This window comes from Netta rufina (assembly GCF_964035555.1).
Source record: "Netta rufina genome assembly, chromosome: 31".
In the NCBI taxonomy this organism is placed as follows: Eukaryota; Metazoa; Chordata; class Aves; order Anseriformes; family Anatidae; genus Netta; species Netta rufina.
In genome coordinates, this window is record NC_140155.1 from 1,147,153 (window position 1) to 1,218,630 (window position 71,478).

Sequence of the window (71,478 nt, forward strand, 5' to 3'; positions counted from 1 at the left end):
GTCCCACACACCACAATTTGTCCAGTCACCCCTGCAAGCTGTCCTCTGCTCTGTCCATCCATCCATCCATCCCACACAGCTCCCTGTCCATCTGTCCCCCCCCCCACACCTTGTTCCTTCTTTCGGCTGTCCCTTCCCACAGGTCTGCCCACCCACCCACACACCCAGACCTGTCCGTTCCCCCTGTGCCATGCCCCATGTCTGTCTGTCTGTCCATGCCCTCGGTGCTCTCTCCACCTGGCCATGCACCATGCTCCACGTGCCCCTGCCTGCTGTGCTCCATCCCGCCTGTCCCCACCTGGACTGCCCCGTCTGTCTTTTCCTTTCCATACTCCCTTCTGTCCATCAGTCCCCCCGTGCCTTTCTCCATCCTGTCCGTCTGTCCCCACGCAATGCCCCGTCCGTCCTGCCCCTGCCTATGTTTGGAGGTCGGCACGCGTTGTGCCTGACACATGTTCCCAGCCCGAGCGGGAGAGATTAGCACGGGCCGGCGCTGCCCTGGGTCCAGCGGCGTCGGAGTGCGCAGGAAAATCTGAGTCACGGCTCCGGGCTCCGGGGCGGCTGCGGGGCCGGTGGCACCGCGCCGTGCCCCAGGGACAGCGCAGAGACACCGGTGAGCCTCGCGCCGCTCGGGCCGTCCCTGTGCAACCCCAGTGGACGCCAGCTTTCACTCTGCGGCTTTCTTGCATGGCTCAGCCCCCGTGGCTGGGGGACAGGGAGGGGGGAACAGGGCTGTTGTTCCTGCCCTGTGCACCCCGGGGGTGGCTGTGACCCCCCTGTGGCTGTGCCGGTGCAGGGGGCTGCAGCCAGAGGGATGGGAGAAGGGTCCGGGTCCTGCTTCATAGCTGAGGATGGAGGAGAGAAGGGCAGGGAGTGGGCAAAGGGCAGAGCCAGCACTCACCCATTGCTGTGGGGGGATGTGGGGTGGGATGTGGGGCTGTCCGTGGGGGCAGAGCAAGCTGGCTGGGCTGCGTTGGGCTAACTGGGTTGGGCTGGGCTGGACTGGGCTAGAATGAGTTGGACTGGGCTAGGCTGCATTGGACTGGGCTGGGCTGGAAAGAGCAGTACTGGGATGGACTGAAGAGGACTGGACCTCGCGCTTCACTAGACTGAGCTGAGCTAGACTGGACTGGACTGGGCAGCAGTGGGCTGGGTGGGCTGGACTGGGCTAACTGGATTGGACTGGGTTAGACTGGGTTGGACTGGGCAGCATTGGGCTGGGAGAGCTGAACGGGACTGAAGAGGTCTGTACTGGGCTGTTTCAGACTGTACTGGTGTGGGCTGCGCTCAGCTGGACTAAGCTGGGCTGGACTGGGCAGCAACAGCTGGGTGTCCCCAGGCTTCCCCTGTGTGCGATGGGGGGGGGACATCACACTAGCGTGGGGTGCTTTGGCTCTGCAGGGCCCATGGAGGAGTCAGAGGAGGACGGGGAGGACAACGAGGTGTTCCTGGAGCAGCTGATGGTGCAGACGGGCCAGGCCGTGCCACGGCAGGAGCTGGAGGAGCAGTACACCGTGCTGGAGGAGCTGGGCAGCGGCACCTATGGCCGTGTGGTGCTCACCGAGCCCCGGGATGGTGGTGAGGAGCTTTGGGGGGTCCCTGTCTTGATTCACCCCATGGCCACTTCACCCCTAGCATCCCTCCGAGCTGCTGACCCTCTCCCGGCTTGTCAGGCTCACCGGTGGTCCTCAAGCTGATGCTGAAGGAGAATACGGAGTGGAGGGCGTTCCTGCGGGAGTACTGCATTGCCCTGTGCCTCTCTGGCCACGCTGCCTGCATCCGTGCTCTGCCCGTCGCCTTCGAGAGCGCCACGCACTTTGCCTTCGGGCAGGAGCTCGCTCCTGCTGGGGACCTGTGCACCCTCCTCACCCCGGGGGTGCGTGAATTTCAGGGACTCTGACAAGGATTGGGGGGCTGCTGGGGGGCTGCTGGGGAGGGAATAGGGAGGAGAAGGTACTGGGGTGGCGTGGCAGGGGGTGCAAGGAGGGGGCAGGAACCCTAACAACCCTAACCCTAACCCCAACCCTAACCCTAACCAACCTCTTGTTGTGAATTGGGACACACTTAGCAGCATGGGGATGTGTCTGGGGGCTGTTATGGGGTGAAGCCCATGCTGGAGGCACCAGTCAGGGTGCTGGGGGCTGCAGCACGCCCTGTGGCAGGTGGTGACAGTGCTGCCGTTCCCGCAGGAGGGCCTGGCGGAGGTGCTGGTGAAACGCTGCGCCTCCCAGCTGGCGGAGGCCCTGGATTTCATGCACAGCCGGGCCCTGGTCCACCGGGACGTCAAGCTGGACAATGTGCTGCTCTTTGACTGTGAGTGCCGGCGGGTGAAGCTGGGCGACTTCGGGCTCACCCGCCTGCAGGGCTCTGCCGTTCGTGCCATGTCCAGCACCCTGCCCTATTCCCCACCAGAGCTCTGCCTGCTCCAGGGCTCAGACACTCTGGAGCTGGACTCCAGCCTTGATGTCTGGGCCTTTGCCGTGCTGCTCTTCTGCCTCTGCACCGGCTGCTTCCCCTGGGCTGTGGCTGCCAGCCCTGACCCCCAGTTTGAGGACTTCAGCGCCTGGCAGAGCGGTGCGGAGGGGCGGGAGGTGCCTCCATCCTGGCAGGGCTTTGCTTATGGGGCACAGGAGATGTTCCGTCGCCTGCTGAGGCTGGACCCCGACCGCCGGAGCCCGGCCATCGAGGTGCAGAAATACCTGTCCCTGCCGTGGCTGACAGCACAGGACACCGGGGCTCGGCTGGATGGTGGCGACAGGCAGGAGGCAGCAGCAGGCAGCCCCCAGGCCCCCATTACCCAGGGCTGTGCCCCAGGCAGTGGCTCAGGAGGGGGTGTGAGGGATGCTGCAGGTGCTGGGGAGCAGGGTGATGGCAGCTGCAGTAGCGGGGAGGGTGTACCCACACCACCCGCTGGTACCCTCGCCCTGTGCCATTAGTCAGCATCTCCATCAGCCCCGGGGACAGGCAGCAATGGGGTCCTGAGGTCTGGGCCAGGGTCTTCTTGTGGGCTGGGGTGAAAACTTGGTCCACACGCGGCACCCTGGGTGTAAGGGTCAGAGGCAGCAAGCAGTGCCAGAAAAGTGCTGCAGGCAAGGGAAGGAGAAGAAATGCTCGGGGCAACATTTTTGGCGGGGAGGAGGAGGGGGGTCAGGGATGCCAGTCCCATCTCAGCACCTCGCCTGCTGCTAATGAACATCACTCATGATGACAAAATGCTTGATTAACACATGTGCTAGTGTGGCAAGGAGAAGCCAAGGGAAAAGCAGCCAAAGGTTGACAGAGAAGTGGGAGGAGAGCAATCAGTCAGAAATCATTAAGGCTGGTGCAAGGCCTTGGTAGGAGCAGCTGCAAAAACGGCTCAGTAACAGCAGGGGAACCCACAAATGGGTCCAACCTCCCCTACTCACACGTGTGTGTGAGGAGGCTGTCATCCCTGCTGTAATTAGTTAAGATGCCAAGCAGTCTCCTTGGGGTTAATGAGCCGAAGAACCAAGCATGAGCCCTCCAGGCACACAGCTGGGCTGGGAGGAGCCGCAGGGTGAATTTAGTGCTTGACGGAAACCTGATCAACGTGGGATTCAGCTCCCTCTGAGCTATGCAAGCCTCTGCCACAGGCGGGATAATCTGCACCACGAGGACTGGGTAATACAAAAGTCTGAAGAGAGCAGAGCGAATGAGCTGGGATGACGCTGGATGTGGAGGAGGTGGGGTGGGGGTCAGGAGAATGGGCATCAGCAGCTCGAAGGGTGGCAGATGTCAGCAGAGGGGTTCCACAAGTGAAGCCGCTGAGGTCTGGGCTGTTTGCACCAAAGTGGAGCTCACCTGGTGTGAGCCCGGTGCATGTCGGCTGGACAAAAAAACCTGATCCCTCCAGGCTCACCCTGCTCTGCCCAGGGAGCCCAGAGGGGTGCTGAGTGCTGCCACTGGCATGCCAGCCCTTCCCATCTCTCATGGGAGCCCACCAGAAAGCTGGGGAGAGATTTATCAGGTTGTGTAGAGACAGGACAAGGGGTAACAGCTTAAAAATAAAAGGTGGTAGATTTAGATTAGATCTTAGGAAGAAATTCTTCATGATGACAGTGGTCCAGGTCATGCAGAGAAGCTGGGGATGCCCCATCCCTGGAAGTGCTCAAGGTCAGGTTGGATGGGGCTTTGGGCAACCTGGTCTTGTGGGAGGTGTCCTGGGCACCTGGAAAGAGATGGTCTTTAAGGTGCCTCCCAGCCCAAACCGTTGTTTAGTTCTGTGATCTGCCAAGTGAGAGGAGCCCCGCTGCACAGGGGAAGGAGAGGTGAAAATCAGCTGAGATGCTGAAAGTTAATAAAATTCTCTGTTGTTCTGCCTTTTTATAACTGTCTTTTCCCACAAGCCCTGAATCTCCTCTGGGTGCCATGCTTGCAGAGCGAGGTATTGGAAGGGTATTGGACTCACAGGACAAGGAAAAGCAGACCCTTGTCTGATCAGAGCTGGAAAAGAAACCTCCCCCTGCCCCTGAAGTGCCCCTGCACAATAGAAATGAGGTCCTAAGGCAGGAGAGAGGAGACTCGGGGAGAAATAGTAAAGACCTCAGAAAGACCAACACACAGGGTGGGCTCAGTCTCTCCCAACTGTATCCAAACCAGTGCCACAAAGAAGGCATGAAGGGTGTTAAGTCATTGGAGACTCATCTACAAGAGGCACCAAGGCTTCCATTTGCCGTCCAGACTATCTCTCCACAGAGAATTTCTGCCTGCCTGGGGTCCACATTCATGATATTAGGGCTAACAATTCTCTTGGGTCCGAAAGACCACCACACCTTCCTACATTTTCAAGTAGCAAGGCGATGCTCTAGCAAGGACATTCTGAAATATAAAAAGGATCTTATGTCCCTTGGAAAAATATCGAAGGGATGGGGAGCACAAGTAGTGTTCTCCTTTGGCATCCCAGTTGGCGACTGGGACCCAGGAAGAAGGAGACAAATGGGACAAGTGAATGCTTGGCTGAGAGGCTGGTGCCATGCCCAAGGGTTTGGGTTCTGTGACATTGGGTGCATTTTTGAGGGGCCAGGTGTGCTGATGCTGGATGGGGCACAGCTATCCAGGTGGGGCAAGAGTGTTGTGGGCAGTAAGCTAGCTGGGCTGAGAGCTTGTGAGTAAGAGTTATGGACCACACCAATAAAGGACACCTTGTGGTCGGGGTCTGCTCCAGGCTGCCTGACCAAGGGCAGCCTGTGGATGAGGCCTTCTTGCTTCAGCTACAGGAAGCATCATGCTCACACGCTGTCATCCTGATGGGGGACTTCCAGCACCCAGTGTCTGCTGGAAAAGGAGCTGAGCAGAGCTGGCAGCTCCTTAAGGATGTTTCCCTCAGAACACAAGGACTTAGAGCACATCCCCCTGGGTAAGAAAGCACCCAAGACTATGGGGCTCGATGACATGCTTCCCAGCGTCCTGAGGGAACTGGCTGATGGAGTCACCAAGCCTCCCTTCATCATATTTGAAGTCCTGGCAGCCAGACAAACTTCCCAGTAACTGGAAAAAGGGAAACATCACTCCCATTTTTAAAAGGGGTAGAAAGGAGAGCCCAGGGAAGAACAGACTGGTCAGCCTCACCTCTGTGCCAGGAAAGATCATGGAAAAGATACTCCTGGAAGCAATGTCAAGGCAAGACAAGGGCGAGACATGCAAGACAAAGATGAGACAGCCAGCATGGTTTCACCAAGGGCAAATCATGCCTGACCAACTTGGTGGCCTATGATGGGGTGACTGCATCAGTCAACAGCGGAAAACGAACTGATGTCACCAAGCTGGACTTCTGCAAGGTCTTTGACATGGTCCCACATGACATCCTGATCTCCACATTGGAGAGAAATGGATTAGACACTAGGAATAAATTCTTCACTCAGAGGGTAGTAAGGCACTGGCACAGGTTGCCTGGAGAAGCTGCGGATGCCCCATCCCTGGAGGTGTTCAGGACCAGGTTAGATGAGGCCCTGAGCAACCTGATCTACCGGGTGGCATCTCTGCCTATGGGATGATTTTTAAGGTTCCTTCCAACTCGAGTCATTCTATATTTTATGGTTTCACCCTCTCTGGCATCACCACTCCTCCCAATGCCCCACATGTGCACTTTTTGGCATCTCTCCTTGGGGTGGGCAGATCCTGAGCAAAGCTCAAACCCCAGAGGGATTTGGGCCCCAGCCCTCTGCAGGAGCTGGACAGGCTGGAGGGATGAATGGGAAAGGCACAGGGAATGTGGATGTAGTGCCTGGCAGCTGGGACTCATGCCGAGAGCCTGACACCAACAGCTGAAATGCATACAGATGCTTTTCAATTATAGCTGTCTCTCCTAAATCCCAGCCTGGGGACTGTGGACCTGGACACAGCAATGCTGGGCTGGATGGTGGTGATCCTGCAGCCAGGGTGGAAAACTCCCTCATCCCAGAAGAACCAGCTTGGTCCCGTGTTTTGGCTCCATCAAACTGCTGATGAAGCTGAAATTGAGCTGCATTGAGGTGGGATTTTCACCGCTGTAACTCTTAGCACCCAAACTGTGATGAGGTGCCCATGAGGTACTCTGAAGCTGAGGGGGTAGGGTGGGATCCTAGGGTCACCAAATTCCTCCAGAGCAGCCTGGCTTTCATGGTGCTGAAGCCTCCCCAGGCTCACCACAGCAACATTTAGTGGACAACGCATTGGGTGATATTTGCAACAAGCAATGCACAAAAGCATTGTGCAAAAAGTACAATCTTGCACTAACGCCTTGCATCAGTTATGAGGTGGAGCAGCTGTACCTGTAAGTGGTAAAAGCAGTGGCTGCATCTATGGTGACAGGATGGGAGAAACCTCCTGGTCCACCAATCTCAGCTCTAGGGTACCAGGAATGAGAAAACTTGCTGGGTCTCAAAGTCCATGGGATTTTTATTAACAGTTCTGTCTCCAGCCCCGCTGTCACAGTGACAGGGCTGTGGAGGATATGCTGCAAAACACAGGGTCAGTGGCTGCCAGAAGAGTTCACCATGATATGGAAAAACAATGTGCTTTGGATATGGATGTGTTCTGGATTTGTACACCAATATGCACAACTTTTTACAGCTGGGTGTATTCAGCAGACACACTAGCAGCAAAACCTGAGAGCTCCATTTAGATGTAACCCTCAAGGGCCACCTACGCCATCATGGGTTACAGCACGTCCTGCAGGAAACTCTCTCATTTATATCAGACACAGGATTACTCCTAATTGCTCTTTCAGGATGGATTTCATAGTGGGAAAAGAAAGACAGGAATAAAATTACAGGATGTACCAGCACTGGTGGAGAGATGCAGCTAGCAGGCTCTAGAGGGTCTCAGGGGTTCATCCAGGGAGTGCATTACCTATAATTCTTGGGTGCTTGAGGATAGAAAATATTGCACCATCTGCTTTGGTCTGAAGCTGGTGCAGTTTACATTCTTGAGAATATTAGTGAGTTACTGCAAAATCCTAAAGTTACACTAAGGATCTGGTGGTTCAGTTCTTTAGGATTGTTTTATGGGAAACTACTATTTTCTGCATTGAACTCGATAATACTTTGACAGGTTTGTTGTTGGTTTTCAGATTCTGAAAAGCTCCCTCAAACTCAGCTGTGAGCCCAACCTGTATTAAAAGCAAAGCACCTTCTTGTCATCAGTGACAATCATGAGTGGATTATTTTTTTAATTTCAATATTTATTAAATGTTTATTTTACCTTTGGTTTAATATTATTTTTAAATTATTCATGGGGAAATTGGATGAAGGCAGTGTCCTTTCACTTTGACTCTCTCTGCATCCTACAGACTCCTTCAAGAATCATGATGTCCCAAGAGGTGGGAAGGGTCCCTGGTGTTTGGTTTTGGGGGGTTGGACTTGATCATCTTTACGGTCCCTTCCAAACACAACTTTTCTTGGATTCTACAGTGTGCCTTCCCTTGTGCTTTCCTCCACTGATGATTCTTGCAAACAAGCAGTCTTCTGGATGAGGCTCTGAGCTCTTGCAAAAAGGCTGTGTGTTCCTAGCCCTGTGAGACTAGAATTACAGAATAAATCACAGAATGGTTTGGGTTCAAGGGCCTATAAAGATCATCTCATTACAAACCCCCTTCCATGGGCAGGGACACCTTCTTCTAGACCAGGTTGCTCAAAGCCCCATCCAACCTTGCCTTGAACACTTCCAGGGATGGTACGTCCATAGCTTCTCTGGGCAACCTGTTCCAGTGCCTCACCACCCTCACAGGAAAAAAAAACAAAAACACTCTTAAAATCTAATCTGAATCTATCCTCTTCTAGTTTAAAGCCATTCCTCTTTGTCCTATCACTATACTCCCTGACAAAAAGTCCCTCCCCAGCCTTCCTGTAGGCTCCCTTTAGGTACTGGAAGGCTGCTCTAAGGTCTCCCCAGAGCCTTCTCTTCTCCAGGCTGAACAACCCCATCTCTCTCAGCCTTTCTTCATAGGAGAGCTGCTCCAGCCCCTCAATTAATCTCTGTGGGCCTCCTCTGGACTTGTTCTAATAGGCTCAGGTGGCCAAGAAGGCCAACAGCATCTTGGCTTGTATAAGAAGCAGTGTGGCCAGCAGGGCTAGGGAGGTGATTGTCCCCCTGGACTCGGCTCTGGTGAGGCCGCGCCTCGAGTACTGTGTTCAGTTTTGGGTCCCTTGCTACAAGAAGGACATCGAGGTGCTTGAGAGAGTCCAGAGAAGGGTGATGAAGCTGGTGAGGGGTCTGGAGAGTAAGTCCTAAGAGGAGCGGCTGAGGGAGCTGGGCTTGTTCAGCCTGGAGAAAAGGAGGCTCAGGGGCGACCTTATCACTCTTTATAAGTACATTAAAGGAGGCTGTAGCGAGGTGGGTGTTGGTCTGTTCTCCCATGTGCCTGGCGACAGGACGAGGGGTAATGGGTTAAAGTTGCGCCAGGGGAGTTTTAGGTTGGATATTAGGAAGAACTTCTTTACTGAAAGGTAGGTTGGAGTTTGGATTCGATGATCTTGAGGTCTCTTCCAACCTAGACAACTCTGTGATTCTGTGATTCTGTAATAGGTCCATGTCCTTCTGGTGCTGGGGGCCCCAGAACTGAACACAGTGCTCCAGGTGGGGTCTCACGAGATCTGAGTAGAGGTACAAAATCCCTTCCCTTGCCCTGCTGGCCATACTTCTTTTGATGCTGTCCAGGATACGGTTGGCTTTCTGGGCTACAAGCTCACATTCCCAGCTCATGTCGAGCTTCTTGTCATCCAACGCCCCCAGGTTCTTCTCCTCATGGCTGGTTTCAAGCCATTCTCTGCCTGTAGTTGTGGTTGGGATTTACTTGAAACAGGTGCAGGACCTTGCACTTGGTTACAAGATTTTGTACTTGCACTTGTTCACAGTCCCAGGCTTTGCAGCTCGTTCGAGCAAGGCAAGAAGACTTGGTAAGAGGTTTGCTGAAAGACAGATAATCCTTGGAGCTACACAAAGGCTTTTTGTAAGTAGTGATATCATTTCCTTGGAGTCACGTTGAATGTTTCTTTTTGCAGTGTCCACAGAAGAAGGGCTCATCATACCAAGTAAAGCTCGCTTTATTTATTTATTTATTTATCTATTTATTCAGATCCATTTGAACTGTTTCCACTGGATTTGTTTGAGCAGCCCTATTCTGACTGAGCTAGGATCTGTGCAGCTCGTGTTTGGTGGTGGTGTCTGCTTTCAGAAAGTCTGAACTTTCATAGAACTTTAAAATATTTTAATGACCCCAATATTACCAGAAGCCACAAAGGAGCCATTCTACTCTCTCTTCAAATTACTGTCTTCTTCCTTTTTCTTCAGACTCCAGGCTATGAGAGCACATGAAAAATAGCTGACAAATTTCCCCCGGATATCAGGGAATCTTCTTTCCCTGAAGAAGAAAAGAAACCAAAAGTATGGACTGAAGTAACCATTTTTGGTAACAAAACTGCTGATTTCTGGTAGAGGTCTGTACCTTTTCTCTATTTTCGTTGCTGGTGGATGCTTAGAGCCTGGATTACAATGAGAGGCCTGGAATAACAGGCTGCACCTTCTGTGCCCCTATTTACCCCTTTATGGTAAATGTTGAGGGGCTTATTTTAGAGCAAGGCCCTAGGAGGACTCAGCACCACCAATTACAGTTGATACCATAGAGGCATAGAGGTGCATTTTGCCCTTGCATTCTCTTCAGTAGAATATAACTCTTCTATTTTATCAGTTTCATTGTGCAGAAATGAGTAAAAATATAGGGGTTTGTTTAAGAGCTTTGCGAATAACAAATTCTGCCTTATATTGTGGGAGACTGAGTGTTGCTGTATCTGTTGGACAGTGTCATAATTTGTTGAGAAAAGTAATGCAGTGAACAACGGTACAAAGGTTGCCAAGCTGTGCTGAAACTTAATTTCTTTTCTCTTTAAAGTTGGGAAGTCTGAGTTCTCTTTCTCAGTTCCTTATGAACATCACATTTATAGAATTTTGTAATGGTTTGGGGTGGAAGAGACCTTAAAGATAATGTAGTTCCAGTGCCCTGCCATGGGAAGGGACACTTCCCACTACACCAGGTTGCTCAAAGCCCCATCCAACCTGAACTCGAACACTTCCAGGGATGGGGCATCCACAGTGGAACAACTGTTCCCACGTCTCATCTTTTTTTTTTTTTTTTCTTTATATTTCATCTAAATCTACCCTCTTAAGTTTAAAACCATGGCCCCTTGTCCTATCACTACATCCTCTGACAAAGAGTCCCTCCTCAGCTTTCTTGTAGCCCCCTTTGGGTACTGGAGGGCTATTCTAAGGTCTTCCGATAGCCTTCTCTTCTCCAGGCTGAACAACCCCAGCTCCCTCAGCCTGTCTTCATAGGAGAGGTGCTCCCTTGATCGTCTTCATGGCCCTCCTCTGGACCTGATCCAACACGTCCATGTCCTTCCAAGGCTGGGGACCCCAGGGCTGGATGCAGTGCTCCAGAAGGGTCTCATGAGAGTGGAACAGAGGATGAGAACCACCTTCCTCAACCTGCTGCTGGGTTCCTTTTGATACAGTCCAGGAAACAATTGGCTTTCTGGGCTGCAAGCACACTCTGCTGGCTCATGGTTGAGTATTTCACCCACCGACACCCAAAAGGCCTCCACAGGGCTGCTCTCAGTCCATTCATCCCCCAGTCTGCATAACGTGTTAGAGTTGAATGCACAGTGGTGGCAAACTTTGGTATGCAAAAATGGCAACAATATCCGATAATCTGTTCACCAAAAGGTGACTTTACATAAGCTAAGGACTGAGGAAAGTATGGCAATACCAGATTTCCAACAAGACGTGTCTCCAAGGTGATCACAGTTAAACCTCAGAGAGCTTATACTATGTTCTTCTGTAGCTGGTCAAGCTGCACCACAGCTTGAGTACCACATCTTGAGCAGGCCAACACGCAATAAACCTTGGGTCACCAGTCATGCACACAGTCATGAGTCTTCTTGTTTTGGGGTCAACCACCAGATTGCATTTCTTTTTACAAAGCTATCGAGTGGTTGGGCAGTTATATCAAAACCTAAAATACATGTCCTCTAAAACCTCAGTGCCCCTAGCACATGTAACTCCTTTTTAATTATAAGGGATGAGTAACTGCTGGATTTTTTGTAGTTCTTCAGTGAGGGCTGCTTTCCATCTGACTACCAAGAAGATTCCTTCCTGACCGTGTCCCTGGTTCTTCTCCTCCAGGAGCCCTCCCTGTCTCAAGGGACTGCAGGAGTGTAGTAACCTTATCCACAGCCTGGTTCACAAGTTTGCAATGCCACCTCTGAAGACATCCATCAATAGCCTGCTCAATAGTGACCTCCTCTGGTAATTTTAATGTTTTCAGCTATTTAGCCAATTCAGCGTGAAACCATACAGGAGCACTGTACAGGGATGAGAGTTGACAGTGAAGTGGATTCAGATATCTCCCTGGGTCATCTCCATGTCTTTCTTATATCACCCAGTGTCACCCTCATCCCCTGACACAGATCCAACAGGAGTACATGGAGATAATGAAGGAAACATGTCCAGCTGCAGCAAAACAGAAGTCGGCAGCTCATTTAGGTGACTTGGAGGCAGGCATTTATTTCATTTTCCATCACCTTTTATACTCGGCAGTGACTGAAGGTGCTCCCTAGTTTCCCCATTTCATTCCCCCCTTTTGCACAGAGACAAGCTGGCTCTTTTCCAATCCAAGTACTCCACGTGTTTTTATATTTTTGTGATGCATAGTGGTAAATCTGCTAGCAGGTGTTGGAGGCCCTCTTGGAAAGCAATGCCTTTGAAGCCCACCTTAGTGGCTAAGACTAATAAGTTTATCACTCCCTCTGTTCCTTTTACTGTTGGAGAGAGGTGTCCTGGCTCACAAGCCATTCCCCAGGGCTTTGGTTTGGTGGAAGGCGGCTGTCAGACACTGCAGATACTGGTCTCTCCAACTCAGCTACAATAGCAGCCAGATCATTTGCAGGCTGGCAGGTGAAATCCACAGCCCCCCACACTGCAGGCAAGCCCAGAGAAAACAGCCAAAGAGTGGAAGACAAACAGAGCAGAAGAGCAGATCTTGTTGCATTGCCACATCAAGTTGCAGTCCTGCTATGGGCGAGGAGATCTAGGACTGCACCAAAAAGTGGCAGCCACCCCAAGAGCTTGCACTGAGACACCCCAGGCAGGAGGCAGGAGGTCAGAGCAGAGCTTTGGCAGGAGAAAGGCGCTGAAGCACTTCACCATCTCTCTGACCCTCTCACTCAGGAAGGTGGTGGGGAATCAGCTCGATCTGAGCTGCAACTGCCTAATTCCTGTGATGGGATGACAATGAACCAACAGCATTATGAGAAGGGATGTTGTTCTGGTTGCCAATACTGAAATCTTTGTCCCAAGCACACAGCATGACACCCTGAATGCCAAAGGATTAAAAAAGACATGTAGGAAGCTGTAGCTGAAGGAACCTTTAGTCAAATGGAGGAAAGCAAAGTAAAACCTCAACTCCACCTGATGTGTTAACTGGAGCCGCTGCTGAATTTTGGCAGCTTTTGTGATCCTCTAGAGACCCCTACTGTCCAAAACAAGGAACTTCTCCAGTGATCAACCTGGATCTGTGTGTGGCCGGGACCGAAACCTAAAGCCAAGCAGGTGCTGAATCTCAACACAAAGCCTCTTGACTAAGCCTTTCCTAGGGAGGAACAGGAGGGGAGAGCCAAACATATGAATTTTCCTTTAATCGTCAGCCACAAAATACTTTCTTGTCCTGTTCCTTTCATCTGCAGGGGAGCTGTTGGGTGTCAGCTGCTGGATGGGGATGACATTGGGTGATTTAAGTCATGATGGGATGGCCAGAGAGCATGAAGGAGGTGATCCCATGGAGATATCTGTGGCCATAGCTGTAACACTGCTGGCTCTGCTTGTCTCGCACCGGCACAGTCAGTATGGGGACAAGGACCCAAGGCTGCTAGGCAAGGCTGGGGAGTAATACCAGAAGCCCAGGGCCCTGGCTGTTAAAATTTCTTAAATGAAAAGCAAGTGGAGTAGCAATAAATATAAAAGGCTAGAAATGTAGACCCTTCTATAAGTGCAGGGTTATATCTCCTTGAAGGGAAAAAACATGCTCAAAAGGCAGTAGGTTTTTCCACTCATACCCACAGCATATGGTTTTTACTCACTAGCCACTTCTAAAGCCAGCAGGGCATGGGTATTCATTTGCAATTCCTTCCCCTCCTACACCCAAAGCTGGAAGAGGACCAAAAGCTGCCCAGACAGAGTCCAAGGAGGGCATGCATTAGTCAGATGACTTCCACAATACTCTGCTTAGACATTTTGTCCTCAAGCTTTAGTTTTCCTGCCCTAAAAGTAACAGTCTTTCCTATGCTGAACAACCAGACTTCAACTGGCCTGACAGTGGACAGAAGTTTCCATTCTTAAACTGAAAAAGTATCTTGCCACTCATCTAACATAAAAATCCTGCACAGTGAATTGCAACAGCATCCCCAGACAGTAATCTGTCCAGACAATGTAGTACCCCTGCTCAGCATTAACTCTGAAAGTAACAATTTTCAGTGACAGGTATCTCTGTTTTGATCGATATCACGTAGGCAGAACCATTTGCAGAAGATCCTCACTCATAATCACAGAATCACAGAATTGTAGGGGTTGGAAGGGACCTCAAGAGATCATCAAGTCCAACCCCAAAATAATCCTGATTCTGCTTTTTCCCATCTCAGGCAGCTCACTGTTCATGCCAGTGATCTTACCCAAACCTCTGTGTTTACTTGTGAACAAATTTCTGCAAGCAAGAGAGCACCTGGGGTGGGTCTCTCTGTCGATAGACTGTCTTCTGAGTGGAGCAACTCTGACTCCGGGACCCAGAGCCCACGGCTCACCCCGAGCGCCGACTGCAGGCCCTACACACCACAGCTGAGCCCAAGTGCTGACTACGGAGCCCAGAGCCCACGGCTGACCCAGATCTCATCCCCAGACCTGGTCCCAAGATGTGGTGTCTAGATCTGGTCCCCTTACATCATCCCTTGGTGCACTGGAAAAGGTACTTGACCAGATAAACTGTAAGGAGCAGACTCTCTTCTTCAGCATAGCTTTACACAAAATGTCCAGAAGGATTTGGGAGCTTTTTGATAATATCTTGATGGCATGGGAGACTGAGGAACCAATAAGATGAGGTGCCCTCCAAGACATCATATTATAAACCAAGATGAGGTGGTTATGGGTGTAAAAGCAAGGGATGAGAAAGTAGAGTTGAGGTTGCTGAGAGAGAGGAACAAGGCAAAGCAGAGGCCTTGAGGTGAGCAGACTTGGGCCTGCTGGTGGACATTTTTGGAGGATTTCGATGGGATGTGGTCCTGCAGAGAGCAGTGGTACAAGGAGCAGTTAATGCTTAAGGATCTCCTCTTTGAACCCAAGTGCAGTCCACCCAGACACAAATGAAGTCAAGAAAAGGTGGCAGGAGCCTGTCACGGATGAGAAAGGAGCTCCTAACTAAAACCAGATAGGAGAAGGAAGCAGTTAAATCGTTGCATCTGGGTGCCTTCCATTATCATTGGTGCTGAAAGAGATTCAGTGATTCTACGTGGGAGATTCCCATTGGAATTTATCTGCTCAGCAAATGTGAGAGGATCTTGGGGCCTGGTCCTGGCTCTACACAGGGTCCAAGACCAGATGCTGGAAGATTCCACGTTGCATGGATGTCTGTATAGGTATATATTTTCCTGCAAAATACCCTAGCATACAAACAGCCCAACATTCATTTACTCTGGTTCTGGTTTTGCTTGCTTTGTAGTGTCATTGGGTGTTTCAGAGATGGTTCTCATGGTAATTCCTGCCTGGGTCAGAAATGCCTCCAAACGAGTACCTCTTTTAGTGCCTGTACTGTCCTGACAATCCTCATGTTGTTATCCTGTGATCAATACTGTGATCAGAATGAGCCATCTGCACTCAATCCTGAACAGGTGACAAAATGGAGCTTCAGTGCAGGAGGAATTGACCTTGGGAATCTCCAGCCTTCAGCCAACAGAAACCCCTGAAGTTGGCAAGGAGACGTGGCCAGTGCTGCACATGGGGCAGAATACCTGCATCCATCAGGGCAGGGTTGGACATGAGCAGCTGAGGGGGGACCCTGAGGAGAAGGCCTGGGTACTACGAGGACACCTTAGGAGCCAGTGGGACAGGACATGCTGACAGGGAGGAAAGCCCTTACGGGGCAGCAATAGAGGCAGTGGGGGCCACCCAGACCACTTGGGTTATCATCCCCCTTGACTCAGTTCTGCTGTGGCTATTTTTGGAGCAGCGTGGCACAGGCTGACAGCTTCTTTGACCCTGTGTCATGCAGGCTCTGGGCAGTAAAGAAATATGCAGAGACTGCTTGAGGGGTGGTTGCAGTGATGGAGTTTTTCCTCCTAATAGGAAAGAGCATGAGAAAGAAAATGTCACAAAATTCAGTTTTGGGCATGGTGAGATGGGAGCTGAGGTGAAATCTTACTCAATGAGCAGACCTGGGGTGCAAGAGATCACCCAGAGGGTGTTTGGATCAGCCCTTGGCTTTGTGTTTCATGGATTACTGAGGGCAGATGGAGAGACATCAGTCAAGGCAGGAAGGTGCTCAGGTGAGAGCAGGATGAGAAGCAGGGTGGGTATCTGAGTTCTACATGGAAACAGGTGTAGACATGGGACAGCACAGGGACAGCATGTGGTGGTTATGATCAAGGTTCTTTTGCAAGGCTGAAAGTCCCCAACAGAGGGAACGTCTTTATCTGCTGATCTCTGACTCTTGTCTCTGTCAGTGATGTCAATGAGAAGACACATTTTCCTTACAGCAATAGGATCTCAAGGCTTCCTTATCCCCCTCCAAGAGTCTAGGAAATGTCCACGTGTAGCCTTGTACTTGACATTGCTCATCCCCACACTGGTCTGACCCAACAGGAGCCCTAAACCCCACTGGAGGGACAGGATCTCCTTTCCCACAGACTGGGGTCAGGGCCCAACTGTTGGACTTCATGAGGAACATCAAGGTTTCCTCAGTCTCGTCCGCCTTTACTTGGCCTTGGTCTCCCCATCATCATTGCCTGCACTTTCCTGCTCTAACAAGTTGAGACATGGGGTTAGAAATTAGATAGCAATTGATTTAGAATGAATATATAGGCAACACTCATTGCTTAATATGTGCTACATTTGCGATGTGCCTGTGGTGCGCTTAGACCTTCAGATAACAGGAGCCCCTGGGACCCCGAGAACCAGATCAAACCAGCCTTATGGTTCAGACTGTGACCAATGGCTCAGAGATAAGGAGGACTGTTCATAAAAGGACAAGATAAAGAATGTCAAACTTGCAAGGCCTCGAGATAACAGGAATCCTTCGGACCCTGAGAACTGGAACAAACCAGACTGTGACCAAGGGCTCAGAGAGCATGTGCAAGGAGATGAGGTGAAAAGTTCAACCCCAAGAAGACATCTTACTTCATCCCCACGACCCTCAGTGCCCACCATCAGAAGACACTGTGCAAGCACAGATGGGAGCAGTTTATGGAAATGACTTATTGGAGCTAATTTTAATACTAAGCAGGGATAGGTTATGCATATGTATAGGCATATTGGGAAAATTCATGCATATGTAACTCTTTACTGCATATAACCAAAGCAAGTTGCCGCGTTAGGGCATGCACGACTTTGGTATGACTACCCCCTGCACTGCCCAGCACTGAATAAACATACCTACTTTACAATCTTACTGACTGTGGAGTCAGTTTTCCATGAATCAAAGTCTATGGGGAGTCTTTGTCAGTAATGTCCCTCAGTGGGACCATTAACACTGTGAGAGGCTTTGGAGTTTGTATCAGGCTTGGACTACTTGAGAAGCTGCTTCAGCCACCAAGCACCAGCTCCTCTGCAAGGTGCAGCAGGGCTGGGGGCACTGCCTGCAGCTGACATGGGGAGAGGAGAGAAGGGGGAAAGAGGTTTAAGGCACCCTGTGTATGGGAGGGGAAGGCAGAGGAGAAGTTGCAGGGGGAGAAATTTTCACAGCCACCTCCCCATGGTAAGTCTGTGGGTGCAGGGCAATGCCATGTTCCTGTGACATTTCTGTCACCCTCCTTGCACAGGTTCATTGCAAGAATCCCTCTCTGCTATGTTATGCTACCCTGCCTTTCTGGACTGGTGGTGACAGCCAACCAGTGGCTGTTGGTGACAGCCAACATGGCTTCACTGAGGGCAGATCGTGCCCGTCAACTCTGGTGGCCATCTCCAATGGGCTTACAGCATTGGTAGTACAACATCTGTTGGTACGTAGACAGTGTGATTGAGTGCAGTCTGAGTGAGTTTGCTGATGACGCGAAGCTGGGTGGTGCAGTTGACACGTGGCAGGGAAGGGATGCCATCCACAGGGGCCTTGACAGATTTGAGAGGGGTCTGTGAGAACCTCATGACATTGACAAAAGCCAAATACAAGGTCCTGCAACTGGGTTGGGGCAATCCCAAGCACAAATGCAGGCTGGGTGGAGAATGGATAGAGAGCAGCTCTGATAGATAGAGAGGAGAAGGACGTAGGCATTTTTGTGGATGAGAAATTCCACATGTGCTGGCAATGTGTGCTTGCAGCCCAGAAAGCCAAACGTTTTCTGGGCAGCATCAAAGGAATTTTGTCCAGCAGGTCAAGGGAGGTGATTCTTTTTCTCTACTCTGCTCTTGTGAGACCCCACATGGAGTACTGCATTCACCTCTGGGGCCCAAGCTCAGGAAGGGCACAGAAGTATGAGAATGAGTCTAGAAGAGGCCAAAAAGATGATAGGAAGGCCAGGGTATTTTTTCAGTGAAGACAGGCTGAGAAAGATGGTTCTTTTCACCCTGGAGAAACCCTACAGTAGCCTTCCAGTACCTAAAGGAGGACTTACAGAAAATCTGGGGAGGGACCTTTTGTCAGGGACTGTAATAATGAGACAGGAGCCCGAGTGGGCAGCAGCTGGCAGGAAGCAAGGGGAAGCCAGGAAGCACCTCCTAAGGCTGCTCCTGCCAGCAGAGACAAGGCCAGGGCTGAGGGAAGGGGAGAGGAGGGGGCTGGAAGGATGGTGGTGAGGTCCCAGCCGCTGTGAGGCCTGGTTGCCCTGCAGGAGATGTGCTGGCCAGCAGGCCTTGTGAGGTCACCCAGCATGTCACAGAGTGCCCCAAGGCAGCAGTGAGGGCACTGGAGAGGCGATTGGCAGAGCCCAGGCAGGGGCTGGCTGTGGGTCCCCTCTGCTGCAGCCTCCTGATGGAGCGTGACAGGAGGAGGGCAGGCAGGGCTTGTTGCCGCCGTGCTTACGTTTGCCTTGCCACAGGCTGCTGCAGGGCTCTGGGCATGGTCACCACAGCCCCATCCCCTTGGAAGGCACCACAGCATCTGGGACAAAGGTGGTTCTTGGCCTCTCCAACAACCTCAGGGCCAGAGTCAGCCATGGCACCAGGAAATGGAGGTCCATGAGATGCTGGCACCCCTGCTGCCAAGCCCAGTGGAGCCCTGGCACAGAGTGCCTGTGCCCCTCTGGGCCAGCCCCTCTGCCCAGGCTAGAGCAAGAGGTACTCTGAAGGGATGAAAGACATCAACTCCCGATGGCTTTTGAACAGAAGGCGTTTATTGCCATTTTTCTCCACTACATGTACTTTCCCTGTAGCCTCATGTGCTGCCCATGCACCCAGATCTGTCATACAATTGGTTAGAGATCCTCAGACATGCACCTCAACCAGCCCGCAGCTGGCCACTGTGCAAAGCTCATCTTTAACACTGCAACCAAGTTATTTATCTCAACCTCGCTCAAGCTTTTGTTTCTACAGTTTTTATATTATTATAAGAAGAGAACATTATATGAGATGGATGGTGGGTATCAATCTGTCCGTCGAATCCCATTAACACTATTTGGAGCTCTAAACTATTCTGCAAGCACCAGGTGAAATAGTCTTTTACTACGGGAATTATAATCAGATTGGGCTCTTCTCCCACTAATTCAACTATTTTCTCATGTCCTTTCTTTATTAGGACAGAGAACACTTCCACTCATCTTGCAATAGTTTTTAAGGGTTGATGGGGTAAAAAGACCCATTCCAGGACTACTAAGGGGTCCTTATGGAAGGGATCCCATTGCCCAATAATAGCCACTGGTTGTTGTTCTTGATTACAAATATATGATTGAAGGGGGAAGTTCTCACTACGGCGATGGCATTGCTGTGCCGAGATTTTTTCATTAACCATTTGCAATGCTTTATGAGCCTACTCAGTCCATCGCCTTGGGGCATTAATATCAGTGTCTCCCTTTAATAATTCAAATAGAGGTGCCAATATTGAATTGTCTATCCCACACTGTACTCTAATCCAGTTTATATTCCCCAGTAATTTATGTACATTGTTCAGTGTCTTAACATCTGCATTAATGGATATCTGCTGTGGTTGAATGGTTTGCTGTAAAATCTTCCACCCCAGATACTCCTAAGGTGCTTGGGTCTGTACCTTTCCAGGGGCAATTTGGAGTCCTGCTGTCTGTAACACATGTTTTAAGGCAGGCAGTGCCTCTTGGACCTTATCACCAGATGGTCCAGCTAGTAGGATATTGTCCATGTAGTGGTATATATGTATCTCCTGGAAGCATTGGCATACTGGTTGGATAGCTTTTGCAACACAGGTTTGACACACAGCTGGGGAGTTTTTCATGCCCTGTGGTAGTACGGTCCAATGATACCGGTATAGGCTCTTTCCTATTGATCTTTGGTACCAAGAAGGCAAAATGAGGAGCATCATCAGGATGCAAAGGAAATGAGAAAAAACAATCAAGTCCATAGCAACGATGTCTCAACTATGGGGTATCATTGTAGGTGAGGGTAATCCTGGCTGCAAGGAGCCCATGTCCTCAATCACTACATTGATTCGTTATAAATTATGCAGTAATCTCAATTTCCCACTCTTCTTCTTGATAACAAACACTGGTGAATTCCATGGGCTGTTTGTCAGAACAATATGTCCTTGTTGGAGTTGTTCTTGAACCACCTCCTGCAGCACCATGACCTTGTCTCTTGTAAGTAGTCATTGATCCACCCATATTGGTGATTCCCTTTTCCATGTGAGACAGAGTGTCGGTCTCTCATTGATGTCCGCTACTGAAAATTTTCAGGGGAGGAGATGGTGAATTTACATTGTGCCATCACATCTCACCCCATCAGGCTGATGGGGATATTAGCAATGTAAGGGCGTACTGTGCACGTAGTACCTTCTTGGGTTTTTATAGTAAGCATCGTGGCACTCTGAAAGTTGTTTGACATTCCTCCCACTCCAACCGATCTGCCTGTGGGAGTTGTCATGGGCCAAGCAGAGGGACAGTCTTTAATGGCAATGATGGTAACATCTTCTCCAATGTCCATCAGCATCTTGCATTGACTGGAGTGTGGGTGCTCAGTTATTCCAAAGGGTAACAGTAAGCATTGGCTGATGCTAGGCTATGTCAGCAGCCCAAAACACCTTGGGAAACCCAGTTGCTCCCCTGACAGAGTCCACAGCCAGTACTACTGCTTGGAAAAGTGTGGTGGTTTTACTGTTCTGGGCAGCTAAACCCCACAACCGCTCTCTCACTCCCCCTCCTTTAGATGAGGAGGGGGAGAAGTAAAGCAAAGAACAACTCACGGGTTGAGATAAGGATAATTTAATTAAAGGGAAATAATAATAACAATTAAATAAAGACTATCATGAACTAAACAATTTAACTAAGGGGGAATAAAAAGGGAAAGGGGAAAGGGAGGGGAAAAGGGAAAAATAAAAAGAAGGGAGGAAAACAAACAAACAAAATAAATGAAGGCTATATGGAAGTGCAGAGGAAAGAAATTACTCTCTACTTCCCACAAATGAGCGATGATTGACCACGTCCTTGAAGCAAGGCCTCAACACACGCAGCCGGTGTTCGAGAGAAGGACCGACGTTTTTTCAATGAGAGCCCACCCCTCCCCTCTTCCTCCTGTTTCCACCTTTTATTGCTGAGTGTGACATCACATGGTATGGAATATCCCTTTGATTGGTTTAGGTCAGCTGCCCTAGTGATGTTTCTCTCCTCACCTTTTTGCCCACCCCCTAGGAGGGTTAGAGAAAGGCCCAATGCTGTGCCACTGCTGCTCAGCAGTAGACACAACACTGGTGTGATAACACTGCTGTTCCAGCTACAAGTACAGAGTACGGCACTGTATGGGCTGCTGCAGGGAAAGTTAACATTCCAGCCAGACCCAGTACAAAAAGAATTGATTGAGCAATTCTAGTTTCCTTTGGTATTGACAATGGTGGAGACGGTGTCCAAGCTATAGTTTGGATTTGTCCATTATATATTTGTCCATCAATTATCCCCAGAAAAACAAACAATCCAGTCAAAGCTGTACTTGATTGTTCTAGCTGCTATGCACTATAGTCATTCCCAATTGGTCCTTTGACATTCAATGGAACTTTATGAACATGAGTAGCCCACAAAGTGGCATCTGTTACTGTGGAGACGTCCACTCCAGCGCTCTCTCTGGTTCTAGCTGAGATGGTGTCCATGGTGGTAACCATGGCAGTGGGACTGCAGGTGGCACTGGACCCTGTGTTAGCATTACATTTGGAGCCCTCCCTTGTGGGAAGTTCCTTCTTTGACCTGGAGGCAGGGGTGCTGTGTTGTCACATGGCCCTGCCCCGCGCTTCTCTTCGCATTTCCCTGTCGTGGCGGCAAAGGCTGCCTTTCCGCATTGTATTTAGGGTGGCATTGGCTTGCTCAGTGGTGTCCCCTCCCACACCTGGGACACAAAGTGGGTGGAACTGCCAGGGACATGCGAAGACTAGGTGGCTCAGATCTCCACACCAATAGCATTTTTTCTGATCCTTAGGGTCCTGACTGATGCTTAGTGCTGTTGCAAAAGCGGACGCCAGCAATTCAGTATGATGTTCGATAGAACCCACTCAGCCTCTATCACCTGAGCTATTGTTGTATTCACAGGCAGAGCCTGTAGCACCTTTTTTACATTTGGTATTTGTGTTTTCTACCACTAGCTTTTGTAGCAAGGTGCCTTTTGCTTCCCGATTGCCAAACTGCTTATATAGTGCCTCGCAAAGCTGATCTGTATACTGCATGTATGGTTCAGACACCCCTTGCTGGACCTTTGTAAAGGACAGCACGGGCTTTGCAGTCTCTGGAATTCTTAACATTGCCTGGAGGGCTAGGGTCGCAGTCAGCCAGAGGATATCTGGATCTAGACGTGCTTAAAGGCGTGGATCCACTATCGGGTCTGTACCCATCAGCTGAGGTATACCAGCTCTGAAAAGAGGATCCCCTGACTGCCTTTCTACATTTTGGAGCACTGCATGTTCGCACAAGTCTCTCCATTTCTCTTCCCATAATAATTTTTGTGTCGGAGTTAATATCATCGCTGCCAGTTGTCGTATGTCAAAGGGGGTTAAAAGCTGTCCTGTCATGACATTCTCCATCAGGGACTGCATATACAGGGCCAATAACCCATAAGTGATCACCGTCTTTCACAGTTCTTTAATGAGGTACCGCTGGAAGCAGTTCCAGTCATTTTGCCCAGGATCCTGAACTTGGACTGGAAAATGAGCCCTGCCCCCTCTTTCACCTCCCTCCTCCCCTCCCCCTTTATTGCTTCCCTATGAAGTTATTTCCAATGATCAAAGGTCAAAAGGATCCCCCGCAAGCGGCGCTACTGGCCTTGTGGGCAGTGACAACAGCGGGGCGCTGAGGGCTGTTGATATATTGAACAGTCTCAGGAATCAAAGGGACCCCCCATGGGCAGTGCTGCTGGCCTTGTGGGTGGTGGCACTGGTGATGCTGACATGCTGAGATATTGTCTCTGCCTCTGTTCCCAAGTCTGTCAGGTTTACTTCCTTTGGCAGTACGCAGTCACCGCTTTTTATTTCACCCACCTGCGTAGCCTGAGTGGCCACTGTCTGTACCCTGTTTTCCATTTGCCATCATCTCAATGTCTCAGTTACTAAGTGCCAGGTCGTCATCACCTCAGCAGCTGTTGTATCTCCCCATGAGGCAGCATCCCATATAGTTGTCCCTGTGTTCTCCCAAGTTTTTACCTCAAACACCACCAAAGCTGTCGCTGGGGGCCCCATTCTTTTGTAAGAACTTTAGCAATAGTTTCACTTTATACAGGTCATATTTCACTCCTCTTCTTACCAGGAATTGAGTCAGGAGACTCCCGGCACACCCAGCACTGTTTGCTTGCCTCTAGTCATTTAATAAATTGTAAACTTTAATTGCAATCCTATTTGGGACTCAGTCATTTATTACTGATTATTCATCCACTTCCTCTTTCTGATCCAGTGGCCTGTGGTAAACAACCACCACAATGTCACCCCTGTTGGCCTGCCCTTTAGTCCTCACCCATAGGCTCTCAACTCACACTTTGTCCCCACCTAGGCAGAGCTGCATAGATTCATAGATGTCATCCTGTACCTTATCACCAGCATCCCTGATGATATCCCCCTCCCCCATCGAATATAGCTTAAAATCCAATCAATTAGCCCTGCCAGCTCACAACTGAGAACCCTCTTCTCCCTTTGGGAAAGATGAATCCTGTCCAATGTTAGCAAGCCTGGTGCCAGGTAAGTTTTTCTGTCACCAAAGAACCTGAAATTTTGGCCATGACACCGGACACAGAGCCATGTGTAAATGGACACTATCCTTCTGTTCCTGTTGCTGTCAGTACTGGGGAGAATGGAGGAGAAGAGATGACTTGTACAGCCAAGTTCCTGATCATCCATCCCAAATCCTTGCAGTCCCTTTTGATTGCTCTTGGGCTATGTGTTGCCACTTCTCCTCCCACATGCAGGACAAGCAATGGGTAATAGTCTGAACCAAGCTGGGAAGTCTCCTTTTGATGTCCTTAACCCGGGCCCCAGGAAGGCAGCAGACTACCCTTAGAGAAGGGTCCCTTCTATATATTGGACCCTCTGTTCCCCTGATAGTGGAATCACCCACAACGAAAACCTGCCTTTCCTTCCTCCTGCCGGTGGTCACTGTACAGGGGGTTGGCCTTTCCAAACCTCGCAGTATCTTTGGTGGAGAGGGATTGTAGCCTCCTCCATCCATTGATTGCCTTTCAGCCTCCAGGGCCTTATACCTGTTGTTCAGGTCTACCTGATAGGGTGATATGGATGAAGGCAGATTTTACCTGCCACCTCAAGCCTGGACTTGGTTCCATTCATTCATATCCTTGCAGCTTCTGCCTTGTGTCTGCTGGGAGATGAATACTGCATTCCCTTTATGTTGGGTAATTGCTGGTGCCTGTTCTTGTTCCACAGAGGCCAGTTAGGCACCACCAGTCTATCTCTCTCTCTGAACCCCAGATGCCCTTTGTTTTTTTCAACCTCTTTTCATACCTAAGCTACTATGCAGAGCAGGTCTTTCACCCGCTCACGTCTCATGCAATTGCTGTCTCTGCAGCTGCCCAAAGGTGGTGTGAAGCTTTGGCACTCCCTACAGCCTGACACCTGCATGGCTGCATGCGTTTTCAGAAGCTCAGTTTGGGTCCCCACCTCCTTTTTCGCAAGTGTGGAGGTGGCCTTCTGCTGACTGTTTGCAATGAGTGGTCTCTAACGGGAGCTCACTGCAGCACCCTACCTGCATGAACAGCCACACGGACTGCCACACCATACCCTGACTGGCGCCCCGTGCCCTGTTTGCCTGCTCAGTGCACAACACTCCTGGTTGTTCGCACTCCCTTGGGGCTTCCTTCATACTACAGAGGGAAACCCCTGCGCACTTCGATCCCCTGCTCCTCTGCAGAATACCTCTTCCCTGGAGCCGATCACCTTGGCAAGTGAGAGTCACTGTAACTGGTTCAAATTGGTTTAAATACACAGGCACGATGAGTAACGAGGTTTAATGGTGAACAACAATTGTAATAAAACTGGAAAAATAAAACACAAAGCAAGAATATAAATCAGGCTTGGCGTATCATGAGTAACGTTCTGAGTGATTTTCAAAAAAATGCAGTCAGCTAATAGCTTATGAAATACACCCAATCCTGAGTTTCCACATTACATCCTTGAGCTCCTGGTTCCTCATGCTGCAGATGACAGGGTTCACTGCTGGAGGCACCACTGAGTCCAGAACTGCCAGCACAATGTCCAGGGAAGGGGAAGAGATTGAGGGGGGCTTCAGGTGGGCAAACGTGACTGTGCTGGCAAACAGGGAGACCACAGCCAGGTGAGAGAGGCACGTGGAAAAGGTTTTGTGTCGTCCTTGCTTTGAGGGGATCCTCAGCATGGCTCCGAAAACCTGCACATAGGACAGAGCAATGAAAAAACACCCCAACAGTAGAAAAGCAATAAGCACAATCATCACAGCTTCCCTTAGGTAGGAGTCTGAGCAGGAGAGCTTGAGGATCTGGGGGATTTCACAGAAGAGATCCCAGGCATTGCTTTGCTTGAGAGGTATTGAAAAAGTATTGGCAGTGTGCAGCACAGCGTTGAGAAAGCCATTGCCCCACACAGCTGCTGCCATGGTGGCACAGGCTCTGCTGCCCAGGAGGCTCCCGTAGTGCAGGGGCTTGCAGATGGCACCTCTAAAACCTCTCCTTTCCTCCCTATTCCTTCAGAATAGGAGCCCTGCACTGGGAAGCTCTCTACCAGTTAGGACCACACCAGTATGGTGTTGTGGAGGAGTACAGGTCCCTTGCCTGGATGGACACACTCCTTCTAGTGCAGCCCAGTTTGAACATGACCATATCTGTGTTTAGCACTGCTGGCTCATATGGCTTCTCTGGTTGTGCCCAGGCTCTTTTCCTCCAGGTTGCTCTTCCTGCAGTCCAGTCCAAGACTGCTGTGATGTATGGAGTTATTCTGCCCCTGATGCAGAGCATCAGAAGATGGGAAAGAGAGGCTCAATTCTCCTTGGAAAACAGAATGAGATTCATTTGCGAAATCCCAGAGTTTCACAAGGTCCTCTGCAAGGAAGATTTACCCTTGATGAATGAGTCTCAGGTTAGGAACCATGTAAAGAAACTGAAAACCTTGAGCACGGCACCCACAAGCCCTGCCTGCCCTCCTCCTGCCACGCTCCATCAGGTGGCTGCAGCAGAGGGGACAGCCAGCCCTTTTCTGGGCTCTGCCACCCACCCTTCCAGTGCCATCACTGCTGCCCTGGGGTGCTCTGTGATGCTCTGGATGACCTCACAAGGCCTGCTGGCCAGCACATCTACTGTGGGGCAACCAGGCCACACAGTGGCTGGGACCCCACTGCCACGGCCCTTCCAGCCCCCTCCCCTCAGCCCTGGCCTTGTCTCTGCTGGCAGGAGCAGCCTTGGGAGGCACTTGCAGCAAAGTGGGAGCTGAGATGGGGCTCTGTGGTGCAGAGGAGGCCCTATGCAGAAAATCTCAGGTTAAACGGCAGCCTTGCAGAGGGGGTCTCCATTTTGGTTGGGCACGGGAGGCTTCTGGTCACGAAGGGGCAAGTTGTCAGCCACAACTTCTCTGGGCAACATGTTTCTGTGACCACCACCCTCAAAGAAAAGAGTTTCTTCCTTATACCTAATTATAAAGTACCCTCTTTTAGTTTTAAAACATTATCTAAAGGCCCCCTTTAGGTACTGGAAGGCTGCTATAGGGTCTCTCCAGGCTGAAGAGAACCATCTTTTTCAGTTTGTCTTCACTGAAAATTCGCTCTAGACTTTCAATGATTTTTCTGGCCTCTTCTAGACTCCTTGTAATTCTTCCATGTCCTTCTTGAGTTTGGGGCCCCAGAGCTGAATGCAGTACTCCAGAAGGTGTCTCCTGGGAGCAGAGCTGAGGGAGAGAATCACCTCCTTCAACCTTTGGGCCAAACTTCTTTGATGCTGCCCAGAATACAGTTTTCTTTCTGGACTGCAAACTCACATTGCTGGTGCAGGTTGAGCTTCTCATACACTAACACCCCAGGCCTTCTCCTCAGAGCTGCCCTCCATCTATTCTCCACCCAGCCTGCAGTTGTGCTTGGGATCACCCCAATCCTGTTGCAGGACCATGCACTTGGCCTTTGTGAACCTCATGAGGCTCTCACAGGAGAATCTCTCAAGCCTGTCCAGGTCCATCTGCATATCATCCCTTCCTCCAGTGTGTCGACTGCACCACCCAGCTTGGTGTCATCAGCATACTTGCTGAGACTGCACTCAGTCACACTGTCCATGTCACTGACAAAGTGTTAAACAGTGCTGGTCCCAATGCTGACCCCTGAGGAACACCACTCTTTACTGATCTCCACTTGGACACTGAGCTGTAGACTGCAGCTCCTTGAGGGTGACCATCTAGCCAATTCCTTACCCACCAGGTGACCCATTCATCACATCCATGTCTCTCCAACTGAGAGACAAGGCCATCATGTGGGACAGTGTCAAATGATTTGCATTAGTCAAGGTTCATGAAGTGAGTTGCTCTTCCCCTCTCCACCAATACTGTAAGCCCATCACGGAAGGCCACTAGACTTGTCAGGCACAATCTGCCCTTCATGAAGCCATGTTGGCTGTCACAACCAGTTCAGAAGAAGGGTAGTGTGATTTATCAGAGAGAGGTATTTGCAATGAACCTGGGCAAGGAGGGTGACAAAAATATCGCAGGAACACTGGGGGCTGTTTCTAGAGACCCACACAGAGAAATGTCAGGACTCTGTAAGATGCCCACATCTGAGCTGGCCTCATGCACTGCTCATCTACACAGGGCTTTTCAGAGACACAAGTCCCTGCCTTGCACACACACACACACAGGCAGTGTACTGAAGCACTTGCTGGGTCCCTCTGGCTCCTGCAGCCACTACCAGAGGCTGGGAGGCACCTCAGCCCTGCAGTGCATCACCCTGCTCTGCCCTCTTCTGAGATGCCCCATGGCATGAGGAATGGGCACAGGGTCCTTGGAGGTTCAAGGAAGCACATCCCAGAGCTGCATTCAGGTCTTGCACTTTGGACTAGATGGCCTCTGAAAGTGCCTTCCACCTGAACTATTCTGTGCTATTCAGGCAGTTGCCCAGTGGCTGTTTCTCTCAGGATGAAGGGACCTGTAGACAATGTCTGCCCCACTGGCCTTCATGCCACCCCTGGGGGATAGTTGATGGCCTTTGTGCTCAATCATCTTCCTCTGTGCCTGCTGGCAGCAGCAGCAGCAAAGGTTGTCTGTTCCCGTGTCTCCCCTGCACATGGACAAGGCCCTGCCGCTGACCGCCTCCCACAGCGGCTCTTTGGTGGCCATGGGCTGCTCAGAGGTGCCCGGCCTGGCAGAGCAAGAGCCTCTTTGGACTCTCTTCCTTGGGCACTTTCGGATATGACAGCAGCTCTGAAAGCAGACATAAGCCTTCAGGCACGGCCCTTTTAGGAGGGCAATGCTGTTCTGGAGGCCAGTTGTGTCACCCAAGTGCCGACTGCCTGTCCCTGCCTGCAGTCCCAGCACAGCCAAACAGCAGCTCTGGCATCAAGCTACAGGAGCAGCCGGGTCTTACACCACCAGCAGGGCTCAGAAGGAGAGGGTGGCAGTGTCAGGAGAGCAGCTCTGGATGGACCAGAGCTGGTGCTCCCTGGCCGTACTGCTGGGCCTGACTCATTTTCTCTTCACCTCTGCACATGGCTACTGCCCATGCAGAAAAGGTCTCCCAAGAAAGATATAAGAAAATGTCACTTTAATTGGATAACATACAGAAGCAAAATGAAGAATTATATTTCTTTCTGGACAACTTTCATAAGAATAAAACTGAGAGAAAAATAATCAGAACAAGGACATAAGAGAGGCTTTGCTTATCAGGAGTACCTTTAAGAATGATTTGCAGAAATAGGCTGTCAGTTATTGCTTATGAAATACAGCTGCTCATCAATTTCTGTACAGCATCCTTGAGATCCTTGTTCCTCATGCTGTAGATGAGGGGGTTCACTGCTGGAGGCACCATCGAGTACAGAACTGCCACAACCAGGTCCAGGGAAGAGAAGAAGATAGAGAGGGGCTTTAGGTGGGGAAACATGACTGTGCTGACATTTAGAGAGACCACAGTCAAGTGAGGAATGCACGTGGAAAAGGCTTTGAGCCGTCCCTGCTGCGAGGGGATCCTCAGCACAGCCCTGAAGATCTGCACATAGGACAGAGCAATGAAAACAAAACACCCACACACAAGAAAAGCACCCACCTACCATTGGGAGGTGGCTGTGAAGATTTCTCCCCCAGCCAGCTCTCCTCTCCCTTCCCTCACTCCTACACCCAGGGCACCTTGAAACTCTTTCCCCCTTCTCTCCTCTCCCCATGCCTGCTGCAGACAGTGCCCCCAGCCCTGCTGCACCTTGCAGAGGAGCTGGTGCTTGGTGGCTGAAGCAGCTTCACAAGTTGTCCAAGCCTGATACAAACCCCATAGGCTCTCACAGTGTTAATGGTCCCACTGAGGGACATTACTGTGAGTGCCTCCCCAGGGACTAGTTAGAGCAGAAAAATGCAGGCAGTGATGATGGGGACACCAAGGCCAAGTAAAGATGGCCCTGAGGCTGAGGAAACCTTGATGTGTCTCATCAAGTCCAACAGTCAGGTACTAACCCCAGCTTCCAGGAAGGGAGATCCTGTCCCTCTGGTGGGGTTTACAGCTCTTGCTTGGTCAGTTCAGCATGGGGATGGACAACGCCAAGTACAAGGCTACAGGAGGATATCTCCTGGGCTCCTGGAGTCCTGCAGGACTTCAGTATCCATGCTGCTTCCCCACTTTGTTCTCAATTGAGCACCTTCCTGACTTGACCAACGTCTCTCCATCTGCATCAGTAATCCTTGAAACACAAAGCCAGTGGCTCTGGGTGACCTCTGTCCTTCAATAAACCTTTCTCCTCCACCTCAGTCTTAGTGCTTGCAGCTGCATTTTGTGATATTCATTCATTCTCATGCTCTTTCCTACCAGGAAGAAAAGCACCTACATGTTGGAAGCCACCCCTCAAGCAGTCTTTGCGTACTTCTCTACTGCCTGGAGCCACCACAACACAGGGCCAAAGGAGACCAGGTCTCTCAAACTGTTCATTTCATGTGCTTCTAGCCCTGAAGCCCACCTTGGCAGACCTCCCTTCCACACTCTCCAGTTTCTCTGCACTCCTGCAAAACCTGGAGCCGCACCCTGAGATACACTGCTCCAGAGGTAGCCACAGCAGCACTCAGACAAGGGGAGATAACTCAAGTGATCCGGGTTGCCCATGCTGCCCCTAGTGCAGCCCTGTAAGGAGCTGGCCTTGCTCCCTGTCAGCATGTCCCACTGGCTCCTAAGGTGTCCTGGTAGTACCCAGGCCTTCTCCTCAGGGTCCCCCCTCAGCAGCTCATGTCCAACCCTGCCCTGATGGATGCAGGTATTCTGCCCCATGTGCAGCACTGGCCACGTCTCCTTGCCAACTTCAAGGGTTTCTGTTGGCTGAAGGCTGGAGATTCCCAAGGTCAATACCCCCTGCACTGAAGCTCCGTTTTGTCACCTATTCATGGTTGGATCCACATAGCTCAGCCTGATGGTCATGTTGCTCATAGGATAACAGCATGAGGAGTGTCAGGACTCTACAGGCACTGAAAGAGGTACTCATTTCGAGGAAATTCTGACCAGGGCAGGAATTACCATGAGAACCATCTCTGAAACACCCAATGACACTACAAAGCAAGCAAAGCCAGGACCAAACGGAATGAATGTTGGGCATGTTCTCTGCTAGGGTATTTTCTGGGAAAACATGCACCTGTACAGACACACATACAATATGCACCCCTCCAGCAGCTGGACTTGGACCCTCTGTCTAGCCAGGAGCTTGCCCCATGATCCCTTCCCATTCCCTAAACACACTAACTGTTTTGAGTCTCTCCTGTACACAATCACCAAACATTTGATGCTGGGAGACAGCAAGCTCCCACCATTTATCTGCCTCCTTCTCCTGTTGATTTTGGTCAGGAGTCCCTTCTCATTCATGCCAGCCTCCTGACACCTTTGGTTACTTCCTGTGTGTCGGGTTGGACCATTCATGAGCTTGACGAGGAGATGATAGACCAAGGAGAAATGGTTTGAATCCCAAAGAAGGGTAGATCCAGATTAAGTATGAGGAAGAAATTCTTTTCTTATCAGGATGACAAGTCCTAGGAAGAGGCTGCCCAGGGAAACTGTGGATGCCCCATCCCAGAAAGTGTTCAAGGCCAGGTTGGTCAGGGCTTTGAGCAAGCAGGTCTAGTGGAAGGTATCCCTGCCCATGGCAGGGCTGTTGCATTTATAGAATCTTTAAAGTCCCTTCCAGTATTCCATATCCCAAAGGAATCCTCCAAGCAGGTCCCTCAGCAGACCCTGCTCACCTCAACTCCTCTGCTTTGCCTTGGTCCCCTCTCTCAGCATCCTCAACTCTACCCTCTCACCTCTTTCAAATCCCTGAGCACTTCATGTGGAGTTCTAAGGATGAGGTCCTGCAGGTCACCTCACCTCACTGGCTCCTCAGTCACCCGTGTCAGCCAGATGTCATCAAGGAGCTCCCAAAGCCTCCTGGGTGGTTTGTGTAAGGGTACGCAGAAGTAGAGGGTCTGTCCTTCCAGGGTATCTGGTTAAGGGCCTCTTCCAGTGCACCAAGGGATTCTGATAAGGGAGACCGTGATGGGAGCCAGAGCTGGTCAGTTGTGCCAATTGATAAGGAACGGGACAGAACATGGGGATGCTGACTCACACAAGGTGGTCTGACTGAGCAGTTCTAAACTGAAGTAGGAATTTGAAGGGGCATTAAAAAAAATAATGAGCAAGATGAGTATGAGACATGTGTGTGCTCAGGTGGCCAACAAGACCATCAGCATCTTGGCTGGGATCAGAAATAGTGCGGCCATCAAGGCGAGGACAGTGACTGTCCCCTTGTACTCGGCTCTGCTGAGGCCTCACCTCGAATACTGTGTTCAGTTTTGGGCCCCTCACTACAAGAAGGACATGGACGTGCTTGAGCGTGTCCAGAGAAGGACAACAAAGCTGGTGAGGGGTCTGGAGAACAAGTCTTATGAGGAGCGGCTGAGGGAGCTGAGGTTGTTTAGCCTGGAGAAAAGGAGGCTCAGGGGTGACCTTATTGCTCTCACAACTCCCCCTTAAGGAGTTGTAGCAGGGAGAGGTTCGGTCTTTCTCCTAAGCAGCAAGCAACACGAGAAGAGGAAATGGCTTCAAGTTTCACCAGGGGAGGTACGGGGTGGTTATGAGGGAAAATTTCTTCCCTGAAAGGCTTGTGAGGCCTTGGAAGAGGCTGCCCAGGGAAGCAGTTGAGTCACTGTCCCTGCAGCTATGCAGAAGTTGTGTAGATGTGGTGCTTGGGGATGTGGTTTGGTGGTAGACTTGGCGGCGCTGGGTTAGTGCTTGGACTTCAGAAGACCTCAGAGGTCTTTTCCAGCCTAAACGATTCGACGATTCTATGATAATAAACAGAAGTGCTGAGACACGGACCTGACCAAGCAAGTATAGAGACAAGGACAAGACACAAACCATGAGGATCCTTCTTAACAGAAGAGTAAAGAAAGCAGCTTGAAATAGATCTTTTTATAAGAGAACTATCCAAGCTAGAGAAAGAGCAAAGCGTATGTGTGTAAATTAAAAACTTGCTAAGAAACACAAATAAATACAACCATCATCACTTTTGATTAAAACTTCAAGAATTATTTGTTCTTCATTACCAGTGAGGTTTATGGAATTTGCCAGAAATATTTTTATTTTGTTTTTCTGGGGGTGAATCTGTCAAATTCTTTTAAATTTAACTGTCACTGACAAACCTTTGAGTTCAAAGATATAGATACTGAGTGGTGCCCCAGTGGGCAGGAGGGCATTGGTGGCTGTCTGATTGAGGTGTCCTAGTGGGGCACGGGAGCAGCTGTGGCTGTGTCAAGCAGGTGTCAAAGTGGACAGGAGGGTAGCGCTGCCTATGTCACCCAGGTGTCACAGTAGGCGGGGGGGCAGAGGTGCATGTGTCACCAAGGTGTCATAGTGGGGCTGTGACATGGCAGCCCAGTTGTGAAAAAGGGCCAGGGGTGCAGACAGGCCTCAGTTGGGATAGAAGCCACTGGTGGCAGAGGGCAGAGGGCAGAGCAGGGCAGGACAGGGAGGTGAGTGAGCAATGGCCAAAGTCCTGCTGCAGCCTGAGCAGGGGCTGGCTTTGAGCAGCCCCCACAGCACAAGGGGAACCAAGTGTCTGCTGCAGAAATGGTGTTGCAGACCTTCAGCCCAAGCGGTGATATGAAAGTTTTTGGGTGCGCTAGGAAGATGCTTGGGTACCCTGGGGAGATCCCTGGTTATTCCAGGAAGAGGCACGGGTTCTCCAGGGATAGGTTTTGGTGTCAAGGGAGGTGCTTGCTTACCCTGAGCTTACCCCCAGTCATGTGCTCCAGGAAGGTGTTGGATTCCTGGGGGAGATGCTTTGCAGGTCAACAAAGACGGGTGGTGTGCCCAGAAAGCTAGTTGCATGTTCCACCAAGATGGTTTAGGACTTCCAGGGAGATGCCTGAGTGACCTTGAGTGGGTCACTCAGGGTCCTTGAGGGGAGAACCTTGGGGTGCGGTCAGAATTTGCTTATGTGCCCTGGGGAGGGAGCTGCTTGTGTGCTCTGGGAATGTCCTTGGGCTCCCTAGGAAGATGCTCCTATTCCCCTGGGAGATACTTGGGTGCCCCAGTATGTGCCTGAGTACTGCACAGTAGTTTGTCTCCTCCAGGGAGGGTCCTGAGTGCTCCAGGAGTATTGTTGAGTTCCCTGGGCAGGTGTTTGTTTGTCCTGTTGAGATGCTTGGGTGCTCCAACAAGATTGCTGAGTACTCAATAACGATGCTTGGATGCTTCGGGGAGATGTTTCCTCAGGTGAGAAGCACTGTTTTTCTGGAAACAAGCTCGTGTCCCCCTGGGAGGTGCTTGTGGACCACAGGGAAGCACTGGGTGTCCCCAGGAAGATGCCTGGATGCCCCCGGTGGTGTTTGTGTGCCTTGAGGAGATGCTACAGTGCACAAAGGAGATGCTTGGGTACTCCAGAGACATGCCTGGGTGCCTCTGTGTTAGAAAAGCACCTTCCCTTCATAGCCCTCCCAGCCCCAAAATGGTTCTCAAGAAAAACTACTGACAGACTAAGATTAACTGCTTTGAAAAGGCTGTGTGGGTGGACCTGTTGCCTTCAAGTTCAAGCTTTTTCCTGCTGAAACCGCCAACAATTATGCCAAATATATCAATGGTTTTGCAATACAGACAAACATTTTCCAGACTGAAACGAGAAAGTCTGACTTTTGTTGTTGTCTGGGCACAGACAACTAAGCAGTAAAGAGCAACGCTAAATAACCATGATAGCCAGAATGCACAAATACTGCGTAGCAGTGACAGAAAATGCAAAATACAAAAAGAAAAATTACCTCTACCAAATCGGTTTTGTCATGGTCTTCCCAGTGTTTGTAAATACGTTAATTAATCATGCCATATACGTTTTCCAAGTGAAATATGTCAGATCCCTTAGTTAGATCAATGACAGTGTGCAACAGTTTCTGAAGAAAACAATGGGAAAAAAATAAACAAACAAAAAACAACTTTACAAGAGCACGAGATCTTTTGAATACATGTACACTCTTTATGTTTCCTGAGGTTAAACAGTAACATGGCACGTTCAAATATCACCTCTAAGAAACAGCTGTAGAATTACATCTCAATGAAGGGATTGTACAATACACTGATAAAGTAATGGCATTCACCATATCCAAGACCACTTACTTTGTATTTACTTACCTTGCTGTCCTTTAGTTAGAACCTTTATGGCTATAGAAGGAAGAGAAAGGCTTCAGTAGACAAGTGAGGGTTTTTTGCTGAGTTTTTATTTCTGTACAAAATATTAGGTGTCTGAAGTAGCTAGTACTTCTCGGGTTTCCTCCATTATTCATTTTCTAGTCGCAAAAGGCAGGTAAGCAATTTCAATACTTATTTTAGAAGGAATTTATAGCCAGCATAAAAACTTCTGGAGAAATGTTCGCACTTTCAAAGCAGTTGACAATAAACACATCTAGGTAAGACCCATTCTCTCCCCCAGTAACTGAGACAAATAACCAGAATGAGAACAGCGTGCTCCTGTTTTGAACACCTTCCTTTAATTTAAACTCTCAGAAGTCAACCGAGTTATGCATGTACTTTTACTACAGTTTGTTTAGGAATACAACTAAAAATTGATTTCAAAGTTACTTGAGCAGAAATTGGAACTCAGCTTTCCAGCTCGGAAAGCTTTGGTCTATATGAAGAAAGAAACTGACTTTTTTATTATAGCTTTTCAATTCTCTAACAAATTGCATTATTAGCAGTTTACCCAGCAGAGCATGAAATTGCAGACTGTCAGAAAAACTCTCTTCAGTCAAAATATCTTTTTGTCATTTATATTTCAAGCACTGCATATTCTTGACTAAGCCACTTTGTAGCCATCAGAATTATTGTCTTAAGTGAATTTACTAATTGCATGCATGACAGGGGGTCAAAGTTGCTTGCTTGACTGAGAAAAAACCTTAAGTAAATGCTTTCACAGCATTCTTTTTCTCTAAGCAAATTTTAAGAGATTTGTTAGGGTGGCTGAATAATAACAGTATGCATTTAAGAAAGAACAGCATTTTGATGCTGAAAGCATTCCTAAATTAACAAGAAACTGAAGAAATAGGAAGCAATGTATTGACAGAAATACCTCTTCTGGAAGATCTGAGTGACACACATCAGATGTAGCAAGCAGCAAAACTGGAGAAAATGCTGGAATGTAGTAGAGTTAGAAAAGTAAGTTTCAAGGCAGGTCCAACGTTGTTCCACCACAAATGGATATCTGGGACATAAATTATGGTTGGTGCTGTCTTATGAGCTTTTCGGATCAATTAGTGAAAAGGAAAGCTTGGATGAGAAAACTAAAACACGTAGAATAGCCTGTTAAGACATAACGATCCAGTCATGTAGCGGGTCTGTCCTTACTTTTGTGGCTCTCAAATGTTTTTACTAAAGGTAAACATATTTTAAGACAGTGATACCAAACAACAAAAAGGATTTCCTGCCTAAATGTAAAAACACCAAATCTGTTTATGTTTATTTTTTCAAGTTAAAAGCATTAGTGTGCAGATGCAAATTTTATGAATTTTAATGCTTTTATTGCACAGACTGCAATGGCACAAGTTGTATATGTACATGTAAAAACAAAACAGAAGCCCCCAAACCTTGGTTGCTCTACAAACAGAATAAGAAACAAGGCTACAAAAGGTACACGACATGCAGTCTGATACAGAGCCATTTACTGGGAGCACAGTCTTATGAGACAATGAAGGCCTCGATGTCCACCAGTGCTGGTCACTCTTTAAGCGATGCCTCCTAGAAGCACAAGATCAGGCAATTCCTAAATATCGCAAGTCAGGCAGGCGGGGCAGGAGGCCGGCGTGGCTGACCAGGAACGTTCTAATGGAGATTAGGCGGAAACAGAGAGTGTTTCGCTACTGGAAGGAGGGCCAGGCGTCATGGAAAGAATACAGGGATGCTGTTCGTGTTTGTAGGGAGAAAGTTCGTGTGGCCAAAGCACAGCTAGAGTTGAAGCTGGCTGTGTCTGTGAGAGAAAATAAAAAGGGTTTTTTTAGATATGTAAATGGAAAAAGGAGAACTAAAGAATACATAGGGCCGCTCCTTGATAGGGAAGGTCTCCTCACAGACGATGACATAGGCAAAGCAGAGACGCTTAACGCCTTCTTTGCCTCTGTCTTCAATGCCGATGATGGGCTTCGGGACCCAGGGTGCCCTGAGCTGGAGGACCGGGACGGTGGGGATGACAAACTCCCAACTGACCCTGAACGTGTGCGGGATTTGCTACTCCACCTGGATCCCTACAAGTCCATGGGTCCGGATGGGATTCATCCCCGGGTGCTGAAAGAGCTGGCGGACGTCATCGCGGAACCTCTTTCAATTATTTTTCAACGATCCTGGGAATTTGGAGAGGTCCCAGTAGACTGGAAGCTGGCAAATGTTGTGCCGATTTTCAAGAAGGGTCAGAAAGAAGACCCTAGCAATTACAGGCCTGTCAGTCTCACGTCAGTGCCTGGTAAAATCATGGAGAAGTTGGTTCTCGAACTTATTGAGGCGCACCTGGGGGACAAAGCAGTCATTGGTCCCAGCCAGCATGGGTTTGTGAAGGGTAGGTCCTGCCTAACTAACCTGATTTCCTTTTATGATAAGATCACCCGTATGGTGGACCAAGGGAAACCAGCTGATGTGATTTTTTTGGACTTCAGCAAGGCTTTTGACACGCTTTCCCATAGGATCCTACTGGACAAAATGTCCACCATACAGCTAAATAAAAACATCATACGATGGGTGAGCAATTGGCTAACGGGCAGGGCCCAAAGGGTTATGGTAAATGGGGCTGCGTCAGGCTGGCGGGCGGTCACCAGTGGGGTCCCTCAAGGCTCCATTTTAGGGCCGGTACTTTTCAATATTTTTATAAACGATCTGGATGTAGGAATAGAGGGTATTTTGAGCAAGTTTGCTGATGACACCAAACTTGGAGGAGTTGTGGACTCAAATGAGGGCGTAAAGGCCTTACAGAGGGATCTGGACAGGTTGGAGAGCTGGGCGATCACCAACCGCATGAAGTTCAATAAGAGCAAGTGCCGGGTCCTGCACCTGGGACGGGGAAACCCTGGCTGCATGTACAGACTGGGCGATGAGACGCTGGAGAGCAGCCTAGAAGAGAGGGATCTGGGGGTCGTGGTAGACAGCAAGTTGAATATGAGCCAGCAGTGTGCCCTGGCAGCCAGGAGGGCCAATCGTGTCCTGGGGTGCATCAAGCACGGCATCGCTAGTAGGTCAAGGGAGGTGACTGTCCCGCTCTACTCTGCGCTGGTGCGGCCTCACCTCGAGTACTGTGTGCAGTTCTGGGCACCACAGTATAAAAAGGACATGAAACTGTTGGAAAGTGTCCGGAGGAGGGCTACGAAGATGGTGAAAGGCCTTGAGGGGAAGACGTACGAAGAACGGCTGAGGTCACTGGGCCTGTTCAGCCTGGAGAAGAGGAGGCTGAGGGGAGACCTCATCACAGTCTACAACTTCCTCGTAAGGGGGTGTCGAGAGGCAGGAGACCTTTTCTCCATTAACACTAGTGACAGGACCCGCGGGAACGGGGTTAAGCTGAGGCAGGGGAAATTTAGGCTGGACGTCAGGAGGGGGTTCTTCACAGAGAGGGTGGTTGCACACTGGAACAGGCTCCCCAGGGAAGTGGTGACTGCACCGAGCCTGTCTGAATTTAAGAAGAGATTGGACTGTGCACTTAGGCACATGGTCTGAACTTTTGGGTAGACCTGTGCGGTGTCAAGAGTTGGACTTGATGATCCTTAAGGGTCCCTTCCAACTCAGGATATTCTATGATTCTATGATTCTATAATGAAAACTACTTTCTGGATCTCACTGAGATGAGCAGCATTTCTTTCCACATAGAGAGGCCTATTAGCAGCACCTCCCTGCTTTCTGAGCTGCTAGCAACATCCTCCATTTGGTATGGAAAATGTGGATGTGTACTACATCCATATTGTTTATGGTTTTATCTAAAAGAAAAGTGGATTTTCAGACAGAAGCAAACATAACAGCACATGAAGACAAGGCCACCTCCATTACCAATGAATTTTGCTTTCCTTACTTGCAACTCAATCGATCCTTTGCATACAGTCAATGAATCCTATGAGAATAAAAAGAAAAAAGATACCTGTCCGCATACTTATTCTGGTGGTGCAATGATTGTAAACAGAAAGGATAGGTCCAGGGTGTGAATGGGAAACTTCTCCAAAGAATGCAACGCTGCAGGTGCCAAATAAGAAACCACATCCATATCCCACTTTTCCTACTATTAGCAGATGGGGCCAACATGATGTCAGTTTGTAGTAAGCGCTCCTAGAACAAGAGTCATAAGAAAAACAAGTTTAGAAATGAGGTGCTGAATAGACACATAGATGTTCCAAGTACTTTTCCTATACACTTCCTCCCTCTCCCCCTCCCCCAAAATAAATAAATAAATAAATAAAAAATCTCCATATTCCAGCAATAAGCTCTTCTGTGATCAGCAAGACTATCAAAGCCCATTCTCTCACAATCTTGTACCATACCTCCCCCTAAGAAATCCTGCCCATCTCTATCATGTCAGCTATTCATTTGGATGGGGCAAGTAATGACTCCTCAGGCGTACACACGGACCGTCTAACCGAATACATAGACAACAACTGGTCTGCTACCTCAAATGGGGAGCACAGCAACTTTCCCAGCACACACCAATCTGGATTTCATCACTTCCTGTATACACCAGTCTTCAGAAGGTCTCAAGTTTAAGTGCCTGAGAGATCTCTACATCTGTCAAGTTTAGCTAAAATGTGGCCCTAGTTACTGGAGAATATAGCAAGAAAGGAGCAGAACAGCTTTTCTAGACAAAAAATATGTGTGGGCACTGAACCACACGGGCCATATCTAAAGCAGCACACAACTGGATTGGTTAAATGACAGCAGTACATTAAATACATGTAAGATTTCCAGTTATTCAGTCATTCTAATTGTTTCATCTTCTTCCCTTACGTTTCCTATTCTTTACTAAAGCAAGATTGTGACCTAATAGCCTGGCAATCTTGCTTTTCTCCTAGGAAATACATATGCAAGGAGCATTTGCCTTTTTCCCACTACAGTAAACCTGTACCTTTACTGGCTGAAATCAAAGATGCTTGAGAGTTAACTTTGCCCAAAAGGACAGAACATTTTCTGGACAGCACAGCAAGAGAAATTGAGAAAAATAACTGACCCGACTGTGACAACATAATCTAACTTTCCAGCCGTGGGCTTACATGACTTCCGCATTAAAATACCAGAAGATAACACAACTTAGTGGCTTAATGGTAACAAATAAAGACACCATTTGAATTCTTCTCAAGGTGTTTTAACAAGCCATTTCTCAGTTTTCTTTCTGCTACAGAATTCACTACTGGCTTAACAGTCCTGGAAAACAGAAGGGCAAAAGGTGGCAACACAAATTCAGAAAGTTGGTTATTTTTAGCTAAAAGCTCTGCATGCAGAAATATCTTCTGCACAGCTTGTAAAATATTCACTACTCAATTTTCAAAAAGTGTCTTAAAAATGAGCGACAGTGCATGTCCAGGTGAAGCCACAATCCTGTTTTTTCTGGAACAACCTCCTTCAGAGCCATAGAATATCCTTTGCTTTTATTTTCATAGAATTAACGTCTAGTCACAATCTCTCCCTCCTTGCATAGATCTGAGGATAGTGTTGATGCAGAGAGCACAGCGCAGCTTCAGTACATAAGGATTTTATATCTGCACCACAGTAGCCTAATAAACAAAAACCACATGTTACATCAGTCAAGGCCCAGGTCTACAATACGCAACATTTAAAGAATTTGCAAAGCCCAAACCAAACAAGTTATCAGGGACTGGAAAGTGCTACCGCTCTGCAAGGAAGTTTTGTTATGTTGCTCACTGCCTGCTATCCTGTGCTTATGAAGCTGAAGCAGACTGCTCATCAAAACTACACTCTTGAGGAAGATGCCCCAAAACTATTCGGTGTTCTCAGACAAGAGGAATGACAACAAAAATAGATGAAAACTTCTAACGCTGATTGATACGAAGGCATGCCAGCTGTCTCACTGACTAGTTGTGCAGCAAGGCACAAGAGCTTGGGTACTGCCTCGTACAAGCTAAGATTCTTTAGAACTTAGTCACAAGCATTAATCCATTTTGTGTTCAGTCTTACCAATGCATTTCTCAGCTTGCTCATTGAGCAACAGGTCCGGTGGCTTAGGGATCAGGTCACAAGTATGAATCTTGAAAATTTCTTTTCTAGCCTGGAAACAAAATCATTGCATTTTAGCTTGTCCTAAGTTTTGCTTAAAAATACCAACAAAAGCAAACAAACCAAAAATCAACAACAACAACAACAAAAAAGAACAACCCTCCCTCAAAACCCCTCATATATTAGCACAGTTTTCTTATTTGCTAAACTTTCAAGTATCGTACAGTTACTTAATATACAGTCTGCATTTTCAACCAGGAAATCCAGTATTTCTAGATTTGTTACACTGAACTTTTTCTAGGAACCTGCAATGAAAGAAAAGGCATTTATAGCTCCCATAATAAGTTTGCAAAATATGAGACCTAGTTACCCAGAGGAAAAGACAGTAATAAAAATTTATCCAGAAACAGATCTTTTTTCTCCAAAAAACTTCTCTAATTTGAGCAAAATTTCTTTGTGACAGTCTCATTAGTTCATCAAATTTGCTTTTCAGTCAGTAAACTCACAGAAAGCACTTCTAGCACTATGTTTCAGGCTGCTTCAATTACTATAAAGAAGAAAATAATTATGACTCAAACTACTACCACTGATCCAGGGAGCAATCAAATGCAAATATGTCCCCTATCCATTCATAAATGAAATATTGAGACCAAGAACACAACTTCAAGGTGAAAGCACCTAAGTGGATTAAATAATCAAGCAAATGGGAACACCATTGGGAATCAAAGATCTGATTATACAACTACTTAGTGGTATCATCTTGACAATATATATTCAGTACCTGATTTGCCCTCCACAGTATGACACAGTGTCTCCACATATCACTCTTTCGTTCAAGTTGTAATTTTTTTTTTCTATAAAGTTGGACTTTGCCACATTAGCATTAACATTGAATTGAAGTTCTCACCTCTTTATTTGGCAAGTTGAAGAGGAACTCTGTGAAAGCGTCCTGGTCTCCGCAAGATCTATAGAATCTGGTCTGTTGGTGGCTCCGATTGCCACAATCTCCCCTCTGTTGTCTATGCCATCCTTAAGCGTCAGAAGTGTTGAGACAATGGAACTAACAGAAAAACATAATCTTTAGTTACTGGTTCAGTAAACTTTCTTACATTCCACATGACTTTCTTCCACGAGTAGTCAAAAAGGACAAGTTTTTTAAGGACAGGACTCATTTTAAGCCATAAAAAAAAACAACAACAACAACAACAACAACAACAACATATATATATATATATATATATGTATATGTAAGTTAACACAGACCAAGAGCTGGTATCGGGCTTAGAGAATTGTTTTCAACTGTTGTTTAAAATCACCTGAAATTTAGTGGCATTGAGTTACCAGTTTTCAAGATAAATTAATGTGCTCACAGTAAATTAAACATGCCATCATCCTTTTTTTTTATTCCCCAAAGATCAAGCAGATTTTAGGTAGGTGCAAAAATGTAGTACCTATGAGTTTGGTCTTGTTTGCTGGACTGCACAGAGGCCACCTTTCTCGTCAAAGAAAATAACTGAAGGTCACATCTGATAGGCCTAGAATGAAAACACAGAGTAAAACCGCAGTATTTAAAGAAAAAATGCTCAAAAACATTATGGTTGGAATGTCACCTAAACTTGATGTTTCACTTTCGCATCTGGGACTTCTACTTATACAGCTCACAGAGTATCTGTCATGACTAACAGAAGATGGCAGTCTGTGTCAACCCACTTTTACTGGGCAACAGGAAACAAATCATAGTAGTACTTTTTACAGCTTTTTCACTACCATTAAAAAAAAAAAAAAAAAAAAATTAAGAACTTAATTTTTTAAACTTTTTAAATTTGAACACAAAAACAAGAGCAAGTTCTACTTAAAAATGTTGACCATAAATTTGACAGTTTCAACTCGAACAGAATACATTGTAAATTCAACCTTACCTGTTCAAATGATGAGCGAAGTTGACGTTCTGATTCCCCCACCCATTGTCTCAGGCAGTCCAAAGCTTTCCTCATAAAAAATGATATTTTTCTGTCAACTTGGCTACATTCATTAGCAAGAGCATGAGCAACCAGCATCTTTCCCATTCCTTGGGGTGGGTATAGAATAAATAGCCTCTGCTATAAAGAAGATTCAGACAGGAAAAAAACATCATGATGAGTACCTCTTACAACCATTGTCTCTAGAAAAAAACAAGTCCTCTTTCCTAAGCAAAACACATCATGAACACATCATGTCCAAGACAGCATTAATAGTTGAAGTGTAGGTGGAGTCAGAACAGATAGAAGTTTTGCATTCCTACAAGATTCCACAGGAAAACTTATTTCTTTCACCCAGAGAAATGAATAAGGGGGATAACTCAATTGTACAAAACCTTCAAACGAGAGGATACTGTCCCAGAAGGACACTTCCAAAACTGCGGACAAACAGGGTGATTACACCAAAGTGGAGCCAAACGAGCAAACTTCAGCACAGAATCTGAGAGTGGGCTCAATGGTGAATCAACAGTTCATTCTTCAGTGATAAGCTGCATATTCTTGCTTTCACAACATAAAAAATCTGATAGGAAAACATTTAATTCTCCCTTCAAAAGCATTAAGTTACTGGGTTTGGTCTGTCAGACCATCTATTGCTGATGACAAGGGAGGAAGTCTAAAGCTGGAAGGAAAAGTGATGCCTTATCACTCAGAGAAAAAAGAAAAAAAAAAAAAGAAAAAAGAAAAATGAAAAAAGAAAGAAAGCAAAAGTAGGTGGGAGAAACAACTGGGCTTCCAAGCAACATATTACCATTGACTTCCACTAGATAATCCCTTCTTGCTTACAAACTAATCAAGCTGGCTTGTACATAAAACTCTGAACAAAACCACTCCAACCCAACTTTTTAAAACCCAGGCACTTCTGAAGTATTTTCTCATTTTAAAACACCAGGTAATAAAACTTGAAGGTGTTGCTTATCTTTTTAATCTGCATATATTCTGGATTCTATCCCTTTCTAAGAAATTACTTTTTACTACTACTATGTTCAACAAATGTTCAGCACTGCCAAAAATGTTGAAGCATGGAAACATATAGATACCTTAATTGAACATTCTCCTGAAAACAAATGACTGACAATTTACCGCTTTAATGAGTTACCTTGGAGGCTGAATATTAAATCTTTCAAAGACTTTTGGATAAAGGAGGGGAAAAATCACCATCTCTTTTTAAAGCTGCAAAAGACCACCCACGTTCTCAAATCCAACCTAAAGAGAAGTTCAACACAACACAGTTTATATGTTAAAGAAAGCAGCAACCTAGGTACAGGTTTCATCAGAAATTATGTCAGCACAAAGGAAATATTCTGGGCAGGTTTTGAAGTTGCTTCAGAGAAAACCATCAACAAAGGTAGCTGTAGATACGTATATATAGTATAGCCATCAGTCGGAAAATTAAAAGAGCTTCAAGTTCCTGAAAATTCTTGGAGCAGCTCACAACCAAGGAAGTATTCTAGGTCAATTTAAGAACTCAGTTACTTTTGCCTGTAACAAATGACTGACACTACATAGAATCGTAGAATATCCCGAGTAGGAAGGGACTAATAAGGATCTTTGAGTCCAAATCCTTGCGCCACAGAGGTCTACCCAAAAATTCAGACCATGTGACTAACTGCACAGTCCAAATGCTTCTTAAACTCTGACAGGCTTGGTGAAGTGACTGCTTCCTTGGGGAGCCTATTCCAGTGTATAACCACACTCTCAGTGAAGAACCTTTTCCTGATGTCTAGCCTAAGCTTCCCCTAACTCAGCCAACTTTTGCAAGATGAAAGCCCCCGACAGAGCCAACAGCTTTGTCTGCCAGGATCTGGCTCCTGTCTCTGTCAGTGATGCCTATTGGGAGACATATTATTCTCACACCATTCGGGTCTCAGTGTCTCCTCATCCCCCTCCATGAGCCTAGGAGATGTCCTTCTGTAGCCTTGTACTTGGCATTGCCCTTACCCACATTGCACTGATCCAGGAGGAGCCCTAAATCCCACTGGAGGGACAGGATCTCCCTTCCCAGAGGCTGGGCTCAGGGCCTGACTGTTGGACTTCATGGGACACACCAGGGTTTCCTCAGCATCAAGACCACCTTTACTTGGCCTGGTATCCCCATCATCACTGCTTGCACTTTTCTGCTCTAACAAGCCCATGGGGGGGCTTTGTCAGGAACGTCCCTCAGTGGGACTCATTAACGCCGGGAGAGGCTTTGGTGTTTGCATCTGCATTCTCTACTTGAGAAATGTCTTCTATTTCCTCTCAGTGTCTGAGGCTCCTGGGCTCTGCCCAAACCCACCGGGAGGGTCAGTAAAATGCCTTGGGCTGGGCCTGTGCTGCTGAGCTGGGACAGCTCATGGCATGGAGGGACGGAGCTCCTGGCAAGCAGGCAGCAATGCAGAGACACAGCTCTGTCCAGGAGTGTCTCCTCTGCAAGGTGCAGCAGGGCTGGGGGCACTGCCTGCAGCAGGCACGGGGAAAGGAGAGAACTGGGAATGAGGTTCAGAGCATCCTGGGGGGAAATGCAGGGGGAGAGCTTGCTGGGGGAGAAATCTTCACAATCTTCACAGCTACCTCCCCATGGTAGGTCTCTGCGTGCAGGGCAATGCCGCTGTGCACCCCGCCAGGCTCTCCTGGAGCTGGCACAGCCCTCAGCCGATGGGAGCTGTCAGGAGGACGCTCGGTGTTGAAGGGCATGCAGGGCTTGTGTGCTGCAGGGTCAGCATGCAGGGCCTGAGGGCTCCCTTCTCTTGGGGCCAGCTGCAGGCTCTGAAGCTAGAGATGGAGACAGCGGTGTCCAGGGCTGTGGTGCAGAGCAGGGTCCCTGCTGTGCTCCAGGGGCTGTGTGCTGGGGCAGGGGCTCTGCTGCCTGCCAGGCTCAGCACTCAGCCTGCCCGGGGAGCTGCCCAGGGGCTGTGGTGAGAAGCTGTGGGTGGAAGGATGCTCCCTGGCAGGGCAGGGCAGGGTCCTGCTGCTGCCCTGAGTCTGCTGCCTGGGGCAGTCTGCTTACGGCCCCACACCTCTGCAGGGCATTGCACAGTAGAACTGCAAGGCAAGAGCTACCTGAAGGCAATGCAATTTCTACAGTCTCTGTTTCCATTTTTCTGACTGCGTGCTGAGGCAGAGGGATAGTAATGGAGTAGTAACACCTGTATTAGAGACTAAGGCTCCTTGAGCATTGCTGCCGCTTTGAGGCTCCTTTATTGTTTCTTAAGGGATTATTTGACCTTCTCCTCATGTTCTGAGATCAGAGAGATGTCCTTGGCCTGTGGACTTCTCAGATGACTCCTGGTTCCCTTTTACATGATGCCGTAGACCAGGACTGCCTGGTGCAGAATCCACAGCACAGCCCCCTGCTTGTTGTGGCACCCTCAGAGCAGCAACCAGAGGTAAGCCAAGGAGCTGCAGAAAGCTCTTCCTGAAGTCAGTGATACAGTGTGGTGTTTGTAGGGTATTCTATGAGACATGCAATGGATTTTGGTCAGAGAAGAAATTAAATTTTGCACTGTCTTTGCTTCATTTGGACAGGCTCCCTTGCTCAGAGACAGCAAATGTGTAACAGCAGCTCCATCACTGAGTTCCTCCTCCTGTCAGTCGCGGACACGTGGGAGCTGCAGCTCCTGCACTTTGGGCTCTTCCTAGGCATCTACCTGGCTGCTGTCCTGGGAAACGGCCTCATCATCACCGTCATAGCCTGCGACCACCACCTCCACACCCCCATGTACTTCTTCCTCCTCAACCTCGCCCTCATCGACCTGGGCTTCATCTCCACCACTCTCCCCAAAGCCATGGCCAATTCTCTTTGGGGTACTGGGGCCATTTCCTATGCAGGATGTGCTGCACAGATATTTCTGTTAGTTTTTTTGTTTTCAACAGAGCTTTCTCTTCTCACGGTCATGGCCTATGACCGCTATGTTGCCATCTGCAAGCCCCTGCACTACGAGAGCCTCCTGGGCAGCAGAGCCTGTGCCACCATGGCAGCAGCTGCCTGGGGCAGTGGCTTTCTCCACGCTGTGCTGCACACTGCCAATATATTTTCATTGCCTCTCTGCAACGGCAATGTTGTGGACCAGTTCTTCTGTGAAATCCCCAAGATCCTCAAGCTCTCCTGCTCAGACTCCTACCTAAGGGCAGTTCAGGTTCTTGTGGTTAGTGCTTTTCTTGTGTGTGGGTGTTTTGTTTTCATTGCTCTGTCCTATGTGCAGATCTTCAGGGCTGTGCTGAGGATCCCCTCGCAGCAGGGACGGCTCAAAGCCTTTTCCACGTGCATTCCTCACTTGACTGTGGTCTCTCTAAATGTCAGCACAGTCATGTTTTCCCACCTAAAGCCCCCCTCTATCTTCTTCTCTTCCCTGGACCTGGTTGTGGCAGTTCTGTACTCGATGGTGCCTCCAGCAGTGAACCCCCTCATCTACAGCATGAGGAACAAGGATCTCAAGGATGCTGTACAGAAATTGATGAGCAGCTGTATTTCATAAGCAATAAACTGACAGCCTATTTCTGCAAATCATTCTTAAAGGTACTCCTGATAAGCAAAGCCTCTCTTATGTCCTTGTTCTGATTATTTTTCTCTCAGTTTTATTCTTATGAAAGTTGTCCAGAAAGAAATATAATTCTTCATTTTGCTTCTGTATGTTATCCAATTAAAGTGACATTTTCTTATATCTTTCTTGGGAGACCTTTACTGCATGGGCAGTAGCCATGTGCAGAGGTGAAGAGAAAATGAGTCAGGCCCAGCAGTACGGCCAGGGAGCACCAGCTCTGGTCCATCCAGAGCTGCTCTCCTGACACTGCCACTCTCTCCTTCTGAGCCCTGCTGGTGGTGTAAGGCCTGGCTGCTCCTGTAGCTTGATGCCAGAGCTGCTGTGTAGCTGTGCTGGGACCGCAGGCAGGGACAGGCAGTCGGCACTTGGGTGACACAACTGGCCTCCAGAACAGCATTGCCCTCCTAAAAGGGCCGTGCCTGAAGGCTCATGTCTGCTTTCAGAGCTGCTGTCATATCCGAAAGTGCCCAAGGAAGAGAGTCCAGAGAGGCTCTTGCTCTGCCAGGCCGGGCACCTCTGAGCAGCCCATGGCCACCAAAGAGCCGCTGTGGGAGGCGGTCAGCGGCAGGGCCTTGTCCATGTGCAGGGGAGACACGGGAACAGACAACCTTTGCTGCTGCTGCTGCCAGCAGGCACAGAGGAAGATGATTGAGCACAAAGGCCATCAACTATCCCCCAGGGGTGGCATGAAGGCCAGTGGGGCAGACATTGTCTACAGGTCCCTTCATCCTGAGAGAAACAGCCACTGGGCAACTGCCTGAATAGCACAGAATAGTTCAGGTGGAAGGCACTTTCAGAGGCCATCTAGTCCAAAGTGCAAGACCTGAATGCAGCTCTGGGATGTGCTTCCTTGAACCTCCAAGGACCCTGTGCCCATTCCTCATGCCATGGGGCATCTCAGAAGAGGGCAGAGCAGGGTGATGCACTGCAGGGCTGAGGTGCTTCCCAGCCTCTGGTAGTAGCTGCAGGAGCCAGAGGGACCCAGCAAGTGCTTCAGTATACTGCCTGTGTGTGTGTGTGTGCAAGGCAGGGATTTGTGTCTCTGAAAAGCCCTGTGTAGATGAGCAGTGCATGAGGCCAGCTCAGATGTGGGCATCTTACAGAGTCCTGACATTTCTCTGTGTGGGTCTCTAGAAACAGCCCCCAGTGTTCCTGTGATATTTCTGTCACCCTCCTTGCCCGGGTTCATTGCAAATGCCTCTCTCTGATAAATCACACTACCCTTCTTCTGAACTGGTTGTGACAGCCAACATGGCTTCATGAAGGGCAGATTGTGCCTGACAGTCTAGTGGCCTTCCGTGATGGGCTTACAGTGGAGAGGGGAAGAGCAACTCACTTCATGAACCTTGACTAATGTAAATCGTTTGACACTGTCCTACATGATGGCCTTGTCTCTCAGTTGGAGAGACATGGATGTGATTGTTATAAATGGCTCAGGATTCAAATTAGGATTAAATAAGAAAATAGGATTTATTGAAAGAATATAAAGGAATAGAGGTAAGCAAACAGCGCTGGGTGCACCGGGAGTCTCCGCTCCACCAGGACGCACACCAGTTACATTAAGCAGCTGATTTTTATGCTCCTAGACTAATACATATTTATTACTACTTCTAAAAATAATAGATTATTATAATTAGCTTCCGGGGTCCAGTCCCTCCTACTGGAGCATGCGCAGTCTCCTCTGGGGGTCTCTTCTGGGGGTCTTTCATGCTGAAGGCTCATAGTCTTCCTCTCCCCCTTTGTACTTACTGGGCACCATGCCAAGTTTATAGATCATTCTCTGCAAGTCTTGTCTCCCAGCCGTCCTTCAGCTTCTTTTTCCTTCCTCTTAATCTCTCGGCCCCCCTAACCAGATACCAAAGATCTGCATAGTATCCCATAACAGTCACTAGTTGTTATCAGTTGTTCTGAAACTCCCAGACATCAAACACAAACAGCTTTCTTATTTGACGCTTCATGAGTAATTAAAACATTCTTCCCCAGCCATTCACAGACACATCTATAGCAGTATTAAGTTAATCTCGAAGAACACAGGAAAAAAAGGATGTATCTGTTAGAAATAGAAGTCCAGAATAACAAAAGCAAACAGGTTCATAAATTTAAGGAGTGTTTTCTGAAGATGTGATAAATTGACTAGAATGAGGGGGACACTGGGACACGCTGCATCTGTGGTTCAAGAATTAAATTGCCAGTGCAGGGCCCAGAGGCAGACAGGATTCAAACAGAATTGTTCTTTATGGACACAAATTGTTAAAATATTCCTCACATGACGAATGGGTCACCTGGTGGGTAAGGAATTGGCTAGATGGTCACCCTCAAGGAGCTGCAGTCTACAGCTCAGTGTCCAAGTGGAGATCAGTAAAGCTGGGTGGTGCAGTCGATACACTGGAGGAAGGGATGATATGCAGATGGACCTGGACAGGCTTGAGAGATTTTCCTGTGAGAGCCTCATGAGGTTCACAAAGGCCAAGTGCATGGTCCTGCAACAGGATTGGGGTGATCCCAAGCACAACTGCAGGCTGGGTGGAGAATGGATGGAGGGCAGCTCTGAGGAGAAGGCCTGGGGTGTTAGTGTATGAGAAGCTCAACCTGTACCAGCAATGTGAGTTTGCAGCCCAGAAAGCAAACCGTATTCTGGGCGGCATCAAAGAAGTTTGGCCCAAAGGTTGAAGGAGGTGATTCTCTCCCTCAGTTCTGCTCCCAGGAGACACCTTCTGGAGTACTGCGTTCAGCTCTGGGGCCCCAAACTCAAGAAGGACATGGAAGAATTGCAAGGAGTCTAGAAGAGGCCAGAAAAATCATTGAAAGTCTAGAGCGAATTTTCAGTGAAGACAAACTGAAAAAGATGGTTCTCTTCAGCCTGGAGAGACCCTATAGCAGCCTTCCAGTACCTAAAGGGGGCCTTTAGATAATGTTTTAAAACTAAAAGAGGGTACTTTATAATTAGGTATAAGGAAGAAACTCTTTTCTTTGAGGGTGGTGGTCACAGAAACATGTTGCCCAGAGAAGTTGTGGCTGACCCATCCCTTCCCCTTCGTGACCAGAAGCCTCCCGTGCCCAACCAAAATGGAGACCCCCTCTGCAAGGCTGCCGTTTAACCTGAGATTTTCTGCATAGGGCCTCCTCTGCACCACAGAGCCCCATCTCAGCTCCCACTTTGCTGCAAGTGCCTCCCAAGGCTGCTCCTGCCAGCAGAGACAAGGCCAGGGCTGAGGGGAGGGGGCTGGAAGGGCCATGGCAGTGAGGTCCCTGCTGCTGTGTGGCCTGGTTGCCCCACAGTAGATGTGCTGGCCAGCAGGCCTTGTGAGGTCATCCAGAGCATCACAGAGCACCCCAAGGCAGCAGTGATGGCACTGGAAGGGTGGGTGGCAGAGCCCAGACAAGGGCTGGCTGTCCCCTCTGCTGCAGCCGCCTGATGGAGCGTGGCAGGAGGAGGGCAGGCAGGGCTTGTGGGTGCCGTGCTCAAAGTTTTCAGTTTCTTTACATGGTTCCTAACCTGAGACTCATTCATCAAGGGTAAATCTTCCTTGCAGAGGACCTTGTGAAACTCTGGGATTTCGCAAATGAATCTCATTCTGTTTTCCAAGGAGAATTGAGCCTCTCTTTCCCATCTTCTGATGCTCTGCATCAGGCGCAGACTAACTCCATACATCTCAGCAGTCTTGGACTGGACTGCAGGAAGAGCAACCTGGAGGAAAAGAGCCTGGGCACAACCAGGGAAGCCATATGAGCCAGCAGTGCTAAACACAGATATGGTCATGTTCAAACTGGGCTGCACTAGAAGGAGTGTGTCCATCCAGGCAAGGGACCTGTAATCCTCCACGACACCATACTGGTGTGGTCCTAACTGGTAGAGAGCTTCCCAGTGCAGGGCTCCTATTCTGAAGGAATAGGGAGGAAAGGAGAGGTTTTAGAGGTGCCATCTGCAAGCCCCTGCACTACGGATCCTCCTGGGCAGCAGAGCCTGTGCCACCATGGCAGCAGCTGTGTGGGGCAATGGCTTTCTCAACACTGTGCTGCACACTGCCAATACTTTTTCAATACCTCTCAAGCAAAGCAATGCCTGGGATCTCTTCTGTGAAATCCCCCAGATCCTCAAGCTCTCCTGCTCAGACTCCTACCTAAGGGAAGCTGTGATGATTGTGCTTATTGCTTTTCTACTGTTGGGGTGTTTTTTCATTGCTCTGTCCTATGTGCAGGTTTTCGGAGCCATGCTGAGGATCCCCTCAAAGCAAGGACGACACAAAACCTTTTCCACGTGCCTCCCTCACCTGGCTGTGGTCTCCCTGTTTGTCAGCACAGTCACGTTTGCCCACCTGAAGCCCCCCTCAATCTCTTCCCCTTCCCTGGACATTGTGCTGGCAGTTCTGGACTCAGTGGTGCCTCCAGCAGTGAACCCTGTCATCTGCAGCATGAGGAACCAGGAGCTCAAGGATGTAATGTGGAAACTCAGGATTGGGTGTATTTCATAAGCTATTAGCTGACTGCATTTTTTTGAAAATCACTCAGAACGTTACTCATGATACGCCAAGCCTGATTTATATTCTTGCTTTGTGTTTTATTTTTCCAGTTTTATTACAATTGTTGTTCACCATTAAACCTCGTTACTCATCGTGCCTGTGTATTTAAACCAATTTGAACCAGTTACAGTGACTCTCACTTGCCAAGGTGATCGGCTCCAGGGAAGAGGTATTCTGCAGAGGAGCAGGGGATCGAAGTGCGCAGGGGTTTCCCTCTGTAGTATGAAGGAAGCCCCAAGGGAGTGCGAACAACCAGGAGTGTTGTGCACTGAGCAGGCAAACAGGGCACGGGGCGCCAGTCAGGGTATGGTGTGGCAGTCCGTGTGGCTGTTCATGCAGGTAGGGTGCTGCAGTGAGCTCCCGTTAGAGACCACTCATTGCAAACAGTCAGCAGAAGGCCACCTCCACACTTGCGAAAAAGGAGGTGGGGACCCAAACTGAGCTTCTGAAAACGCATGCAGCCATGCAGGTGTCAGGCTGTAGGGAGTGCCAAAGCTTCACACCACCTTTGGGCAGCTGCAGAGACAGCAATTGCATGAGACGTGAGCGGGTGAAAGACCTGCTCTGCATAGTAGCTTAGGTATGAAAAGAGGTTGAAAAAAACAAAGGGCATCTGGGGTTCAGAGAGAGAGATAGACTGGTGGTGCCTAACTCTGGCCTCTGTGGAACAAGAACAGGCACCAGCAATTACCCAACATGAAGGGAATGCAGTATTCATCTCCCAGCAGACACAAGGCAGAAGCTGTAAGGATATGAATGAATGGAACCAAGTCCAGGCTTGAGGTGGCAGGTAAAATCCGCCTTCACCCATATCACCCTATCAGGTAGACCTGAGCAACAGGTATAAGGCCCTGGAGGCTGAAAGGCAATCGATGGATGGAGAAGGCTACAAAGTGTGAGTTGAGAGCCTATGGGTGAGGATTAAAGGGCAGGCCAACAGGGGTGACATTGTGGTGGTTGTTTACCACAGGCCACTGGATCAGAAAGAGGAAGTGGATGAATAATCAGTAATAAATGACTGAGTCCCAAATAGGATTGCAATTAAAGTTTACAATTTATTAAATGACTAGAGGCAAGCAAACAGTGCTGGGTGCGCCGGGAGTCTCCTGACTCAATTCCTGGTAAGAAGAGGAGTGAAATATGACCTGTATAAAGTGAAACTATTGCTAAAGTTCTTACAAAAGAATGGGGCCCCCAGCGACAGCTTTGGTGGTGTTTGAGGTAAAAACTTGGGAGAACACAGGGACAACTATATGGGATGCTGCCTCATGGGGAGATACAACAGCTGCTGAGGTGATGACGACCTGGCACTTAGTAACTGAGACATTGAGATGATGACAAATGGAAAACAGGGTACAGACAGTGGCCACTCAGGCTACGCAGGTGGGTGAAATAAATAGCGGTGACTGCATACTGCCAAAGAAAGTAAACCTGACAGACTTGGGAACAGAGGCAGAGACAATATCTCAGCATGTCAGCATCACCAGTGCCACCACCCACAAGGCCAGCAGCACTGCCCACGGGGGGTCCCTTTGATTCCTGAGATTGTTCAATATCTCAGCAGCCCTCAGCGCCCCGCTGTTGCCACTGCCCACAAGGCCAGTAGCACCACCTGCGGGGGATCCTTTTGACCTGTGATCATTGGAAATAACTTCATAGAGAAGCTATAAAGGGAAGGGGAGGGGCGGGGGGTGAAAGAGGGGGCAGGGCTCATTTTCCAGTCCAAGTTCAGGATCCTGGGCAAAATGACTGGAACTGCTTCCAGCGGTACCTCATTAAAGAACTGTGAAAGACAGTGATCACTTATGGGTTATTGGCCCTGTATATGCAGTCCCTGATGGAGAATGTCATGACAGGACAGCTTTTAACCCCCTTTGACATACGACAACTGGCGGCGATGATATTAACTCCAACACAAAAATTATTATGGGAAGAGAAATGGAGAGACTTGTGCGAACATGCAGTGCTCCAAAATGTAGAAAGGCAGTCAGGAGATCCGCTTTTCAGAGCTGGTATACCTCAGCTGACGGGTACAGACCTGATAGTGGATCCACGCCTTTAGGCACGTCTAGATCCAGATATCCTCTGGCTGACTGCGACCCTAGCCCTCCAGGCAATGTTAAGAATTCCAGAGACTGCAAAGCCCGTGCTGTCCTTTACAAAGGTCCAGCAAGGGGTGTCTGAACCATACATGCAGTATATAGATCAGCTTTGCAAGGCACTATATAAGGAGATTGGCAATCGAGAAGCAAAAGGCACCTTGCTACAAAAGCTAGTGGTAGAAAACACAAATACCAATTGTAAAAAAGGTGCTACAGGCTCTGCCTGTGAATACAACAATAGCTCAGATGATAGAGGCGTGTAACTGAGTGGGTTCTATCAAACATCATACTGAATTGCTGGCGTCCGCTTTTGCAACAGCACTAAGCATCAGTCAGGACCCTAAGGATCAGAAAAAATGCTATTGGTGTGGAGATCTGAGCCACCTAGTCTTCGCATGCCCCTGGCAGTTCCACCCACTTTGTGTCCCAGGTATGGGAGGGGACACCACTGAGCAAGCCAATGCCACTCCAAATACAATGCGGAAGGGCAGCTTTTGCTGCCACAGCAGGGAAATGTAAAGAGAAGCGCGGGGCAGGGCCGTGTGACACAAGCACCCCTGCCTCCAGGTCAAAGAAGGAACTTCCCACAAGGGAGGGCTCCAAATGTAATGCTAACACAGGGTCCAGTGCCACCTGCAGTCCCACTGCCATGGTTACCACCACGGACACCCTCTCAGCCAGAACCAGAGAGAGCGCTGGAGTTCCATTGAATGTCAAAGGACCAACTGGGAATGACTACAGTGCATAGCAGCTAGAACAATCAAGTACAGCTTTGACTGGATTGTTTGTTTTTCCGGGGATAAATGATGCCAACTATAATGGACAAATCCAAACTATAGCTTGGATGCCGTCTCCACTATTGTCAATACCAAAGAGAACTATAATTGCTCAATCGATTCTTTTCCAAGTAGTAGTACTGGCTCTGGACTCTATCAGGGGAGCAACCGAATTCCCCAAAGTGTTTTGGGCTTCCGACATAACCTAGCATCAGCCAATGCTTACTGTTACCCTTTGGAATAACTGAGCACCCACACTCCAGTCAATGCAAGATGCTAGTGGACATTGGAGAAGATGTTACCATCATTGCCATTAAAGACTGTCCCTCTGCTTGGCCCATGACAACTCCCACAGGCAGATCGGTTGGAGCGGAAGGAATGTCAAACACCTTTCAGAGTGCCACGATGCTTACTATAAAAACCCAAGAAGGTACTACGTGCACAGTACGCCCTTACATTGCTAATATCCCCATCAGCCTGATGGGGTGAGATGTGATAGGACAATGTAAATTCACCATCTCCTCCCCTGAAAATCTGTGCCAGGGCTCCACTGGGCCTGGCAGCAGGGGTGCCAGCATCTCATGGACCTCCATTTCCTGGTGCCGTGGCTGACTCTGGCCCTGAGGTTGTTGGAGAGGCCAAGAACCACCTTTGTCCCAGATGCTGCGGTGCCTTCCAAGGGGATGGGGCTGTGGTGACCATGCCCAGAGCCCTGCAGCAGCCTGTGGCAAAGCAAACATAAGCACGGCAGCCACAAGCCCTGCCTGCCCTCCTCCTGTCACGCTCCATCAGGAGGCTGCAGCAGAGGGGACCCACAGCCAGCCCCTGCCTGGGCTCTGCCAATCACCTCCCCAGTGCCCTCACTGCTGCCTTGGGGCACTCTGTGACATGTTGGGTGACCTCACAAGGCCTGCTGGCCAGCACATCTCCTGCAGGGCAACCAGGCCTCACAGCGGCTGGGACCTCACCACCATCCTTCCAGCCCCCTCCTCTCCCCTTCCCTCAGCCCTGGCCTTGTCTCTGCTGGCAGGAGCAGCCTTAGGAGGTGCTTCCTGGCTTCCCCTTGCTTCCTGCCAGCTGCTGCCCACTCGGGCTCCTGTCTCATTATTACAGTCCCTGACAAAAGGTCCCTCCCCAGATTTTCTGTAAGTCCTCCTTTAGGTACTGGAAGGCTACTGTAGGGTTTCTCCAGGGTGAAAAGAACCATCTTTCTCAGCCTGTTTTCACTGAAAAAATACCCTGGCCTTCCTATCATCTTTTTGGCCTCTTCTAGACTCATTCTCATACTTCTGTGCCCTTCCTGAGCTTGGGCCCCAGAGGTGAATGCGGTACTCCATGTGGGGTCTCACAAGAGCAGAGTAGAGAAAAAGAATCACCTCCCTTGACCTGCTGGACAAAATTCCTTTGATGCTGCCCAGAAAACGTTTGGCTTTCTGGGCTGCAAGCACACATTGCCAGCACATGTGGAATTTCTCATCCACAAAAATGCCTACGTCCTTCTCCTCTCTATCTATCAGAGCTGCTCTCTATCCATTCTCCACCCAGCCTGCATTTGTGCTTGGGATTGCCCCAACCCAGTTGCAGAACCTTGTATTTGGCTTTTTTCAATGTCATGAGGTTCTCACAGACCCCTCTCAAATCTGTCAAGGCCCCTGTGGATGGCATCCCTTCCCTGCCACGTGTCAACTGCACCACCCAGCTTCGCGTCATCAGCAAACTCACTCAGACTGCACTCAATCACACTGTCTACGTACCAACAGATGTTGTACTACCAATGCTGTAAGCCCATTGGAGATGGCCACCAGAGTTGACGGGCACGATCTGCCCTCAGTGAAGCCATGTTGGCTGTCACCAACAGCCACTGGTTGGCTGTCACCACCAGTCCAGAAAGGCAGGGTAGCATGACATAGCAGAGAGGGATACTTGCAATGATCCTGTGCAAGAAGGGTGACAGAAATATCAAGGCAACACTGGGGCCAACCACCCAGAATAATGTCAGGGCTCTGGGAGGTCCCCATACCTGAGCTGGCCTCGTGCACTGCTCATCCACGCAGGGCTGGTCAGAGACACGAGTCCCTGCCTTGCACACACACACAGGCAGTGTACTGCAACACTTGCAGGGTCCCCCTGGCTCCTGCAGCCACTGCCAGAGGCTGGGAGGCACCTCAGCCCTGTGGAGAATCACCCTGCTCTGCCCTCTTCTAAGATGCCCCGAGGCATGAGGAATGGTCACAGGGTCCTTGGAGGTTCAAGGAGGCACATCCCAGAGCTGCATTCAGGTCTTGCACTTTGGCCTCCAGTTGCTGCATGGCCACACAACAGCACTAGCACTAAGATACAGGAGTGGCCAGGCCTTTCACAAGAGCTGCATTTAGGTCTTACACTTTGGATTAGTCAGTCTCTGACAGTGCTTTCCACCTGGCCTATTCTGTGCTATTCAGGCAGATGCCCCATGGATGTTACTCTCAGGATGAAGGGACCTAGAGACGCTGTCTGCCCCATTGGCCTTCGTGTCACCCCTAGGGATAGGTGATGGCCTTTGTGCTCAATCATCTTCCTCTGTGCCTGCTGGCAGCAGCAGCAGAGGTTGTCTGTTCCTGTGTCTCCCCTGCACATGGACAAGGCCCTGCCTCTGACTGCCTCCCACAGGGGGAAATGCTGTTTTGGAGGCCAGTTGTGTCACCCAAGTGCCGACTGCCTGTCCCTGCCTGCAGTCTCAGCACAGCCGCACAGCAGCTCTGGCATCAAGCTACAGGAGCAGCTGGGCCTTACACCACCAGCAGGGCTCAGGAGAGGGTGGCAGTGGCAGGAGAGCAGCTCTGGATGGACCAGAGTTAGTGCTCCCTGGCCGTACTGCTGGGCTACGGCTACTTTCTCCTCCAACTCTGCACATGGGCACTGCCACTGCAGTCACAGAAAAGGTCTCAGGAAGGATATAAGACGAAAGGATACTTTAATTGCTTTACATACAGAAGCAAAATGAAGAATTATATTTCTTTGTGGACAACATGTGATAGGATACAACAGGAAAACAAACAAACAAACAAACAAACAAAACAATTACATTAGACGGACAGGCTTCGCCTACCATAAGAAACATTATGAGTGACTTACAGACGAAGGCAGGCAGTATATTGCTCAAGAAAACCTGCCAGTCATCAGTTTCCACATGGCATTCTTGAGTTCCTGGTTCCTCATGCTGTAGATGAGGGGATTCACTGCTTGAGGCACCACCAAGTACAGAAATGCCAGAACAAGATCCAGGGGAGGGGAGGAAATTGATGGGGGCTTCAGGTGGGCAAACACAGTTGTGCTGAGAAAGAGGGAGACCACAGCCAGGTGAGGGAGGCACGTGGAAAAGGCTTTGTGCCGTCCCTGCTGCGAAGGGATCCTCAGCACAGCCCTGAAGATCTGCACGTAGGACAGTAAAATGAAAATAAAACACACCCCAAACAGAAAAGCAGTAACCGCAAGAACTTGAACTTCCCTTAGGTAGGAGTCTGAGCAGGAGAGCTTGAGGATCTTGGGGATTTCACAGAAGAACTGGTCCAGGGTATTGCCATTACAGAGAGGCAGTGAAAAAGTATTGACAGTGTGCATCACAGCATGGAGAAAGCCACTGCTCCAGGCAGCTGCTGCCATGGTGGCACAGGCTCTGCTGTCCAGGAGGCTCCCATAGTGCAGGGGCTTGCAGATGGCAATGTAGCGGTCATAGGCCATGACAGTGAGAAGAGAAAATTCTGCAATATTGAAAAAGATTAGCAGAAACATCTGTGCAACACATCCTGCATAGGAAATGGCCCTGGTACCCGAAAGGGAATTGGCCATGGCTTTGGGGATAGAGGTGGAGATGGAGCCCAGGTCAAGGAGGGCGAGGTTGAGGAGGAAGAAGTACATGGGGGTGTGGAGGACATGGTTGCAAGCTACAGCAGTGAAAATGAGGCCGTTTCCCAGGACGGCAGCCAGGTAGATGCCCAGGAAAAGCCCAAAGTGCAGGAGCTGCAGCTCCCATGTGTCTGCGAATGCCAGGAGGAGGAACTCAGTGATGGAGCTGCTGTTACACATTTACTATCTCTGAGCAAGGGAGCCTGTCCAAACGAAGCAAAGACAGTGCAAAATTTAATTTCTTCTCTGACCAAAATCCATTGCATGTCTCATAGAATACCCCACAAACACCACACTGCCTCATTGACTTCAGGAAGAGCTTTCTGCAGCTCCCTGGCTTACCTCTGGTTGCTGCTCTGAGGGTGCCACAACAAGCAGGGGGCTGTGCTGTGGATTCTGCAGCAGGCAGTCCTGGTCTACGGCGTCATGTAAAAGAGAACCAGGAGTCATCTGAGAAGTCCACAGGCCAAGGACATCTCTCTGATCTCAGAACATGAGGAGAAGGTCAAATAATCCCTTAAGAAACAGAAAAGGTGATGTTGGTACAGTTTGTAGGCTGAGCTGTGTGAGGTGCCTCAAAGCTGCAGCAATGCTCTAGGAGCCTTAGTCTCTAATACAGATGTTACTACTCCGTTACTATCCCTCTGCCTCAGCACACAGTCAGAAAAATGGAAACAGAGACTGTAGAAATTGCATTGCCTTCAGGTAGCTCTTGCCTTGCAGTTCTACTGTGCAATGCCCTGCAGAGGTGTGGGGCTGTAAGCAGACTGCCCCACGCAGCAGACTCTGGGCAGCAGCAGGATCCTGCCCTGCCCTGCCCTGCCAGGGAGCATCCTTCCACCCACAGCTTCTCACCACAGCCCCTGGGCAGCTCCCCGGGCAGGCTGAGTGCTGAGCCTGGCAGGCAGCAGAGCCCCTGCCCCAGCACACAGCCCCTGGAGCACAGCAGGGACCCTGCTCTGCACCACAGCCCTGGACACCGCTGTCTCCATCTCTAGCTTCAGAGCCTGCAGCTGGCCCCAAGAGAAGGGAGCCCTCAGGCCCTGCATGCTGACCCTGCAGCACACAAGCCCTGCATGCCCTTCAACTCCAACACCGAGCGTCCTCCTGACAGCTCCCATCGGCTGAGGGCTGTGCCAGCTCCAGGAGAGCCTGGCGGGGTGCACAGCGGCATTGCCCTGCACCCAGAGACCTACCATGGGGAGGTGGCTGTGAAGATTTCTCCCCCAGCAAGCTCTCCCCCTGCATTTCCCCCCAGGATGCTCTGAACCTCATTCCCAGTTCTCTCCTTTCCCCGTGCCTGCTGCAGGCAGTGCCCCCAGCCCTGCTGCACCTTGCAGAGGAGATACTCCTGGACAGAGCTGTGTCTCTGCATTGCTGCCTGCTTGCCAGGAGCTCCGTCCCTCCATGCCATGAGCTGTCCCAGCTCAGCAGCACAGGCCCAGCCCAAGGCGTTTTACTGACCCTCCCGGTGGGTTTGGGCAAACCCAAGGAGCCTCAGACACTGAGAGGAAATAGAAGACATTTCTCAAGTAGAGAATGCAGATGCAAACACCAAAGCATCTCCCGGCGTTAATGAGTCCCACTGAGGGACGTTCCTGACAAAGCCCCCCCATGGGCTTGTTAGAGCAGAAAAGTGCAAGCAGTGATGATGGGGATACCAGGCCAAGTAAAGGTGGTCTTGATGCTGAGGAAACCCTGGTGTGTCCCATGAAGTCCAACAGTCAGGCCCTGAGCCCAGCCTCTGGGAAGGGAGATCCTGTCCCTCCAGTGGGATTTAGGGCTCCTCCTGGATCAGTGCAATGTGGGTAAGGGCAATGCCAAGTACAAGGCTACAGAAGGACATCTCCTAGGCTCATGGAGGGGGATGAGGAGACACTGAGACCCGAATGGTGTGAGAATAATATGTCTCCCAATAGGCATCACTGACAGAGACAGGAGCCAGATCCTGGCAGACAAAGCTGTTGGCTCTGTCGGGGGCTTTCATCTTGCAAAAGTTGGCTGAGTTAGGGGAAGCTTAGGCTAGACATCAGGAAGAGGTTCTTCACTGAGAGTGTGGTTATACACTGGAATAGGCTCCCCAAGGAAGCAGTCACTTCACCAAGCCTGTCAGAGTTTAAGAAGCATTTGGACTGTGCAGTTAGTCACATGGTCTGAATTTTTGGGTAGACCTCTGTGGCGCAAGGATTTGGACTCAAAGATCCTTATTAGTCCCTTCCTACTCGGGATATTCTACGATTCTATGTAGTGTCAGTCATTTGTTACAGGCAAAAGTAACTGAGTTCTTAAATTGACCTAGAATACTTCCTTGGTTGTGAGCTGCTCCAAAATTTTCAGGAACTTGAAGCTCTTTTAATTTTCCGACTGATGGCTATACTATATATACGTATCTACAGCTACCTTTGTTGATGGTTTTCTCTGAAGCAACTTCAAAACCTGCCCAGAATATTTCCTTTGTGCTGACATAATTTCTGATGAAACCTGTACCTAGGTTGCTGCTTTCTTTAACATATAAACTGTGTTGTGTTGAACTTCTCTTTAGGTTGGATTTGAGAACGTGGGTGGTCTTTTGCGGCTTTAAAAAGAGATGGTGATTTTTCCCCTCCTTTATCCAAAAGTCTTTGAAAGATTTAATATTCAGCCTCCAAGGTAACTCATTAAAGCGGTAAATTGTCAGTCATTTGTTTTCAGGAGAATGTTCAATTAAGGAATCTATAAGTTTCCATGCTTCAACATTTTTGGCAGTGCTGAACATTTGTTGAACATAGTAGTAGTAAAAAGTAATTTCTTAGAAAGGGATAGAATCCAGAATATATGCAGATTAAAAAGACTAGCAACACCTTCAAGTTTTACTACCTGGTGTTTTAAAATGAGAAAATACTTCAGAAGTGCCTGGGTTTTAAAAAGTTGGGTTGGAGTGGTTTTGTTCAGAGTTTTATGTACAAGCCAGCTTGATTAGTTTGTAAGCAAGAAGGGATTATCTAGTGGAAGTCAATGGTAATATGTTGCTTGGAAGCCCAGTTGTTTCTCCCACCTACTTTTGCTTTCTTTCTTTTTTCATTTTTCTTTTTTCTTTTTTTTTTTTTCTTTTTTCTCTGAGTGATAAGGCATCACTTTTCCTTCCAGCTTTAGACTTCCTCCCTTGTCATCAGCAATAGATGGTCTGACAGACCAAACCCAGTAACTTAATGCTTTTGAAGGGAGAATTAAATGTTTTCCTATCAGATTTTTTATGTTGTGAAAGCAAGAATATGCAGCTTATCACTGAAGAATGAACTGTTGATTCACCATTGAGCCCACTCTCAGATTCTGTGCTGAAGTTTGCTCGTTTGGCTCCACTTTGGTGTAATCACCCTGTTTGTCCGCAGTTTTGGAAGTGTCCTTCTGGGACAGTATCCTCTCGTTTGAAGGTTTTGTACAATTGAGTTATCCCCCTTATTCATTTCTCTGGGTGAAAGAAATAAGTTTTCCTGTGGAATCTTGTAGGAATGCAAAACTTCTATCTGTTCTGACTCCACCTACACTTCAACTATTAATGCTGTCTTGGACATGATGTGTTCATGATGTGTTTTGCTTAGGAAAGAGGACTTGTTTTTTTCTAGAGACAATGGTTGTAAGAGGTACTCATCATGATGTTTTTTTCCTGTCTGAATCTTCTTTATAGCAGAGGCTATTTATTCTATACCCACCCCAAGGAATGGGAAAGATGCTGGTTGCTCATGCTCTTGCTAATGAATGTAGCCAAGTTGACAGAAAAATATCATTTTTTATGAGGAAAGCTTTGGACTGCCTGAGACAATGGGTGGGGGAATCAGAACATCAGCTTCGCTCATCATTTGAACAGGTAAGGTTGAAATTTACAATGTATTCTGTTCGAGTTGAAATTGTCAAATTTATGGTCAACATTTTTAAGTAGAACTTGCTCTTGTTTTTGTGTTTTGTTAGGTGGTGGTTGTTTGTTTGTTTTTTTTTTTTTCCCACTAAAATGGAAATGACAGTACTTCCTTTTTCAGTGACACCATAGTTTGGATCAGGGGCTTGAAATTGAGTTGTGTGAGGAAGGAACAAAACGAGAAAACCTTCCAAAGCAAGAAATTACCTCCCACCAAAACAGCTGCTGAAAAGTCTGCAGGAGGCAAGAGATGATGGCTTTGGATGAGAGGGAAACAGATACAGGCTGGAAACATGGTTATTTAACTTCATAAGGGATTCTTGCTTCCCAAAGCTGTAATTGAATTAAGTTCTTAATTTTTTACTTTTGTTTGTTTTTTAATGGTAGTGAAAAGGCTGTAAAAAGTACTACTATGATTTGTTTCCTGTTGCCCAGTAAAAGTGGGTTGACACAGACTGCCATCTTCTGTTAGTCATGACAGATACTCTGTGAGCTGTATAAGTAGAAGTCCCAGATGCGAAAGTGAAACATCAAGTTTAGGTGACATTCCAACCATAATGTTTTTGAGCATTTTTTCTTTAAATACTGCGGTTTTACTCTGTGTTTTCATTCTAGGCCTATCAGATGTGACCTTCAGTTATTTTCTTTGACGAGAAAGGTGGCCTCTGTGCAGTCCAGCAAACAAGACCAAACTCATAGGTACTACATTTTTGCACCTACCTAAAATCTGCTTGATCTTTGGGGAATAAAAAAAAAGGATGATGGCATGTTTAATTTACTGTGAGCACATTAATTTATCTTGAAAACTGGTAACTCAATGCCACTAAATTTCAGGTGATTTTAAACAACAGTTGAAAACAATTCTCTAAGCCCGATACCAGCTCTTGGTCTGTGTTAACTTACATATACATATATATATATATATATATATGTTGTTGTTGTTGTTGTTGTTGTTGTTGTTTTTTTTTATGGCTTAAAATGAGTCCTGTCCTTAAAAAACTTGTCCTTTTTGACTACTCGTGGAAGAAAGTCATGTGGAATGTAAGAAAGTTTACTGAACCAGTAACTAAAGATTATGTTTTTCTGTTAGTTCCATTGTCTCAACACTTCTGACGCTTAAGGATGGCATAGACAACAGAGGGGAGATTGTGGCAATTGGAGCCACCAACAGACCAGATTCTATAGGTCTTGCGGAGACCAGGATGCCTTGACAGAGTTCCTCTTCAACTTGCCAAATAAAGAGGTGAGAACTTCAATTTGTGAGGAATGTTTTAACAATTCGTGTCCATAAAGAACAATTCTGTCTGAATCCTGTCTGCCTCTGGGCCCTGCACTGGCAATTTAATTCTTGAACCACAGATGCAGTGTGTCCCAGTCTCCCCCTCATTCTAGTCAATTTATCACTTCTTAAATTTATGAACCTGTTTGCTTTTGTTATTCCGGACTTCTATTTCTAACACTGCTATAGATGTGTCTGTGAATGGCTGGGGAAGAATGTTTTAATTACTCGTGTGTCTGGGAGTTTCAGAACAACTGATAACAACTAGTGACTGTTATGGGATACTATGTGGATCTTTGGTATCTGGTTAGGGGGGGCCAAGAGATAAAGAGGAAGGAGAAAGAAGCTGAAGGGCGGCTGGGAGACAAGACTTAAAGAAGATGTTCCGTAAACTTGGTATGGTGCCCAGTAAGTACAAAGGTGGAGAGGAAGACTACGAGCCTTCAGCATGAAAGACCCCTAGAGACCCCCAGAAGAGACCCCAGAGGAGACTGCGCATGCTCCAGTAGGAGGGACTGCACCGCGGAAGCTAATTTTAATAATCTATTTTTTTTAGAAGTAGTAATGAATATGTATTAGTCTAGGAGCATAAAAATCAGCTGCTTGATGTAACTGGTGTGCGTCCTGGTGGAGCGGAGACTCCTGGTGCACCCAGCACTGTTTGCTTACCTCTATTCCTTTATATTCTTTCAATAAATCCTATTTTTTTTATTTAATCCTAATTTGAATCCTGAGCCATTTATAACAAATTCAATGTTAATGCTAATGTGGCAAAATCCAACTTTATAGAAAAAAAAAATTACAACTTGAACGAAAGAGTGATATGTGGAGACACTGTGTCATACTGTGGAGGGCAAATCAGGTACTGAATATATATGGTCAAGATGATACCACCAAGTAGTTGTATAATCAGATCTTTGATTCCCAATGGTGTTCCCATTTGCTTGATTATTTAATCCACTTAGGTGCTTTCACCTTGAAGTTGTGTTCTTGGTCTCAGTATTTCATTTATGAATGGATAGGGGACATATTTGCATTTGATTGCTCCCTGGATCAGTGGTAGTAGTTTGAGTCATAATTATTTTCTTCTTTATAGTAATTGAAGCAGCCTGAAACATAGCGCTAGAAGTGCTTTCTGTGAATTTACTGACTGAAAAGCAAATTTGATGAACTAATGAGACTGTCACAAAGAAATTTTGCTCAAATTAGAGAAGTTTTTTGGAGAAAAAAGATCTGTTTCTGGATAAATTTTTATTACTGTCTTTTCCTCTGGGTCACTAGGTCTCATATTTTGCAAACTTATTATGGGAGCTATAAATGCCCTTTCTTTCATTGCAGGTTCCTAGAAAAAGTTCAGTGTAACAAATCTAGAAATACTGGATTTCCTGGTTGAAAATGCAGACTGTATATTAAGTAACTGTACTGTCCTGGTTTCAGTTAGAACAGAATTAATTTTCTTCCTAGTAGCTGGTGGAATGCTGTGTTTTGGCTTAGGATGAGAAGAGTGCTGATAACACCCCGATGTTTTAATTGTTGCAGAGCAGTGCTTATACCAAGCCGAGGACATCTCAGCCTTTCGCTCTGTCCTGCCAACAGGCAGGCTGGGGGTGCAGTAAGAGCTGAGAGGGGACAGACCCAGGACAGGTGACCCGAACTAGCCAAAGGGGTATTCCACACCATCTGATGTCATGCTAAACAATATATAGGGGTGACTAGCCGGGGGAGGGGGCCGGACTGCTCGGGGTTAAGCTGGGCATCGGTCAGCAGGTGGTGAGCAATTGCATTGTGCATCACTTGTTTGTACATATTATTAGTAGTAGTACTATTATCATCATTGTATTATTATTATTATTATTATTATTTTCCTGTCTTATTAAACTGTCTTTATCTCAACTCACGGGCTTCACTTTCCATTTCTCTCCCCCGTCCCAGAGAGGGAGGGCGGAGGGTGAGCGAACGGCTGCGTGGTGTTTAGCTGCCAGCCGGGTTAAACCACGACAGTCTTTTTGGCGCCCAACGTGGGGCTCGAAAGGTTGAGATAACGGCAGATCTGACCAGAGTGTGTTAAACTAAAATTGGTGTAAGTATTAGACCTGCTTAATAGTCACTTGTCATAATGCTGATTGCTTTAATCTCAACTGTGCTGCGCCTGTTTTCCAAATTGAGTATTATAGCACGTTATTTTCCATATGTGCTCTCTGTCATGTTGTTTCTCCTCTCCGGGCCCTGGTTTCCGACCATTATGGTACTGTGTGTTGTATCAGTGGCTTATGAGATGATGAAATATCTGGCCATGACTCTAACCTAGTATTTGTACTCAGTAACATCTTCGATTCTATACTTTGGAAACTGTATTTTGGAAACTATTAGCAATTATATCTGTTGCCTTTTTTCATTAGGGAGTCAATCTGTGGAGGGGAAAGGGGAAGATAATTTTTCTTACTTGATCACTCTCCCTTTCTCCTTCTCCACCCCTGTACCCTCCTTGATCACTCTCCCTTCCTCCTTCACCACCCTCTTATCCTCCGAGCTTATTACAATAGCTCTCCAAGATATTGAATATCCTTGGGATACTCAGACCAGCATAGTCCTGTTGTTCTGCCTCCTGAATGCGCTTCAGGTTCTGCTTAAAGTTAAACAACTACTTAGGAAGCTCATCCGGAGATCTGCCCGGAGGCAGTATAGTTGTGGGTGGCAGGGAGTATGGGAGGATATGGGCAGGCATCTAGAGCAGTTGGCACCCCCAGTGTGTTGGAAATTCACCCCTGAACAACTGTAAAATCCTCAAAAACTGGCAGAATGCTTGAAAAAAAGGTGTCGCGATTCAGGAAGTTCCAAAGTAAAACAAATCATTGTAACATGCTGGGGCCTGGCTCATGCCTATCGAGCTGCCATGGATACTGCTATCAACTTAGTGACAGACCCTGCGGCCACTCCAAGTCCCGTGACAGATCCAACGGTCACTGTGACCCCTACGGTGGACTCTGCAGCCACTCCAGTCCCAGCTTCTGCAGATGCTCCAATCCCAGCTCCTGCAGCCACTCCAGTTCCAGTTCCTGCAGCTGCTCCAGTCCCAGTTCCTGAAGCCACTCCAGTCCCAGTTCCTGCAGCCGCTCCAGTCCCAGCTCCTGAAGCTGCTCCAGTCCCAGCTCCTGCAGCCGCTCCAGTCCCAGCTCCTGCAGCCGCTCCAGCTCCAGTTCCTGCAGCCGCTCCGGCTCTGGTTCCTGCAGCTGCTCCAGTCCCAGCTCCTGCAGCTGCTCCAGTTCCAGCTCCCACAGCCGCTCCAGCTCCAGTTCCTGCAGCCGCTCCAGCTCCGGTTCCTGCAGCTGCTCCAGCTCCGGTTCCTGCAGCTGCTCCAGTTCAAGCTCCTGCAGCCGCACCAGTTCCAGCTCCTGCAGCTGCTCCAGCTCCTGCAGCCGCTCCAGCTCCTGTAGCTGGGTCAGAGAAACGAGCTGTAGCAGTGCAAGTTGACCCTGCAGAGGGTATTCCAACCTCTGTGGCAGACCCTATAACAAGGTCAGAGAAACGAGCTGTAGCAGTGCAAGTTGACCCTGCGGAGGGTATTCCAACCTCTGTGGCAGACCCTGTAACAAGGTCAGAGAAACGAGCAGTAGCAGTGCAAGCTGCCCCTGTAGAGAAGGTGAAAAAATGGTATAGAGATTCAGGTCGTTTAGAACGCAGAGAATCTTCTGCCAAATCTAGGTATAGAGACGATGGAGACGACGATGACGCTGGGCCATCAAGGGTTCAGGAGGAGGAAGATGAGGATGCCGAAAAATCAACAGTAACTACCCGAAGCCTAAACGAGCGTGAGTTACGAGATGTGCAAAAAGATTTTGGTCGCTGTATAGGTGAGCAGCTTGTCACCTGGCTGCTCCGATGCTGGGACTCTGGAGCCAATTGTGTGGAATTAGACGGCAGGGAAGCCAAGCGACTGGGATCCCTTGCTAGAGATGCAGGCATTGACAAAGCAATTGCAGATGGAGCACAATCTCACAGCCTCTGGAGGCGTCTCCTCTCAGCTGTGAGGGAAAGGTATCCCTTCAAGGAAGAACTTTTATGTCTACCAGGCAAGTGGACCACTATGGAGAAGGGAATCCAGTACCTGAGAGAATTAGCCGTACGGGAAGTGATTTATGAGGATCCAGACTTCAGACAAACATCCAAAGATCCAGATGAAGTCAGGTGTACGCAACCCATGTGGCGGAAGTTTGTACGGAGTGCACCATCATCATATGCCAGCTCATTGGCAATAATGGCCTGGAAAGAGGATGAGGAACCCACAGTGGATGAAGTGGCTAAACAACTCTGGCAGTACGAAGAAAGTCTCTCCTCTTCCTTACAGGCCTGCGTCTCAGCTGTGGAGAAACTTTCTGAAGAGTTCCACCAACTTGAAGAGAATCTATCATCCTCCCCACCTGAACCAACCAGTGTCCACCGACCAAAAGAGAACACTTGGGAGAAACTTTCCAAAAAGGTTCACCAACTTGAAGAGAGATTATTCTCCTCCGTACCTGTACAGAGCAGTGTCTCAGCTATCAGGGGTAGGCGTTCATCCACACAAGGAAGACGATATGGTGGGTACTCACCCCGTGCCACACTGTGGTTTTACTTACGAGACCATGGAGAGGACATGAGAAAATGGGATGGAAAATCTACCGCGACCCTAGAGGCACGGGTACGTGAGTTGCAAAAGAAAACAATCAGGAAAAAGGGGTTCTCCGAAAAGTTTGCTGCTCCAACTTCCAGCAGACAGTCCTTCAAACACAGAAACGAAGAAGATTCCGACCAGGATTAGGGAGGCCCTGCCTCCAGCCAGGGGGAGGAAAGGGATAATCGAGTTTATTGGACTGTGTGGATTCGATGGCCTGGCACATCAGACGCACAGAAGTATAAGGCTTTAGTAGACACCGGTGCACAACGTACTATAATGCCATCGAGCTATAAAAGGCCAGAGCCAATCTATATTTGTGGAGTGACAGGGGGATCTCAGCAGTTGACTGTATTGGAGGCTGAAGTGAGTCTGACTGGGAATGAGTGGGAAAAGCACTGTATTGTGACTGGTCCGGATGCTCCATGTATTCTTGGCATAGACTATCTCAGAAGAGGATACTGCAAGGACCCAAAAGGGTTCCGGTGGGCTTTTGGTATAGCTGCCTTAGAGACAGAGGGCATTAAAGAATTCTCTACCTTGCCTGGTCTCTCAGAGGACCCCTCTGTTGTGGGGTTGCTGAGCGTCGAAGAACAGCAAGTGCCAATCGCTACCACAACTGTGCACCGGCGGCAATATCGCACTAACCGAGACTCCCTGATTCCCATCCATAAGCTAATTCGTCAATTGGAGAGCCAAGGAGTGATCAGCAAGACTCATTCACCTTTCAATAGTCCCATATGGCCAGTGCGAAAGTCTAATGGCGAGTGGAGACTAACAGTGGACTATCGTGGCCTGAACGAAGTGACGCCACCACTGAGTGCTGCAGTGCCGGACATGCTGGAACCTCAGTACGAACTTGAATCGAAGGCAGCCAAGTGGTACGCCACAATTGACATCGCTAATGCATTTTTCTCCATCCCTCTAGCAGCAGAGTGCAGGCCACAGTTTGCTTTCACTTGGAGGGGAGTCCAATATACTTGGAATCGACTGCCCCAGGGGTGGAAACACAGCCCTACCATTTGCCATGGACTGATCCAGTCTGCGCTGGAGCAGGGGGAAGCTCCTGAACACCTGCAGTACATCGATGACATTATTGTGTGGGGTGACACAGCAGAGGAAGTTTTCGAGAAAGGGAAGAAAATAGTCCAAATCCTTCTGAAAGCCGGTTTTGCCATAAAACAAAATAAAGTCAAAGGACCTGCACGAGAGATCCAGTTTTTAGGAATAAAATGGCAAGATGGACGTCGTCAAATCCCAATGGATGTGATCAACAAAATAACAGCTATGTCTCCACCAACTAACAAAAAAGAAACACAGACTTTCCTAGGTGTTGTGGGGTTTTGGAGAATGCACATCCCAAATTACAGTCTGATTGTAAACCCGCTCTACCAAGTAACCCGTAAGAAGAATGAGTTTGAATGGGGCCCTGAACAATGACAAGCCTTTGAACAAATTAAGCAGGAAATAGTCCATGCAGTAGCCCTTGGGCCAGTTCGAACAGGACCAGATGTAAAGAATGTGCTCTACACTGCAGCTGGGGAGAACGGCCCCACCTGGAGCCTCTGGCAGAAAGAACCTGGGGAAACTCGAGGTCGGCCCCTGGTGTTTTGGAGCCGGGGATACAGAGAATCTGAGGCCCGCTATACTCCAACTGAAAAGGAGATACTGGCAGCATATGAAGGAGTTTGATCTGCTTCAGAGGTGGTCGGTACTGAAGCGCAGCTCCTCCTAGCACCCCAATTGCCGGTACTAGGCTGGATGTTCAAGGGAAGGGTCTCTTCTACGCATCATGCAACTGATGCTACATGGAGCAACTGGGTTGCACTGATTACTCAGCGGGCTCGAATAGGAAACCCCAGTCGCCCAGGAATATTGGAAGTGATTATGGACTGGCCAGAAGGTAAATACTTTGGGATATCATCAGAGGAGGAGGTGGGTTGTGCTGAAGAAGCCCCACTGTACAACCAGTTACCAGAAAATGAAAAGAAATATGCTCTGTTCACTGATGGGTCCTGTCGTATTGTGGGGAATCATCGGAGATGGAAGGCTGCTGTATGGAGTCCTACACGACGAGCTGCAGAAGCTGCTGAGGGAGAAGGTGAATCGAGTCAGTTTGCAGAAGTGAAGGCCATTCAGCTGGCTTTAGACATTGCTGAACGAGAAAAATGGCCAGTTCTCTATCTCTACACCAATTCATGGATGGTAGCAAATGCCCTGTGGGGATGGTTACAGCAATGGAAGCAAAACAACTGGCAGCGTAGGGGCAAACCCATCTGGGCTGCTGCATTGTGGCAAGGTATTGCTGCTCGGGTAGAGAACCTGGCTGTGAAAGTACATCACGTAGATGCTCGTGTGCCCAAGAATCGGGCTACTGAAGAACATCAAAACAACCAGCAGGTGGATCAGGCTGCTAAGATTGAAGTAGCTCAGGTGGACCTGGATTGGCAGCATAAAGGTGAATTATTTATAGCCCGATGGGCCCATGACACCTCAGGCCATCAAGGTAGCGATGCAACATACAGATGGGCTCGTGATCGAGGGGTGGACCTGACCATGGACGCTATAGCACAGGTTATTCATGACTGTGAAACATGT

The 71,478-nt window shown here is 48.6% G+C and overlaps 3 protein-coding genes across 3 annotated transcripts; 2 read left to right on the forward strand and 1 right to left on the reverse strand.

Moving 5' to 3' along the window:
• Positions 1 to 1,406: 1,406 nt before the first annotated feature.
• LOC311220305 (putative serine/threonine-protein kinase SBK3) lies at positions 1,407 to 28,760 on the forward strand (the record flags this gene model as incomplete). Its single annotated transcript, XM_084303813.1, has 4 exons — positions 1,407 to 1,578; positions 1,674 to 1,876; positions 2,190 to 2,834; positions 28,590 to 28,760. 4 exons carry the CDS (start codon positions 1,407 to 1,409, stop codon positions 28,758 to 28,760), a joined length of 1,191 nt encoding a protein of 396 aa, XP_084159939.1.
• An 18,022-nt stretch (positions 28,761 to 46,782) lies between these two features.
• Positions 46,783 to 52,247, forward strand: LOC311220306 (olfactory receptor 14C36-like; the record flags this gene model as incomplete). The annotated part of the gene is made up of 2 exons (XM_084303814.1): positions 46,783 to 47,495; positions 52,034 to 52,247. 2 exons carry the CDS (start codon positions 46,783 to 46,785, stop codon positions 52,245 to 52,247), a joined length of 927 nt encoding a protein of 308 aa, XP_084159940.1.
• A 6,064-nt stretch (positions 52,248 to 58,311) lies between these two features.
• Positions 58,312 to 59,238, reverse strand: LOC311220307 (olfactory receptor 14C36-like; the record flags this gene model as incomplete). The annotated part of the gene is made up of 1 exon (XM_084303815.1): positions 58,312 to 59,238. The coding sequence occupies one exon, from the start codon at positions 59,236 to 59,238 to the stop codon at positions 58,312 to 58,314; it is 927 nt and encodes a 308-aa protein (XP_084159941.1).
• Positions 59,239 to 71,478: the final 12,240 nt, after the last annotated feature.